Source organism: Lathyrus oleraceus, chromosome 1 (assembly GCF_024323335.1).
Source record: "Lathyrus oleraceus cultivar Zhongwan6 chromosome 1, CAAS_Psat_ZW6_1.0, whole genome shotgun sequence".
Lineage (NCBI taxonomy): Eukaryota > Viridiplantae > Streptophyta > Magnoliopsida > Fabales > Fabaceae > Lathyrus > Lathyrus oleraceus.
The window spans coordinates 93,740,117-93,812,205 of NC_066579.1; the positions used below are offsets into that span (position 1 = coordinate 93,740,117).

At 35.0% G+C, this 72,089-nt stretch overlaps 2 protein-coding genes across 5 annotated transcripts; both read right to left on the minus strand.

Moving 5' to 3' along the window:
* Positions 1-1,888: 1,888 nt before the first annotated feature.
* LOC127118626 (uncharacterized) lies at positions 1,889-4,586 on the minus strand. Its single transcript, XM_051048856.1, has 6 exons — positions 4,311-4,586; positions 4,187-4,240; positions 4,035-4,115; positions 3,786-3,855; positions 3,615-3,703; positions 1,889-2,287 (listed from the first exon to the last, which is right to left on the minus strand). The coding sequence occupies exons 1-6, from the start codon at positions 4,461-4,463 to the stop codon at positions 2,153-2,155; spliced, it is 582 nt and encodes a 193-aa protein (XP_050904813.1). The 5' UTR covers positions 4,464-4,586; the 3' UTR covers positions 1,889-2,152.
* Positions 4,587-18,513: 13,927 nt separating this feature from the next.
* LOC127118634 (uncharacterized) lies at positions 18,514-48,849 on the minus strand. Of its 4 annotated transcripts, none has more exons than XM_051048867.1 (25): positions 48,714-48,849; positions 48,443-48,566; positions 48,307-48,369; positions 46,190-46,291; positions 45,943-46,108; positions 44,959-45,057; positions 43,805-43,951; positions 36,152-36,191; positions 35,887-35,944; positions 34,697-34,779; positions 30,947-31,045; positions 25,946-26,061; positions 25,751-25,872; positions 24,476-24,546; positions 23,795-23,900; positions 23,043-23,182; positions 22,439-22,597; positions 22,261-22,364; positions 21,921-22,096; positions 20,443-20,632; positions 19,972-20,071; positions 19,449-19,617; positions 19,216-19,298; positions 19,050-19,126; positions 18,514-18,904 (listed from the first exon to the last, which is right to left on the minus strand). In XM_051048867.1, the coding sequence occupies exons 1-25, from the start codon at positions 48,786-48,788 to the stop codon at positions 18,733-18,735; spliced, it is 2,841 nt and encodes a 946-aa protein (XP_050904824.1). In that variant the 5' UTR covers positions 48,789-48,849; the 3' UTR covers positions 18,514-18,732. The 4 variants fall into 4 exon arrangements, with proteins under 4 accessions (XP_050904824.1, XP_050904844.1, XP_050904831.1 ...); XM_051048887.1 differs by having other exon boundaries at positions 24,476-24,543; positions 25,751-25,869; positions 48,714-48,819; XM_051048874.1 differs by having other exon boundaries at positions 25,751-25,869; positions 48,714-48,819.
* Positions 48,850-72,089: the final 23,240 nt, after the last annotated feature.

The following is a 72,089-nucleotide window of genomic DNA, read 5'->3' on the forward strand; positions in this document are numbered from 1 at the left end:
ATTCAGTCAAAATAGGAAGACACAACCTAGGCCAGAAGCAATTTGAAGATAAAAATAAGGTCTTGATACAAAAAGGCTCAAAAGCATCTAAGAAAGACTCTCAATGACAACAAACACCCACTCAATTGTAAGTATGGCCATCAAATATGGAGGATTTCGAATATGATATTCCTTAGACTCCTCCTACTAAACCTTTTCTTGACACCATAATCAACAACCAATAAGCTCACTCCATAACCATGAACATGATAGTTGCTCAAGTTCACTTCCTGGCTATCAACCTTGTTAACTCTATAGTACCTTTGCCTTCTAATATTTTTGATGATGATAATGCTGACACTAAGTATCTTTTTGCTTGTTTGCTTATTGCTTGTTGCTTGTTTCTTGTATGCTTTGTTTGCTTGTTTTTTGTCATCCCTTTCTAAATCTTTATGAATAAATTATGTTGTAGTTGGTTACTTCTTAATTTATTAGGTGTTATATGTGTTTGTATTGTTTACTTATCCGCCTTTTGATGATTCTTAAGAGGGATAAATATACTCTTAGAGGGAGTAAAATAAATTATTTTTATCCGTTATGGGGATTTTAACTACTTCAAATATTTATCTATATTTTTCTATTTCTCCACCTCCTTAAGATATGGGTTGTCATCATCAAAAAGGAGGAAAATGTGGATCTATGTATTGTGCATGTATAACTGTTAGTTAGTTTTTATGATGACAACTGTCAAGTAGCTTTTAAAGATGATAACTCCATAATTCAAAAGGATTTTGGTGTTGATACCCCTTTTCAAGAGCTCTTTGTGACAATTGTTAAATGGGGAGTTTATAACAATTGTACATTATTTCTTGATGATGACATCTAATTAAAAAGAATTTATCTCAAGCCTCGTCAGTCAGATAATTCAAGCTTTTAGTTCAATTGTCGAATCAAGCAAATTATCTTGAAGTCTGAAAGTGATAAATTGTGTAAGCTCGCATGATCCCTTGTTTAAAGTGTTATAGTGATCATTTTAAATTGTAAAAGAACGAGAGTTTGTTTTGAAGTACTAAGACAATCAGATTCACACAAAAAAAAATCAAACTCTTTCTAATTTCACTAAACCTCTTAAAAACCCATCAAGACATGTGTGAAATTTATTAAGAAATGTTTCTAATTAATTATGAATGTTAACTCATTGCCAAATTGATTAAAGACTTGATCTAATCGATTAAAATAATGAAAAAGGTCTTTTAATAGATTAGAAAAACCGTTAATCAATTAACTCACATAGTCATTTTACGGTTGCCATTTTTTGAAGTGTTTTGATCGATTAAAACATGATTTAATCGATTAAATTATTTATTCGATCCATAGATCATTTCCTTTTTTAAGTCAAGTAATCACTAGGAAGTCTTCACCAACAACTATCATATGTTTGTGTAGAAGAACCAGCAACTTTTTTATTCTTGATTGACTTCATAATGCTACCTTCTTTTTTTCTTTCATATTTGCATCCTAATAAGAGTGTTTGCACGGATAAAGCTTTCCATATAAGACAAATAGATTATCAATGCAACGAGGATTTTTTAGTTTACCAACAAGATCTAAAACTTTAAACCATTTTGGCATAATTCTTCCATAAGAAATATTCATTTTACATCTAACTCTCTAGTCAAGTACAAAATTTCTTATGTTCATAAAAATGGCCTAATTCAAATTTACTCAAATATTCGTTTGCAAACACCATACAATACAATGACATGATGCTCCAAACTAACCCATTCAACACATCCAAATTTTGAAGTAATACAATCCTTAATAATTTAAAATTTTATCATAGATCTTTTTAAGACCTTTATATTTGTAACAAATTCTATGAAATAACTCAATCATAATAACAACAAACTCGTTAAAAAATACCTCGTCTTTATCATCATTCTCTATTATCCGCAGTGGCTTACCACAAAGGAGATAGTTCATTGAAATGAGATTCATTCATAAGCAAAACCACACCATATGCATGCAGAAAACAAATGTCTGATAATGTTAGGTCTACTACATAAGAGGATTTCCATGCTTTCAATAAGAAAGTGATGGAAAACTTTATTTCTGAAGAGGTTGCCATAAATAGAGTACCAAATGAAATCAAATTGAGAACATCTAGAAGCCATTATCTATCTTTGAGTTCCTGTTCAAATTGAAGCAACTTTTCCCGAATAGGCTGTAAAAATAACTTCAAGTTGTTGTATATTTCAACTTTATCTTGAGGTGCGATATCCGATGCTTCATTAAGTCTCACTTCCACCTGCATCATGAAAAATTGCCGTAATGAACAAACTTATGATCAAGCAATTTGGAATCAAGTTAACGATCAAAAGGGTCGATTTGAGTCATTTTAGGTGCTGAGAGTAACTGGAGAATGGCTATAATACAAAGGAAAAAAGATAAACCTTCAAAATCATGTAAGATCAACCCACTTGCTAATAATTAATAGGAAAAACTTAACCTCTCTGTCAGTAAGATCATAATACATGTGGTGGAATAAGGCACGTGTTTACTGAATAAGTTTAAGCAAGCCAAGCACATTATGTACAAAAATAACAACAAAATCATTCTGCTGATAATGTTCTTACTGTAATTGATATAAAAGATTGGATAGAGAGTTATTTCAAAAAATGTCTTAAAAACAGGATATAGGCCACAAACTAAATGCTAATCTAACCATTATTTATTTTGTTATACAAGAGTTCAGAAGCCTAATTAGTTAGAGAAACAAATCATGATGATAGTAAAGAAACACAAACTAATCTCAAGAAATAGTCTAAGATACTCCAAGATAAACCTAATTCTATTAGATAATCTAAGATGATATAAAGATATCACAACATATTTTCAAACTTCTAAAGCTCCCTCAAAAGCTAAAGCCTATGTTCCAAGCTTTAACCTTGTTAAGAATGCGCCATTTAAAAGAAAATTAATAAATTGTTCGATTCAATATTTAAAATTGGTAGGGGAAAACTACATATAGTATAAGGATTTTTACAGAAAGAATATGCAGAAAGTATGTAAGTTTCTTTTGACACTCCCAAGTCCCAACTCTAATTCTCACAAAATGACTGCCCTCCTTTTCAACTCATTATTCTCCATAAAAAACATTTTTTTTTTCATTCTTAATTTGAACTAGTTTCTTCAGTGAGATTAACTATATGGATTGAACAACTCCATAATATTCTATTGTAAATCATCATGTCTAATGAAAGACTATTTAAATCCATATCCTTCCCAGCGGTTTGACCTATGATTTTTCTTGATCTCACCCAACCAAAATTGTCCAGCATTTGGTCTACCCTCTTCTATAAGCCTTTTTCACCCAAGCCCAAATCAGCAAAGATAATTCTACCACCTTTTCCACAATAGGTGTGGCTATTAAGCAATAAGCTATCACACATGAATGTGCACCAATGCACATATTGGGAAAACACGTGGCCTCATACTTTCATCGTGTCATTATCAATTTCGTTATGTCACAAACCACACAAAAGACCCAAAAACACAATCAACAGCTAGAGATCTAGTTAAGCCATTTTCAATTTCAGTGTCTCAAAAGTGTTAAAACCAGTAATAAGAGGTACCTGCAAGTCATCCAGTTCACCAAATGAGATCTCCGGAACATCTATATGCCCCCCAACCAACTTCTTATTTCCTTGTATAACCCACTCCCCTGTATCCATTTGCAAAACATGACTTGTAAAGTAGTTAAACAGAAAAAGCAAAATAAGAAAACAAGATACACACATACTCACCTTTCACTTTTAAGGACAATTCATACGTAAAACTGACACGTTTCTTGTTCCGAACGACCACCACAAGTGCCTGTAACAAATATATAATCATTCAATCTGTGATAGACATATATGTAAAACAGATCTAGGTTGAAACAGAAATCCGTAGCGTTGTGCTAATTTACGAAAACATGACAATGTCCTAGAATACAATAAAACTGTTTTGTTAAGATGGTAGTTGTGCAGGAATATCAGATACATAAAACTTACATCTCCAACGCATTTAGTTACATCTTCGACTTCCGCTCTGCCAGAGGAGAATGGTAAGGAGCCCACTGAAATGAGCAACTCCTGAAAAACAAAAACAAACTATATTAAACATGTGTGACTGTGACGTATATATGAGATTGCAAGACACAGACCTTAATTCTTGGAATAGCCCAATAGTTGAGACTCTTCTCTTCCCATGTTCCAGCCTGTAATAAGAATGAATAAATCTGTGATTATTAGTTAAGTATATAATAGGAGGAGGAAGAAAGAACATACTCGATTCCAAGCGGAACCAAGCTGAGAATGAGAAGTGGGAGTTGTTGCATCAATTTTGTTATGAACGGGCAAAGGTGCTGCGTCTTCTGTGATTTTCCGGACCCAATAAGTGTAGGAAGGTTTTTGTTGCTTCTCTTCTCCTCCGGACTCCATTTTCGACTCCCCTGTAATTGCTACTTGCTCTTCCAGAACCTTCGTTTCCCTACCTCGATTTCAATAAATGCATTTCAAAATAACCTAACTACGTTTTTCACCCTCAACTATTATTATTCTTTATTTTTTATGTATTTTTTAGTTTATAGATTTATTTTTATTAGAATTGCGGTTAATTGATACGGGTAAGGGACTACCCATAGTATATGAGTACGGATATAAAGGTTAGTGTCCTCACAAGTATGGATTATGGATTTGGATAGAGAATTTTTTAAATTGTGGGTATGAGAACGGATAATATAGTATCTCACACAAACCTTACTCATTGTCATCTATAGGCCTAAAATAAATGTCGTTTTTAATTTTCAATTCAATTTTATTTTTTATCTTTTAATTGTATCCTTTAATTAATACTCAAAATTTACTAGTTTTTATTTCACATTGCATTAATGGTAATTAAAATATACAAATAATTAATAAGGGTAATTTAATAAAATTGTTATTCTCTTTTTCATTTAATATATTTTCTTAATTCGTGTAAAAGTGTTAAATATGATAAATTTTGTCTTTGAATGCGTGAAAAGTGGATTTATGAGGGAAAGGTAGTCTCGTTATTATATGGTATAACTCTTCTTATTAAGAATTGCAATAAGGACATATTTGGAAACATCTTCTAGCATAAAAAGAATATCATAATTAGGTTGAATGATATTCAAAATAGTTCACAATATGATTATAGTAGATACCTTGAGCCTTTTGAGTGTGATCTTTAGGATCAATTAGGTCAAACTCTTTTTCAGAAATAATGTCTTTGGTTTTAGAAGTCGAAAGGTAAGTCAACTACTGATGGGGATAGGAATACTAAATATTACCACTTGAAAACTATTGTGATGTAGAAGAAAAAATAAAATCATAACTTTTAGATATGAGAATAAAGAGTGGGAGTTTGACCCTAAAAAGCTAAAAGAGATGGTGATACATAATTTTTCTTATCATGAGGACCAACAGATTATGTAGCTTATTATGTCCTTTTTTTTTTCTTTTATCCTTATTACTTGGAGGATCATCATATTGTCCTACAGACTATGTCTTCCATGTTGGAGATCAAGAAGACTCTTTTTCATATAAATCCCTACAAAACTCTAGAAGAAAATGGGTTCCCAACTATTTTTATCATCATTCTTGGGATTATGTGGCTCTGTCCTTACACCATTTTGTTGGTAAGGTCTAGAGTGACCCCTTTTTGATTGGTTATGCAAACAATACTCTTCTAATGCTCATTTTGAAAATTGACAAGCTAGATGTTTTCACGTAGTTTCGTTATATTGCCCTATGCAATGTGATCTATAAACTTATTACTAAAATTATTGTGAATTATGTGAAGTTTTCTCTTAATAATATTATTTCAACACACTAGATTCATCCTTGGGAGGAATATTCATCATAATATTATTATAGTTCAGAAGATGATTTATGATATAAAAAGAATCAAGAGTCTATAAAGTGTTAGTGTCAATAAAGATTGATTTGGAAAACATATGTAACATATTGAATTGTAAGTTTGATACCTAATTGAAATTCTGGTGTAGTCAGAGTTCAGATGTTCTACTCCACGTCATGACATCTGATCCAACATTGTTACTAATACAGCAAGATATCTATATAATTAACATCCAATACTAATGTGCACACATTTGCAGATGTCACTACATCTGCTACTGTATTACCATAGAATGGAAGAACACCCAGTTCTGTTCATCGGGTAGAAGGACTCGGCAGAGATCAACCATAGCACTAACTTCTGTTGAACCTGCACAGTTATCAGCATGATGTCTCAATAGTGATTTGAACATCACCTGTTACAGTATTACAGTTTGCTGACCTTGTACTTGTATTTCCTAAAATAAAGGTTGAACAAGTTAACCTAATTTCCACATATTAGGGTACTAACAAATAGGCTATTTGTTAGGTTCATTAATTGTAGCTTAGTTGTTAGTTTCCTGGATTTTGGCTCAGTTGTTGACTTCCTGAAGAATAGCCTGAGAAAACTGCTGAAACAGAAAAACTAACCAACCTACAATTTAGCATATGCTGTCTAGGATGAATGTCATAACATTCAGTTTGACGACCAGAACATATACCATATGTTAAGTCCGTTATTTTCCTGAAAACAGACTGTGCTAAATGTTGTACTGTAGCAGACCAACCAGTCTATACTTCATTATCAGCTTATAGTGATAAATGTCAAAACATCCAGTTTGACATTTAGACAATGATCCTTTGGCCAGGTCTGTTATCCTCTTGAAGAACAGACTGAAATAAATACTGAACTGAAGCAGAAAAACCAACCTGCCTATTATTCAGTATATGCTGTCAATGATGAATGTCAAAACATTCTGATTGACATTCAAACAGTATGCTATGTATCTGGTCTGTTATTATCTTGATAAGCAGACTGAAATACAAGCTGAGTTATGGCAGACAGGATTATAACATGCAGGAGGAAAACAAACACAGGAAACTGTTAACCCAGTTCGGTGCAACATCACATACTCTGGGGGCATACCAAGCCAGGAAGAAGATCCACTATCAGCAGTATTAATTCAAAGTTAAACTCCCCCGTTTACAACTCTTCACTTAATCCCTACCCAATGCAATCTATACCTAGGAACTCCTAGATAGAAACCTCCAGTTTCCATTCATATCACTACAAATACAATGTAATGCTAAACACCTTGAACTTGCTTCACAACTTCGTTCAAGACCATAACAAACTCTTGCCTACAGGCTTTGAGTTACAACTAATCTCAGCTTTGAGCACTGAGACACACATGGTAACCTTCCCACAGGTTGGGAGGTTTACCTCACACACCCCTAATTTTACATTCTATGGGGCTTACTTAAACTAGGTTACAATATGCTATTTATAACCTAAGCACCCAACTGGATTTGGGCCTTCAGAAATCGTAGCAAACTTCTTCTTTGCTGTTACAAAGTCAGCAGAAACTTCTACTACAATCAAGGTCTTCAATCTTTTAGTTCCCAACCTATCTCCATATATATCTCCATATTTAGAGCCTATATATTCTGATTGAGTCTTTAAGACCTCCACAAGGAAGTTAGGATATTCACCAAATATCCTCACTAATCCCAGAATATATACCTGAATTAATTAATTCAGTTTTCTACACATGTGCGATGTCACAGTCATGATGTCGCGACATCGTACATGACATGTTGGTCCAGATGTTGAACTTCTTCAATCCAACATATTAAAACAACAAAGGTGATTCCATTATTTGTTTTACAAAATTAATGTCAATCCTAAGGTATTAACACTAATGTCTCAAGGATTGTAACTTTTTGAAGAATTAATTTAATTTATCATTGTTTTTCTTCTTCATCTTTCAAAAATTTGTCGAATTACGACAAGTTTGATAACTTTTCTCCATCCATAGGTATTTGTCAAGGTGATCCCCTATCTCCTTTTCTTTGTGTTATGTGTATGGGTTGATTGTTGCATATTATCGTTAAGATGATCCTTTATATCGTTATCTTTTTGTTATGTGTATGGATCACTTGTCACATATTATTGTTGATCAAGTTGATGTTGTTTATTGCGCTACCAAAAAACACAAACTAGTGACAAAATTGAAATAGAGAACAAAATCCCTTGCTAATTGTGATTAAATAAAACCCCTCACTAGTTATGAAGGAATAAAATACCTCATAATTGGAAGCTTATATGTCTGGGGTGCGTGGGACCTCGGGTTTCTCACCTCTTATTTGTAGACAAACTTATTTTTGTATATGCCATTATAAAGTAGGTTTATTGCATCAACTATTATCTGAATCAATTTTGTCAAGCCTCGGCCCAAAAGATTAATCTAGAAAAGACGCAAAATTTCCTCAAACAGGGCAAATTAATAGTTGATGAAATGGCGTAAAGGCGTCTAAGTGGCTAAAAGAATAAATGCTTTAGTTTGGCTGGAAGAATTACCCTTTGTCACTTGGTGTTGAGTTTGTGGATATATGTGCTTAGAGGTATAGTCAAGAAGTGGTCAAAGATGGTGAAGCTTTTGAATAACAAAAATGTAAGTTAATTAGCAGTTGCTTAGTTTTGATGATAAAAACCTTTAAGGTCAAGTAACTACAAAAGATAGCTTAAGCGATCAAAGATGCACAATATGGTTGATCAAGTTATCCTCCTGCATCAAACTAAAGACATTTGCTTAAATTCAACATTATAGTCTAACATCTTTTAAGGGAAAACTTAGGTTTAAAGGATCATTGATGGTTTAACCTTTCAAACTCTCAAATGATGGTAATGGACATGGAGATATGCCAAGCCTCATCAAGAATAATCAAGGTTTTTGTGATGCTAAAGACAAAGATAATGATGCCTATACTTGAAACTTCAAATTTGGGAAAGAGAGGAAGTGTAAAAGCTCGCTTGGTCGTGTATATATATGAGTGACCAGTGTATTGTAAAGACACAAAGGCATTTATGGAAACTTCATGGTTAAATCACACACACACACACTAAAATCCCTTGAGAATTTATTATGTGTCTGTGTATGTGTGTGGGGGGTGTATTTGTTGTGCATCAAAACATAACTCTTGTTTAAATATTAATCGTCTCAGGATGAAGATGACTTCCAACACTTCTTTTAACAAGAGGACTTTCGAAAACACATATCCACCATTTAATGGTGATAGATTTGAATTATGGAAGGTTGGATTTAAATATTCATGCAAAGTTTTGATCTTGAATGTTGTAACACAATAATAAATGGTTCGTTTATCCCTACTCACTATGTTAATGGTGAAGTAGTAGATAAACATTCTTTCCTTTGGACCGAAGAGGCAAAGAGAAATTTTGAAATTGATTTTAAAAATAAAAACTTTTTAGTTATGTCTTTAAATAAAAGTCATTTTCTTTATGTCCTTAACTGTAATTCCCCCCCAAAAAATGTGGAACACTCTTGAAAAGAAATATGGAGTATCTCCAAGTTTTGAACAAGAGAGAATGAACACACAAGGCGATGAAGATGAATGTGAATGTTACTTTAGCAAATGTTTTTCGACCTTTGGAAATATTGGAAGCCATGTTAGAACGTTCATCACTGACGAATATCTACGAGTTAAGAATTGGAATCATAAACCTGATTCAATCCTTAAATCAAGAGATGTAAAGTTTTGCAATTTTTTGGAAAAGTCTAAGGAAAAAATCATTGAGAAATTAAATGGGTTTATTCAATTGTTAAAAGATGAAGGTTTGGGAAAGCAAAATGCAAGTTAATTAGTAGTTGCTTAATTTTGATTATGATAACACGTGAAGTTAAGCAACTGCTGAAGATAGCTCAAACGGTCAAATATGCATAAGATGGTTGATCAACATTATAGTTCAACAGTTTTCAAGTGAAGACTTAGGTTTAAAAGATCATTGGTGGTTTAACCTTTCAAACTCTCATATGATGGTACTTAACATGTATATATGTCAAGCCTCATTAAGAAGAATCAAGATTCTTATGTGATGCTTAAATAAGCGATAATGATATCAAGACTTTAAGCTTTAGAGTTGTGAAAGAGAGAAAGTGTGAAAGCTCGTCTGGTCGTATTCGTCTGAGTGACCAGTGTATTGTAAACACACAAGGATATTTCTATAAATAGTATGGCTAAATCACACGCACAAACACACATACGCACATACACACACACACACACACGTACAGGCATACAGACGCGCACACACAAACATACATACACATGCAAACACACGCACACACAAACACACATACACATACACACACGTGCACACACATACACCAAAAAAATGTTCTTGAGGCCTAGACAATTAATTAGAGAGATGTTCAATAAATTAGGTGACTTTTTATAACTGTATAATCAATTAGATTGTTTGCTTAATCAATTAGATGATGCCTAATTAAGTATATAATTGATTGTGACAAACTCTTAATGATTGGTAACGAATCTATATGAAAACCTTTCATTTTAGACCTTAATAATCGATTATTTGAGATGCCTAATCGATTAGGTGAGTTAATTGGGCCATAGATTGTTTCCAAATTTATACCACACATTGGCTTATAAATAAATAGCTTCTATATCACTATTGCACTTATAGAAAACTTGAAAAATCACACTTTTCATTCCTCTGTTCACCTCTCTAAATCTTTCTTATTTTTTCACATCTTTTAGCTATAGTGATTTGAAAGTGTTCTTGATTCTATCGAGGAACATAGTTTTGGGTGTGGGAAAAATTATAAATTTACCAAGAGTGAATTTTATCTTTAGTAAATAATTCTTCCATAGGAATTTGTTATTTTGATTGGAAGATACCCCGTTTAAAAGATCTTATTTATATTTGGGGATTATCTTAGGAATTATCGGTCTGGTTCGTACATTTCTTCATTGAAGAAAACACTCTATTTTGATTCGTGAAGATCGGTCAATAAAAATATCCATAATGTTTCTTGAGTTTATCCCGGTTAAAAGCTCTATCAATTCAAGATTAGCTAGTATAAAATCTTGCTTGGTGTATGAGTTCAACCTGGTGTAAAACCTCAATAGGTTTGAGATCATCCTCGTAAAAATCTTGATTGGTTTGTAGCCAGCCCATGCAAAACCCCTGGTTCGGTTCATAGGATAGCCAAATCAAAACTCTGTCTCGGTTCGAGATTATCCTGTACAAAATATTTGTTTTGGAGACTAGCCGCTTCAAGCCTTATTCGTTGTTTGGTTAGAAGTTCATTTCCTTATCTAAGGATATTCGTGGGCATAACCTTCTAAAAGCTCTCAAGCATTATGGATACTCTCAAGATAAATTCTTAGGGATATGATTATATATTATTGGGAGAACCTCTATAATTCTCCGGTGTTATTTCACTGCTCTTATCTATTTTATTTTCTAGTTATTTTCTTTACTTTGAATTTTCGTTGCATATTTTTTAAAGCGTTATAAAATGGTTTTAAACTCTGACTTCTCAAGTGATTTTATTTTAAATCAATATTTTTCAAACCTTTATAATTCACCCCCCCCCCCCCCCCCCCCCCCCCTCATCTTATGTATAGAGTCACATGTCAGACAAGTGATATCAGAGTCTAACTTCTGTTTAATGACCAATTGTCTCAAGATGAAGATGACTTTCAACACTTTTTTTAACAAGAGGACTTTCATAAACATGCATTCATCGTTTAATAGTGACAAGTTTGGATTGTAGAAACCTAGATTTAAAATATTCATTCAAAGTTTTGATCTTGAATTGTAAGAAACAATAATAAATGGTATGTTTATCCCTACTCACTATGTTAATGGTGAAGTAGTAGATAAATCTGATTTCCTTTGGACTAAAGAGGAAAATAAAAACTTTGAAATTGATTTTAAAACTAAAAAAAAAATAGTTGTCTTTAAATAAAAATCAATTTATTTATGTCCTTAATTGTAATTCCTCCAAGAAAATGTGGGACACTCTTGAAATGAAATATGGAGTATCTCCAAGTTTCAAACAAGAGAGAGTCAACACACGAGGCGATGAAGATGAATGTGAATGTTACTTTTAACAAATGTTTTTCAACCTTTGAAAATATTGGACACCATGTTAGAATGTTCATCACTAACTAATATCGAAGAGTTAAGAATTGAAATCATAGACTTGATTCAATCCTTAAATCAAAAGATGTAAATATTTGCAATTTTCAAGAAAAGTCTAAAAAGAAAAAAATCATCGAGAAATTAAATGAGTTGGTACAATTGTTAAACAATGAAATGGTGGTCCTAAATCTAGAAATATCTCTAGAAACATCAACAAAGAACTTGTTTGAAGAATAATAATAAGAAGAAAAGTCAACTACAATAGTATCCTTGGAAATAACAATCTTGGTGATTGAACAATGCTCAGATGAATTAATGTCCAACAGAGAAACTTCATTAAGAAGAAGAAGTTTCATCCAATGGAACCGTCAAAAGAAGAAATGAGAAATAAGTCCCAACAAACAATATATCCAGAGACTCAATATTAAGAAGAAATCTTGAAGAATAAACCTCCGGTAGAATTTTCGAAGAATCTTCTTCCAACGAAGAAGATGAACAAATTTGTCAAAAATCTTATGACGAAGAAAACAACTATGTGGTAACAAAGTTATCATACAAGTAATTTTTTAAATTATATGTTAGGTTATCAAGGAACATGATAAAATTGAAAAGTATAATGTAGATCTTAAATACTACATTGAGTCAGGGTCGTCCTAAACATTTTGGAGACCCCATTCTATTTTAAAATTAGGATCTTAATAGATTAAAACAAATAATAACCACAAATGATATTCTGTAATCTTTATTATTTAATTATAATGCTCGTTAAAATTTCATTATTTAAATAAAAAATTGAAAAAATAAAATAAAATAAATTTTAAAAGATCTTTAAATTGTTGACTTTATAAGAGATTTACTTCAATAAATAATTTATATTAATACTATTAAGTAATAAAGGAAAAAATTGATTAAAATTTCATATTCCATGTTGATTAAAATAGAAAATATGCATAAAATGATGAAACCTGAGATCAGACCCAGGTACTATAATTACCAAAAGAATTCCATCACCAATCAACTACACAACATCATGTCTATAGACATAGAACCATTATTATATATTATTTAGTGTTATATTTATATTAAGCTCATCCATAAAATTTGAGGTCATTAAAAAATCGAAGGCATGTGCGGTAGCACTTCTTACACACCCACATGGTCGACCCTGCATTGAGTTCCTATAAAATAGTAATGAAACGCTTAGTTATGAGATGTCTAATATTGGAAATTAGGCTAGTAAATGTGATATTTGTTCCTCGACGAAAAATAAAGTGAATGATTTGCATGAAACCCTAATTTAATTTACTAAGTGAAAATAAAACATATACTTGATTCTATCAAATCAAAGACCTTCCTTGAATAAAATTGGATTAGGGTACAAATCTAGTAGATCACATAGTAAGGGCCTTAATAGGAAGAAATTAAATCACGACGTTCGTACATGCTCCTATTGTGATAAGTTTTCCCACTTAAAGCCCTTTTATTTTGAAAAATTAAGAAGGTCTAAAGGTAGTAATCTCATACATCTTTAAACTATTAACACACCAAGATCCAAAAAGATTTGGAGCTTAAATGAAGCGTTATTGCATATTAAATGAAGTTGTGCTAAGAAAAATGTATACCTTTGAGTATACAAGGTGTGCTTGTGGCGTTTAATAATACTAGTAATTTTTTTATCTAAGTATGTTCTTTGATGGTGTATCTCAACAGACGTGATCAATGCAATTTTAGTTGGGGATGAATCTCAATGATTATGATTTGTGATTATCAATTAACCTCTTAGTAGGTTGAAATCAATTTTAAAACTAAAAACTTTTTAGTTATGTCTTTAAAGGAAAATCAATTTCTTTATATCCTTAATTGTAAACCCCCAAGGAAAAGTGAAACACTCTTGAAATGATCAATGAAGTATCTCCAAATATCGAACAAGAGAGAATGAACATACGAGGCAAAAAAGATGAATCTGAGTGTTACATTCATAAATGTTTTTCAACCTTTAGAAACAATGAAAGCAATGGTAGAACGTTCATCACTAACAAATATCTAAGAGTTCAAAAGTGGAATCATAAACTGGATTCAATCCTTAAATCAAGATATGGAAATATTTGCAATTTTTAGGAAAAATCCAAGAAGTAAGACATCATCGAGAAATTAAATGAGTTGATTCAACTATTAAAAGATTAAGGGGTGAGCCTGAAGCAAGACGAATCTCTAGTAGCTTCATTAAAGAACTCGTTTGGAGAAGAAAAAAAGTCAACTCCAGTAGTATCCTTTGAAATAACAATCTCGGTGATTGAAGATCCTTAGAAGAAGAAATATCCAATGGAAAAACTTCATCAAGAAGAGAATATGAAGAATAAGAAATTTCATCCAATGGAACCGTTGAAAGAAGAAATGAGAAAGAAGTATAACCAAGCAATATAACACAAGACTTAACATCAATGAGAAATATGGAAGAATCAACCTCTGGTAGAATCTTCAAAGAATCTTCTTCCAACGAAAAAGATGAGCAAGTTTACCTGAAATCTTCTCACGAAGAAGACGAATGTGAGGTAACAAAGTTATCATACAAGCAATTATTTAAATCAAATGCTAAGTAAACTGATGAACATTATAAGATTGAAAAGTGTAACGTAGATCTTATAGACTATATTGAGTTCCTTAAAAATAGAAATGAAATACTTATATATGAAATAAATAATATTAGAAACTTAGCTACCAAAGATCTGCATAAATTCCTAAGTAAATTTACTAAGGGGAAAGAAAACTTAGATTTGATTATATCAAATCAAAGACCTTCCTTGAATAAAATTGGATTAGGGTTTAAATCTAATAGATAGCATAATAAGGGTTTTAATAGGAAGAAATTAAATCGCCCCGTTTATATATGTTCCTATTGTGATAAGCTTGGTCAGTTCGAGCCATTTTATTTAGAAAAATTAATAAGGTCTAAAGTTAGTAACCCTATATCTCTTAGAACTACTAACGCACCAGGACCCTAAAAGATTTGGGTACCAAAGGTGAAACCATGTTTCTTTTGCATGATGTTTTACATTTAAAAGAAGCCTTAGTGTGTAATAAATGAATTTGTGCAATCAAGATGTATACCTTTGAGTATACATGATGTTCCTGTAGTGTTGGATGATACTAGTTTTTATGATCCAAATATGTTTGCTGATGGTGTATTTCAACATACGTGACCAAAGAAGTTTTAGTTGAGGATGGTTCTCAACACTTATTATGTGTAATGATCAATTAACCTCTTAGTAGGCTGAGAAAATAAGTTTCCAATAGACTTATATGTTTCTGTATTTTAAATCAACTCTCGTATCAGATAATTCACATAGAAGAATTTACAACATTGTTTTGTTGTTCCCTTGAAAGAGGGATTTTTATAAAGGTCACTTGATATTTAAGGTAGTACATTTTTTAGAGGTTGAAAAATAGGAAAAATCTTATTAACCTTATAAATATATGGTTTATTATGTTTTAAAACAATTTAAATTTTTTTACTAACGATTCAATTGAGTATTTAACATTTTTGGACAAAAGGGTGCAGGTCAAATGTAAAAGGGGGGCCAAAAGCAATCCACAAAAATAAAAATCTCAAACCAAGACTCGAATGGGCCAAGGAGGCTGTAACAACACTAAATAATCTATTAGACTCAAGGCCTAATTGATTAGAAGATTTCAAAAATGGCGCGCCCTACACAAAATGATCAATTAGGTTGAAGAAATAATTGATTAGGGCATTGGAAAACAATGTAACAACTATTTCTCAATGATGAACCATACACATTCAATGATATAATATATTAGAAAGGTGTACTAATTGATTAGATTGTGGTTGTTATTAGGTATTTGTTTCTCTTATCTTTTCATCTCATTCTACCTTGTCTCTTATGTTCATACTTGAGTGTTCTAGAACAATTTTTTCTTCATCTTTTCATCATCATCAATGTCACCAAAGAGAGTACGCACCTCTGAAGCTTCCTCCTCTTACCACTTATAATTTTTCTAAACCCAGGAGCAATAAATCAACTTCAATTGTTACTATGATGAAAGAAATTTACTTGATTCTCACTATTTGGAAGAGATTATTTCCAAGGCCATGGTTTTGTTCAAGAATTTGAGGAAGCAGGCTTGAAGAACTTCACCTAAAAAGTATCCAAAGAAAGATTTCTCACATTGGTGAGTATGTTTTATGCCAAACTCAACTACATAGATGTGGATCTCATCTCCGAAGTGAATAAGACAAAAAAATTAATTCTACAGAGGATTCTATTTATTATTGGCTTATCCAAACTCTATCATTCCTACTCCCTTCATTATTATTGACATAATATGCACAAATATTCGTCTAATTCACCATGTGATGAATCTTGTTCTTTTCTCGAGTAAAAGAAACTCTAGTCACATATTCAAATCCGACATAGTTCCAGTTTGGTTTTTGGCTATTAAAGTTGAGAAAAATTGGATTGATGCAGTGATCTATCATATAACGGGGAGGAAAAAGAAGAACATGCTTCTACCATATAGCGGGCTAGTCACTGAAAAAAAATATCTAAAAATTGGATGAATGAAAGAATTTAGTGTCTGATTCCAAAAACTTAGCCTACTTTCCAAAAAATTATCCACCTTAATGGAATCCACGTTGTTACAACATTTAAGAAATTAAAAGATTGTGTAAATAATAGTGATTTCATATATTTTTTTGAAAATGTTCAAGTATATGATATATTGAACTTTACATATTGTTAAAGTGATACATTTATCATTTGAGTGAATTAGTGAAAAGAAGAGAGAAAAAGTCAAATAAGATATAAGTAAAATCAAAGTCTTTTGAATTTTCAATGTTAAACTCTGAGAATAAAAATAGAAATTGAGTATGATCAAGGAAACATTCTAGTGACTAGCATTAAACCTACATTATCATTAAGCAAGTAAATTCATCTTTTTTTCTTAGTGTCTTAACTTTAAATCTGCTTCCTTAAGGATAAGAAATAAAGTTTAGAGTTGTGATAACAGTTTGTCAATTATCATTTGCTTTCATTTTAAGTACTTTTAGCGTTAATTCATTTATGTTTTGTAGGATTAATAACGATTTCAAAGAATTCTAGAAAATACCGATCCAAGCCAATATCATCCTAACGAGACAAATTATGTAGTATTTTATTAAGGAAGTTATGATGACAAAGGAAGGAGGAGAATTTCACACAAAAAAATCGAAGGAAAGAATAATATTTACAAATAAACGTAAAATTGTGTTGCACCGGACATATTGAGTGGCATTTGGAGCACAATTCAATAATGAAAAAATAGTGGCGTGTAGGACATACTAAAGCAGCACAATATCTACAATTTACAAATTGTCATGTCAGCCACATCACAAAAATGCAGCGCACTTCTAGGGCAGAGTGACACGATTTTGCAAAATCAGAAATTTTCAATAAATTGAAAAACACTTTCAATCATTAAGGTTTCAATTTTTTTGAGCAAAATGGCATATTTTGGATCATTGAAGAGGGTGATAAGGCAAGACATCATTATGGACTCATCCCTAATCGTTCGTAAGGTTTTATTGCTTTCTTGTGTTGAATTAGCATTGATGTTGATGATTAGATTTATATAGGTGATGACAAGGTCATGATGACTGAATTCAAAAAGTCTATGATGCAAGCTTTTGATATTATTAATTTAGGGAAAGATGAAATTTTATCTTGGCATAGAGATTATGCAAAACTTGAAGGGATTTTTGTGTGTCAAAAGAAATATGTAACTGATATTTTAAAGTTTACAATGTCTAAAAGCAAATTTGTGAATTGCCCGGTTGTTCCATATTTTAAGATTAATATAGATGCTAATGGTGCAACTTTGGATCACTTACTTCAAGCAAATTGTTAGGAGTCAAATGAACCTTACTACTACAAGATTGAATATCATGTTTAGTGTGAGTTTAATTAGCAGCTATACGTCAAAATCAACAAAATTTCATTTACAAACTGCTAAATAGGAACAGTTGGTTATGAATTTTTCTACAAGAAGGGAGGGGAAGAATTGCTTGTTTCACAAATTTTAATTATTGTCGGAGATGAGGAATATTTAATAGCACCTCGAGTTATGTCATTTTATTAAGTTCACGAACATTATCATGGATGTCCAAAAAATAACTGATTGTTACTCTTTCAACTGCTAAAGCATAGTCTGTTTCTGCTGCTGCTGTGAGTGTTTGTCAAGTTGTATGGATGATAAGGGTTTTAAGAAACTTATATCATGTTCAAGAAGGAAGCACTGTTAGCATGTGCAACAATAACTCTACAATTAAACTATAAAGAAAATCCACTATCAAAGTGCATTTTCATTTTTTTTAAGAGATCTTACAAAGAATGGCAAAATCAAATTGGTGCATTGTGTAACTCAGAAGCAGATTGCAGATGGTGCATAAAGGAAATAGCCATAAATCAATATTTGCTGAGGGGTTATCCAAAAAATCATCTTAAAGTCCTACTACAATAATACAAAAGTATTTATGTATAAAACTAGCAAATATACAAAAGTATTTATGTATAAAACTAGCAAATCCTTTCGTAAACCCTTGTACAAATTAAAAAAATTAAAAAATCCTTGTAACAATCTAATTAGAACTCATAAACCTCAATTAATCTTTGGTTTTGGTCGTCTTGGCCTTAATACCATATAAAGGCACCCTAGAACAATCAAGAAAGCAGGAACAGTTGTGACATCAAACACCATCTGCATTTTTCTCTCTCTTGTACAGTTAATTGGATGGAGAAGGGCAAGGGTCGTATTAACTTGCTCAACAAATCTGCACAAATGAAAAGCCTTGTTGTTACTTGTTAACAGGCAAAAGAACCAATGAAGAACAGGCCCTTACCCATGATGCCCAAATCACAGGCCATTTTCTAACCAATGCTCTATTTATTTATGCAGAATAGTTTATGTTGTCTAACCTTTTCGATGCATCCTCCAAAGTGTTTAGTAGCCTTAATGCATCACCATACCGCAGTTCTCCAGTGACAGTTGATGCCTGAATACAATATTCATATAAAATAATGGTATGAACTGCTTAAGAATAATATTTAAATTTTATACAAGCAATTAGTGACTAGTACTCACTCTTCTCCAAAGGCTAACAACATAATTGTAATTGTATACAAGCTCGTGCTCCTGGGACTGGAAGATCACGAAAGTGTTTGGAGCTTAATGTTGTTAAGAACACAAATAGATAATTCATCTTGCATCACAAGGAAATTAAATGCACTCAAATATTCCTGGGAAATTATTGATGTCTTCAGAATATGATATATTTTCTGCCATTAAATGGCAGCAATAGTACACAAGAAGGATACTAGTACGCTCCATTAGTAGGCGACGTATGGCAGAATTAACCAGCTGGATTGATTCTTCAAGAGTTGTGATGACATAACTTCGAGCAATTGAATCAGACTGGAACTGCGAAATGCGCCAACCTTGTGATGTAGCAGAGAAAGGATTGCATCCTACCGACCATATCCAGTCCTGTCATGTTCAGAAATAAATCTTTAAACATTGCAGTTTAACTATACTTAATAACGAAGTTATATTTCAAGGAACTCGACACAAAGTATACAAGCATGATAATTAATAAATCAATACTACGCAATTAAGGCACTAAGCATCTGCTTTCAGAATAAAATGAAGAGAAAGAAATAGTTCATTGCCTACTAGGGAGGAGAAGGGTGAACAGGTAAGGGAGAAAATGCACATCACCCGATTAATAGCCAAAACGGGGAGGGGAAAAAAGTATGTGCACCAACAATCATTGCACATTACTTGAGTTTGCTCAACAAACACTACTTGCATCATAGAAATAGATTGGACATACACGCGTACCTCCATTGCAGTCTCATGGGCTTGACCATAAACAAGATGAAGAGGAAGCAAACCCGCAAGATGCTCAGCAGTAGCAGCTACTGTAGCTTTTATAGGCTGCCTTTATAAAACCATGGAAGAATTGATAAGTGACTTTATGTTCCATAAATAAAGGTCTTGTCACAATTGTTCAATACAAAAGTTCAATTTTGTCTAGTATCTTCAGAAAAATTATCTCTTGAATAATATTGTAACATTATATGACTTGAGATTTAAATTTCTCCCTTTCCCCTATCAAATTAATAAAATACCATAATCTCACAAAATTGAAAATGTAAGACCTATGATCAATATGATTAGATATCCCTTAATATCCTAAATCTTTCAACTCCATCATCAATATATTTTCAATACAGCCAATAAACTATACCTACTTTGCACGTTATACGAAGAAGACAGTTTAAAACTCAAATTTATGTTTCTGGCTCTAACCTCAAGTTCATTAGAAGTGACTGCCCATTACAATGTAAATGGCTTTCCCAAGAAGAGGGCTCTGACTGAACAACAATAATCATATCGGATAGTGCTTTAGCCTGAAAATGTTTGTCTAGTAACAATGGTTCACTGTGAATGAACCAAAAGATTGGAACCTCTAGCGTGGACCTGGAATTTGCATGCCTACCTGCTTGGTTTATAAAGATTATTATCTTAGTCATATACCATATTATTGAGTAACAAAAAAGAAACACTTCCTCAAATAAAAGGAAATAAGAAAAAAATAACTCAATGAGGTTATGAGACTTTAGATAAAAGAGGGAAAGAAATGATAAGAACTTTGAATATTAGAGAATGGCTTAATACTACCTTGATACCAAAGCCTAAACACTAATCTTTATTTGTATGAATACATAGACTTAATCCTAAACCAAGAACAAATAATAATAATAATAATAAGTAATATGAAATCCAATCCTAAATTATAAACTGATTCTAGGAAATATCTTAAGATACTCAAATACATTATTAAAGATATTAAAAGATATTTTATAATATTCCAACACTCCCCCTCGAATTAAAGCTTGCTAAGATTTAAACTTGTCACAAATATACCTTTTGAAAGAGAAAATATAACACATGAAATAAACAAACCCAAACACCGTGGTGGTTGCATGCATGTCAATTATGAGGGCACTTGTCCCAAGAAAGGGGGGAAATTGACTTTAAAGTGTCAAATAATTTTTAATGTTCCAATAAAAAAAGAATTATTGCTTATATAAATTAATTTTTTAAGAAAGTAAATGTGGAAAGTTATAAGAGATAAAACATAGTAAACTAATACAATTTTTGATAATTTATTCTCCTAATGTTTATCACTTCTTTACACTAAGCACACACTAATACAAGATATATAATATTTTGAAAAGGAAACACCGTTCTACATATTATACACTGTTTTTTGGAGATTTTGTTCATGATATTGTATTTTTTTGTAAAAGTTTGAAGTATTTTTCATTTGTCAATATGTTTTGACTATTTTGTTTTCCACAATATGGAAAAATTCTAGATTCGCCACTGCCCAAACAAATATCTTTTGGACAAACCAGCGATGGATGATAACACAATCAACCAATGATATCAAAACTTTAAACCAAACCAATGAAGAATGTTGAACCACAATAAAGCAAAATCTACCAAAGCCTAACCATCAAGTGCAGGAGGAGGTAAAAGATGAGCCTTGACCACTCAAAACAGAAGCAAAAAATATCAAAGCTTCAATAAGGAAAAACTAAACTGCAACAATATTAGGCTAGTGCTCGCTAAAAACTTATTAATGGACAAAATTCTTTTACTTTGGAACTTTCCCTTATTTTAAATTTTTTAATTCAAGAGGATGGCCCAATCAAATCTATTTGTTCCCACCTTCATGCAAATTCCATTCTAAAAATTAAAGAAGCACATAAGAAGGAGACCTTTAAGAGAACCATGTTTATTTAGCCTTTGCAACTGATACTGCAGAATGGAAGAATCAAGATAGGTGCGAATTGTCTTTCGGTATGTTCCATTAACAAGTAACAGGGGCACAGCAGCTGCTCGTCGTGCAACAGAGAAGGCCATTGCTAAATCAGGATCATCTGACAGAGGTAACCTGAAACTTAGTAACATTAGTATAAAAAAAATGAGGAAAAATGCACATTTTAAGGAAACGTGACTAAGCATTTTTCAGTGTGCCTGCAAAGAACTTTCACTAGCCAAATTCAAATTGCGGTTGGAAAAGAAAGGAGCAGAATAAAAACATTTATGACTGCATACATGTGCGGACTGAACATTGGCTGCTGAGAAGGCGCCATCAATGAAGAGAGTCCTTCCTTTATAGCATTCATATCCACAGGAAGTTGTTTAATGTGTCTAACTTTCTGCAAATATAATACCAAGAACATAAATATTCCACTAGTGCAAGCCTTTCTAAATGATGGAACATACATCTTACCTCCTGTGTCATGAAAAACAACTGAAAGGATATCTTCTCATAATAATGGAAGGCCCCATCAGAAACTGAAGGTGATACAATATGTCTCATAGATCCCCACAGTGTCGCACCGAGATGTGCAAGAAACGAATCACGTGCAACTGTGTAGTTTTGGAACTCCTGCATTGAGGCAAACCCATGAACCACTCTAGTACTGAATTGAATTAACCATGTTGCACGTTATTAACCATGTACTTTTCAGTGGGTTGTGAAAAAATAAATTAATTCTGTAAAAAATAGTAATAATTCATTAGCATGTAATTAACTGAATTAACCAAGTATTTGCAAGTCATTAACCATGTAGCATTACGTGAATTGTGCATATGGTGTTGATAAAGGTGTCAAAAAGTCATTTTTCTTTGATGAAGGAAGAAACTATTTTCTATTTGGTGACAATTATAAAAAAGTGACAATAAGTAACTTTTCAAAATAATCATAAATCAATTTTTTTCAAATTCTATTTATTAAGAAACACCCTAAAACCTCTTAAATAGACATTTAAAATTATTTTTTTTTAAAACGGTCAGACAAACGAGCCTTAACACAGACAGACCAATCAGCTGACCTCATGTGTGTCACTGAATAAATTCCAGCTCTCCATTCTCTTTAATGTCTCTATGGCTTTTGCCTTATGATTTTCATCGTATTCTTCACCTTCAAAAGACTGTAACTCATTTTTCAAATCCTGCATCCTCTCGTCAAGTTCTGAAATTATCACATATTTTAGGATGTACGAAATATACAGTATATAGATATTAAACTTCTGGGAGCACTAGACAAGGTGAGGTGTAAGGAAGTACAAACATGTCCAAAAGATTAACATACTGGTGTCTAACCTGTGTCATGTTATATATATATATATATTGAACAACTATACTAATAAAGTTGGTTTTTGTTGAAGTTGTTCAATTTTAGGTAAAAGATGAGAGAAAAATATTATTGAAAATAGTTTAATCATAACAGAAAATACAAAGCCTAAGAGAAATACTATTGGTGAATAATAGTTATTCCTAACATTCCCGCTTCAAATCTAAGGTGGTTGACCAAGTGTAGACTTGTTAGACACTCTTAGTTAGTCTATATAAAAATATTAGTACTTATACATTATTCATATTTAAAATATATTATTATTTTTCAAATTAGGCAATGTTTTTATCTCATTTAACTTCTCTTCTACATAGAAGATTATGTTTATTATTCAGAGTGCATGTAAACCAAACATGACCAGGTCACAAGGCAACAACCTTGCCCTTGAGCCATAGCTCGCTATCCAAGTTTAATTTAAAAAACAAAGCCCAGAAATGTTAAACAGATTACCTTCACAAAGAGCAAGTTTGACTTTCCTTCCCTTGCAATGTTTAAAAGCAAAAAGCTCATATATATCAATCTCAGCAAGAAGAATATCAATGGCCTGGTGGTCTTTCTGCAACATTAAAAATCAAAGCTGAATTACTAGTTACTACAATTTTTTTAGAAAAAAAGAATTGGGATCTCAAACATGCTTAGGCCAAATTCCTCTTAGCCTCCTAATTAACATGCCAGCCATCCAAATATAGAAACATGCATGGAAACCGTCAATTAACTATCGTCTCAATATTTAATTTTATCGCATTTAGTTTCTAATCGTCAATTATTTATGTTGAGCCGCAAAATTAATTTTCTTCTTTTCATTTTTGGCATCAACTGCAGTGGAAGGGTTCTAACCAGTGTTGTCGATGGCGGATGGCGGTCCATGGCAAAGAGCCAAAATACTGCCATACCGGCCGCTTTGCAGCGCCGTTATAGCAGATTATGGCAGAAAACCCCGCAATATTAACCATTGCAGCGAGCCCAAAAAACCTCCATGTATATCCGCCATTGCGGCCAAGGCGCCGCTATTTGATAACACTGATTCTAACAAGTGGTCACTATTTGCTACAACTCATTGAAGCCTTGTTCTTAGAAGCATAAAATATAACATGCAATCCACTGTAATAAGATCATTCAAATGATACATACATCACCAAATACAGCAAATTTCTCATGAATAGCATCTTGCAGAAGGTCTTCAGCTTCCTCTTCTGAAACTTCTGAATCAGCAACAAGAAAATCAAAATAACATATATAAACAATGACAACTCAAATTAAACTATGCAAGATGAATTAATAATTAAGGTTCAACTTTACAAGAAAACATACACATTCCTGGGCCTACCCTAGATTAAGTAATTTAAGAAATTAATCTGTTTATTGTCACAAAAAAGAGAAGAGAAATTAATCAGTTTAGTAGGACACCCCAATAATCATCCGATTACTCAATTGCATTGAAAAATAATTGCACACTTTTTTTCTTTTCCTTTGGAACTTCAAGACTGGTGAAGATATAAATCAATCACTGCCTTGTCCACCTTAACCTTATAATAATGACAAGATATCTATCTATCAAATTTAAATAACTGCTTTGGAGCTCTATCCTTATATCTCGACCATTCTTCGCAGGAAGATCACATCTCTTGGAAAATTAAGAAGTGGGAGTGTTGATATTTGACGGCGTTCCATGGAGAACAATACTATGAGTGAATAGTAACACTGGTTTTGTTAAACAAGAGTATAAAAACTGCAATGAAGCCGGTGGCCACAATGATGTGGTTAGAGTTTCAGAAAAACAAAACAGCAATGAAGGCGGATGGGGTTTTCAAGCGGAAGCGAGAGCTCGTGATACCGTGACAAAAAAACTGAATATTATATTTCAGTTAGAATAATATACAAGACTAATCTCTTTATATAAAGTATTTTCACCTAATGGGCATGACTAAAGGTCAAATTACTACCAACAATAGTAAAAATAAATTATTTACAATACATAACACTCTCATCATGCTAAAGGATACTAAGCTTTAAGCTTGTCACAATAAGAGCATATATTGTATTGAAAATAGAAACAACAGGGCTATCATTGTGGCAGGAAATTTGTAGCGCAGTCAGAGGCTGTCAGCACTTCAATCAACACACGAGATGCATATATATTAACACACCTAATATTTGTTTAATAAGGACAGACTCGATAAAGATGATATATTTGTACAGTTTATGTAATTTTTTTAATAAAGAAATACAACTCAGATTTTGTCTCCGTGTCTTTCCTTCTTTTCAAATCATTTTCCTCTTTATGTTTTATATATGGATATAAGGTGGAATCTGTTGCCATTTAGGAACTATGGTTATCCAAAATATTACTACCACTATATATCAAACTGGCGTGCACAAACCCAAAATCAAACACATCATTACTACCTGAGGCTGAACCAGTTGTCCTTTCCACATTTGGCAAGCTTGCTTCTGTACGCACGCCTTCCCCACCAACAGCAGGCCCCCATGAAAAAGGCCCGGCACTTAAATCAATAAAGGCCCATCTGCTGCAAATATGAATGAATGTGAATAGAAAGAAATGTTTATGTCTTCGCATATGCCATACAAGATAAAAAAAACCTGTCTTTTCCAATCCATGTGTCTGTGAGACATTCTGCTCGGAGACCACCATAGTCCCCAGATTTTAATACCCTTTCCAATAGGAGCTTTAGATCTTGATCCTTCCCTTTCAGTAACTTGAAATGCCAAAAAACGAATTACATTAATGAAATGTATGGTAAATAATATCCTGGAATTATCGTGTAGAAAATATTTCTGATATACTTCAAAATTCAAAAGTATGAATAAAATACAAACACTAATGTTCTTAAACTGAGATTATTCTAAACCTAATAGATCTGATTTATAGTTTGAATACAATTGTTACAAATATTTGCAAATAACAATTATTATGACACTCCCTCTCAAGCTACTAGATAGATAACTATCATTCCCACCTCACAAATAAGATAGTTGAAATGTTTGGTTGGTAATCTCTTTGTTAACACATTTGTCAGTTGATGCCTAGAAAAATTTAGGTTGTATTTGTTTCAATATAATTTGTTTGTCATGCTGAATAGGATTATGAATAATAATTATTAAACCTATTTAAAATTTTATAAGAACCACACCGGACCTATGAACTGCTCTAGTCTGAACTTAAAATAGCCAACTTGTTGGAGCAACTCATGAATCAAAGGCACTTCATATACCTAAGTTGGGTTAACTTAAAACTGTTTCAAAACAATATCGGTGACCTTAATTCTAGTTCAACTCAGTTTGATTCAGTTTTCTTCTTGAACTAAGCCATGACCACCCCTACTAATGGTTGATATTTTGTCACCAAACAACTTCATGGAGCCTTCACACTTTATCTCAAATCCTCTTGCACAATTTTAATCCACAATAGCTAAAAAATTTATTGTCCTAAAACTTAACTACGTCTGAGCTATTATACCTTGCTTCATACTCCTACACACAACAAGGTTCCAATACAAGAAGATACAATAGCCTGACATAGATGTTCTATTATTTACTGAACCTACACTATTAGCATCAGTATACACCTACATTGTTAGGCTTCCACCTCCTTTTAAACAAAAGTCCTCTCCATGCAATAGTTTTGAGATATTGTAGAATATGGCATACATCTTGCAAATGTCTCTCCCTTGGATCATGCATGAATTGGCTCACCATACTAATTGTATAAGCCAAATCTAGAGTAGTGTGTACCTAGGAAATCAACTTTCCCACTAATCTTCGATGTTGTATTGTGTCAACTTCGACACTTTCCTCCTTAAAGCTCATCTTCTATCATTCATTGAACCTGCGTTATTAGCATCAGAATACACATACATTGTTAGGCTTCCACCTCTTTTAAACAAAAGCCACCTCCCTACAACAACTTTGAGATATTGTAGAACACAGTCCACATCTTGCAAATATCTCTCCCTCGAATCATGCATGAAGTGTCTCGCAACACTAATTGTATAAGCCAAATATAGACTAGTGTTTGCCAAGTAAATCAACATGCCACTAATCTCCAATGTCATACCGCGTTAAATTTGGCCCTTTCTTCCTTAAAGCTCATGTTGTTATTTTACTCAATGAGAGCACTCACGAATTTGCACCTAAGCTTGTCTAAATCCTGCAAATGCTTAAGCTCATACTACCTCTTAGAAATCAAAATGTCTTAGTCCACCTCAATTTTCAAAAAATACTTGAGTTGCCTAAGATCCTTCATCTTAAACTCTGTTGAGAATTTTTCAGGAAGTAATTGTTTTAGTCTAATCATCTCTTGCAGTAAAAAAACATAAACCAAAAGTACAGTTAGTTTTCCTTCTTGTGAATGTATGAAGAAAAGAGTGTGGTCTTTTTAACTTAGCTTATAGCCCAAGCACATCATTGCAGCAAACACCGTGTGAGACTCAATGTCTGGTAATTTCCACAATGGTGGTTGTTGGTCTAACAATTCCGGTGGTGGCCTTTCATTTGGTTCTTCATTCACCTATAGAATCGGTTTCTGACCCATTACCACTTTGAAATTTCCGCAAGTGGAACTTGGATTGGCCGAAATCCATAATTGGTACAATGTGACGACTCTATTACTCATCCACTGCGCAATTTTTGGTGTTTGATTTTCTTCTTTACATACACCTCCTGTATCAAATATTTCTCAACCTTGATCAATCATCCAGCAACATCCTTTCTTTCAAAGATTGATATTTCTAGCCGTAACTCATTAAGTTCTCTTCTCTAATCTCTAACTTCATTCAACACTTCATCAACAAGGTAAAATATTCCTTCCGTTCTTGATGACAACTCCATTTTTTCTCAGTTTTTTTTATTTTCTCTCCCAGATCAGACGTGCTCTGATACCAGTTGATAGAAACTGGTACAAACAAAATTTCAATACAGGAAAATAACATGCAAACAGACTAACAAGGACCAGTTTGGTTTCAAGAAATCGAGTTTTCTATCTTACTTTCCAAATGTTCGAGAGTTGGGTCTCTCCCAATACCCAATCACTAACTTCACGATGATAAACTTTCTCCATCTTCCCCTATTTATTCTAAACATACACACGCAAAATTAATAAAATGTAACTGCCACTAACTACCTCTAATTAATATAATAAGCGTCACTTAAAAATATAAATGGGATTATCATAGGGTAAACAACTGCAATAAAACTTTGATGTTACACTGAAAGATGTTTAGAGAAGACAAGTTGAGAAATGTGATATTGGGCACAAGATCTTCTTCCTTTCCTAAAAGCAATGGTGTAAACTATTTGGATAAATATTGCAACTAACAGAAACTTGAGAATCGCAATAGATGGATCCTTTTAAAGTTGCTTTGAGTTCAGGCAATTGAAGTTGTGTTTGGATGACGTCTCGTTTACTTCTTACATGATATATTAGAATTGGTTGTGTCAAAGGTGTTGATTCTTGCAAAACAGAAGCCAAAGGAGGAACCTTAATAGAAATAGACTCAAGTTCATATGGTACAGCAGGAACATAAACAAGGCTAAGAGTAGAAACTGAAACAGGTGTCTTAGGGAAGCTAAGACCAAGACTCAGAATTGAAGTCATGTATGTTCTCTTTCTGAGTTCAGGACAATTAAAATAAACATGTTTTCGTGAAAGGTGACATCTTTAGAAACCAAGTACTTACAATTAGGAGGATGGTAACATTTGTACTCTCGTTTGTCATGTGCATAACCTAGAAAGATACATCAGACTGCACAAGCATCCAACTTACAGTGATGTTGCTTATGAATATGAATGAAAGCAACACAACCAAACACTTGAGACTCTGCATGATAGGAACAACAAAATAAAAATGGGAACATAAATTCAATATGAATAACATTTACTAAAACACGATGATGTTGACCCCTTTTTTCCCTACTGGTAATGTTTACTAGGCAGAGGGGTTCTGTTATTATTCATTGCCAATGAACAAAATCCAAAAGGCTTACTAAGAGAGTCAAGTAGAGACTTCAGACGGTAAAAGACATCTTTATAAAGGATGGGAGGTCAATTTCCCTCTTTATAAAGCCTTTAGTGTCAGGGACCAATGTGGCAACATGGTCCTCTTTCTAGTGTACACCTCTGAAGCCTCCAACTCGTCTAAGAACTTGCTACTTCCAGTACAATTTAAAGCCACTTCCCTTTGTATGGTTTGTACTTTTGCAGTGCTCACAATAAAATTTGCCATGACCCAGCTTGGATGACGTTGATGTTGAACCCTGCTTTCCCTGCTGCTAATGTTGACCCATCAGAAGGATTCTCATCAAGTATGATGGTAGGCTGATGTAACTCCTCACTGCGAATACTCAAGGTTCAGTCTTAACATGAACTCAAAGGCCATATCCCTCTTAATGAAGGTGTTCAAGGTGGTAGTATCCATTCAGCGCTCCATCTTAAATTCATATACTTATTCAACTCAAGCAAGAAACCATTTAATTCCAAATTTTATCGGTAACTGAGAGACCTCTATGCTTTATGTTGAAGATTTTAGTCTTCAAATCATATCAAGTGGAAATATATTGCTTCAAGGAGTAACTCTCAGAGGTTTCCCAAACTTCTCAGGCAATAGGAAGGAACCTATGATTTAGGAGTTATGATGAAGTCCCACAACCAAGTCATCATGACAAAATCTCCTTTATCCCACATGATAAAGTCAACGCCAAATTTTGTAGGATGATTCCCTTCAATATGGTCGAGTTTATCGTGGCCTTTTAGCGTGAGCGGCATCAACTGAGCCAATTGAAAACATATTTTTCCATTTAGATAATAGTCGTGTTATATGTTGAGATCTTTAAGATTAAACAAAGTCGATGCAGCCGTTAGAGCAAGAGGAGTCTTGTGGACCACATAGGAGAATTCATCAACACAATATGTCATTGAGGAGACAACCACGAAATAGTTGCAATGGAAAAAAAAGGAAACTGCTATTAAAAATATCTAAAAATGAAGTACTTAGAAAATTGTTTTGACCACCAAACCAAGGGCAAAAAGGTCCCGGAGAACGGAGCAAGGCAGAGTGGCACGTGGACTTCATGCGCTAGGACAGCTTTGCGGCTGTGCCGGAGCATAAGGGTGTCTCCGGTGGAGCATGATCGTGAGGCAACCGATCCCTGCGCAGAAATTCTAATGGTCTTACTACCGCCGCGAAAACTGCATCTTCATCGAGTGGTAAAAAACCACTTAAACAATAGCGGATTTAGTGAAAACAAGGCAGCGGGCAAGGCTGAAGATCTCAAAGAGCGGCAAAAAAGGAAGCAAAGGAACAAGAAACCGCAATGAAGGTGTAAAAAAAGAAGAAACTGCAACAGTGGCATCTAGGGTTAATGCAGAAGCAAGGCTCCCAAAACAAATACCATGTAGAGAATATTTCTAATTCATTTCACAAGAGTAAATCAAGTAAAAGAACTAATCTATATATTTAAATGGTGACGAAGATAAACCTAACTGGCCGATTACAATTATTCCGACTAGTTAAAAATGATTACAACTATTTAAACATATTGCTTACATTTTCAAAGAAATATAGAGGCTTATTGATGAATATATACCTGTAAAGCTTTGGCCTCAATAGTTTTAGCTATGTCAATCCCTTGCCGCAACTTGCCATAATTATCTAGTGTTTCAAGCCAAATATTATACCATTCCACCTGCAATTTGTAGTTGTGCCAAAATCAGCAAAATTTCAAAAAAAAAATTACACTGCCCTTGCCATGAAAAAACAACAGATATAAAACATAAACATGAAAAACAGCTATCAGAGAAATGCCGCTAGTTTCTCTCTACAACCAAGACAGACCTTTTTCTTGAAGAGAAGAAAATTACTTGAGCGGAAAAACACTTAGCAGAATGACATTTATATACCAGAAAAATACAGTTTACAAAAAGAGATATTAAAGCAGTCACGAGTTGATGCAAACCAGAACCCAACACAGGAGGAAAAAAAAGAAGCGCTAAACAAAGGAAGAAATCCTACTGCCATGAGAGAGACTCCTGCAGAAAGCTACTGCTCCCCGTCCATTTCGAGCATAACCAATTTCTAAATATTCCTTAACTCCACTACAACCAGCCTATTAACAGCCGTAACCCACAAATTATGTAATCACCTTCATTCTTTTTATAGCTTCAGTAGTAGTGGTTCTGTTGAATGGGCCTTTACCTTCGTTTTTTTATAGCTTCAATATTAGTAGTTTAGTTTCATGGGTCTGCATGGCAAGCATCAGTGCCCTCTTCGTAATCTTGTAGTGGAAAAAAGAACCCCCCACCCACTAACTCAAGTCTCACCTACAGCCTCAAAGCTATCACACATATTCATGTATTCTATTAGCGATTCAGCAATATGCTTCTTCACATCTCCTTCAACGAAGTAAGTTGCTCCACGCTCCACCCCATTGTCTTTCCACAAACTCTGCATGGTGGAGAGAGATAACTCCTCTAAATAGCCTTCAAATGCTCCTGCCACTTACAATCAGCACAGCATATTTCATTTTCTCAAGTGGTAACAGTAAACTCAGCAATCCAGTACATAACTAGCCCTTCAACTTGAGACCTGTATCCCCCTTGTTGGGGTTACTAGGCCTTTGGCTTAAGCTGATTCAAAGATAACACCCAAAGGCATGCAGACGGGTGCGCACCAGAGACAATAGCAACAGTGGTTCTATCATTTGCGAGTGCACGTCAGATTCACCATAAAAGCTGGTTTGAATTTGGCCCACTGAAATTTGACCTTTGATTAGGCTATGTAATATCCCTTTTGTTAGGCAGGGGGGATCTTAAGAGGGAAATAGATTGTTGAGGAACTATTATAGGAGGAAAAGGAGCACTGCAGGAGATAACAAATAGACCCTAGTCAATTAGCAGTTAGTTGTTTCCTGTCATTTGTCGGTTAGAGAATAGCCTTTGGATAGCAGTGTTAGTTTTATAATGAAAGGGGGTCTTTTTTTGTTTTGTTGTGACTAGAGAATTATCTAGCGTGAAAGGAGAGTGCTCCTCTAAGGTAGCCTAGTGCGTAAGGTTGGTTTCTTGTTTATTCTTATTGTTTTTATTCAGTGTTAATGCCACAAGGACATTCAAAAAATTCTGATATTTCCCTGTTCTGTTGATCAATCTATACAATAGTTAGAATCATTTATTTTGCTCTTGAAAGATTCACAACACCTTTATCCTAAACCCATGTATCCAATATCCTTTGTTTTGGTCAAAAAATCTTCTTTTTTTCTTGAATCCATGTGTCCATCAATTTGTGCCAGGTCAATTAGGTTTAGAGTTGGACTCAACTTACAGGATAACCATTTTGCCCCTCCATCTTACTCCTTTAGAGTGGTATCTTCAAACGTACATGCCCAAAGTGACGCTGTCACAAGTGAGAGCTAATAGTTCTGATTGTGGAGGGACCACTGCATGTGGACTGGTGGCTGGCAATTCCGGATGTGGTGTAGGGACCCGGACTATGTGCTATTCACATCTCTCCCATCACCACAAGTGGATTGGTGTCTGACAGTTCAGGTGCATGTAGTTCATTGAGTAGGAGTCTGAGACCCAAACATTTGAGGATTTCACGCCTTCTTCTCTACTTTTTCTTTCTAGCCATGCATTAGCCACACAAAGAGTCTTGTGTCCTATCTTTGGATGTTCCTGAGTCTCCTTTGAAAGCTTACTCTTTTGCGAAATTTCTGAGTTTCCTTCAAAAGCTTATTCTTTTGGGAAATTTCTGAGTTTCCTTCAAAAGCTTAATCTTTTGGGAAATTCCTGCATCATATCCCATCGATTTGTCCTATTTAACATCTTAACGAAGCCCTGTTATCATTTTGACCCATACTTTTGTTAACATCGCAATCAAATTCTTGTGATTTTCCTCCGTCTTGATCTGCATATTTGCTACAGCCATTGTGACGTTCGTTTCTACTGTGTCTATTTTGCCTCCACTTTAGTTATTGGTATTTGTCTCACCCTCTTCCTTACTTCTCGAATCATATCAATGGAAGAAAAATATACTACTACAACATAGCAAGGATCCTACAAAGATGCCCTCACTACCACCTACACCCAGGGTGTTAATAACTATAACCCACAAAACATGCAACCACCCTCCACCTTTTCTTCTCTCGCTGCCAGCTCGGTATAATAGCCCATTCATTCTCTATTTCATGGATCCGCCTCCTCTAAAGTGTTAAGTAATGTTATTATTAACTATTGAAGAACAAATCAATGGTTGATACTACGATTATACTCATAACTATATTAACTCTAGATTTTTTTTTAACTTAGCTAATTACTCGCTATAGAGTATCCAAATCAATATTTGTTCTAGTAGAAATTTCCAACCCTTAAGCTCGTGTAACACGTGGTGGCCCCACTTCTCTTTTGGACCCAACTTTCATTTTGGGTTCTATCCCAATTCCCTAGGATATAACAAGCCTAATAGTGTTGACCGTGAGGTGTATTGGAAATAACTCGTCCCACATTGGATGAGGGATGGCTTTTCAATACTAGCCATAGTAACAAATCTAAATATTTTGATAACTGCATTCCAATCGCAAACATATGGGAAAGAAATGTCAATGAAGTACGGATAGCTCTTGGATTAGGTGTGTCCAACCGTGTCGGTGTTCGACACTCGTACGACACGTCTCTAGAATCTCAGATAAGTGTCCCCCCAAAAAAAAATTTGCTTCTTCGACACACTTTAGACACTCCTTGGACGCATCTCAAAGACATCTACAAGGTTAAAGATGGGTTGAAGCAATGATCAATGACGGCTAAAAGTTTAGCTTATTCAATAGTTGATGGATGAATATAAAAGGAATAACTTAACTCAAGCTCATAAGAGCTTGTAAGACTTTCCATACCAGGCAAGTTGCCTTGTAACTAACTCTAAATTCTGTAACTAATTGACTAACATGTGTTTGTCAGTTATCACATCCTAACCTACTAGAACAATCTTTAAATAGATTGCTCTTCTTTGTAAACTTCACAGAAATCAATACAAAATAGTTTCAAAGTAAGATTCATGAAATCTGCACAGTTCACATAATTCTAACAATGACTAAAGGTGAAAGACTATCATATCTTGTTTTTGAACATTTTAATGAAACAACTTGCTCAATTTTAATTCTCAATCTAAAAGTTTTATCAATAATATTCAAATTTTATTTCGTAATAAATGCTTAAATATGTATCATTGTTGGTGTCCTATATAATTCACATTAGTTGTGTCTTAAGTGTTCATGTTGTGTTAGGTGTCTCTGTCGGAATCTATGTTTCATATGCTTCATTATTTTGATTAAAAAAATAATAATTACAGTATCAGTGTCATCTGTTTTTGTCCATGCGAACTTTGTCATTGGATGCTTTGAATATAATGGTCGTTGAATCTTTGGAAGCGCTGCAAAAAAAATTATAAGTAATAAATGAGGATCCTGTCGAAGTATGGGTTTTTGAAAAGATAAGGAGAAGACAAGTTATAAGGACTTTGGATAATGGCAATGGGGTAATTTTATTGATAATATTTTGATACCAACTTAATACTAAAAGACTAAACAATAACTCTATTTATATAGATGCAAGACTTCTATCTACTCGTAAACAAATAGGAAAATCAAGAAACAAATCATGATATAACTAAATAATATGGAAACTAATCTTAAGAAACAATCAAAGATACATTTTATGATCATAAACTTATCCTATGAGATAAACTAAGGCACTTTAAGACTAAAAGAAATTTTCTTATATTCTAACACTTCCTCTCAAGCCCCCCAAGCTAATGCTTATTAAGGTTAAAAGTTTGTTACAAATATACCATTTAAAAGATAAAATATAAATTTGATATATCAGTGACCGGAAAATCAGAAGCGGCGGAAAAGAACACGCCGGACAAGAGAAAAATGGCAGATTGTATGGCTGACAAATTATTAGAGTTTCTTTATAATTAATGAAACTTAGCAGCAAAATAGTAATGAAACAACAGGTCACAAAGGATGGTACCGCTTTGACATCATGTTGAAATTATGGGTTTTAGATAAAAGGAGAAGACAAATAATAAGGACCTTTAATGGTGACAATGGGGTAAAATTATTGACAATGATTTGGTATCAACTTGATACTAAGACCAACCCCATCTCCTATTTATAGGGACACAATAAATAGGAAAATCAGAAAACAAATGATAATAATAACTAAATAATACGAAAACTAACCTTAGGAGATAATTATGGACACTCTAATATAACAATCTCATGAAATTATAAAATATTTGATTATTTTCTAATATTCGGATGAGAGGTGAACAGGAATTTCTAAAATCTAACTACGGAAGTAAATCAAAACAACAACATCGGATGCATTTTCACGCTAGATGGAGTCAGCTGTTTGAGCCAAATGAAGTTTTTTGTCTTCTTGTTGAATATTCTATATTTCCTTGTATATATTGATTTTAACTACATCTTGAGCATTATGTACCCTTCAACATACATGGAGAAGAGTTTCATACCAAGAGCATCTTCAGGAACCACTTCTGACTGAAGAAGCTTCACTTGCAAACTCTTATTCTGCATGACATGGAACCTGTTAGTTCTGGCACCTCAGGTATCATAAAATAGAAAAATATTTAACAAATAACAACTGAAGTTTTACATCCAAAACTCTCATAAACTAAGCAGAAAAACACCAAGCATGCTATGATACATTTTACAAATGGATCACCAATATCAGATTTAGATAAGTTCAAAAGAGAAGTAACGGAAAGTTCCAAATACCTCCTTTAACAAGATAATTTCGGATTCGGATAAACCTCTCCTGAAATATTATGCATAAAATAAAAATCAAGGGAAGAAAGCAATATAAACAGACACAATTATAAAAAATGACAACATCAAATCTTTTATACTTTGATTACCATTAACATTTACAACATAAAACAGATCCGCCTCAAAATATGTATGAAACAGACTCAAAAGGAGGAAAATAAGTTATTTTCTAGCACTTTTAAAATTATAAAATGCACTCCATATGAAGATTTCTAGTCCGTCACAGGGCCGGATACCAAGATTTCAAAAAATATATAATTAGTGACTATACATACAACCATACAAAACATTCTAATGAAACAACAATCTATTTCAATATGAAGAGATGCTTGATTATCACAAAACAATCTCATCTGAGACTTGTGCAAAACATAATTTTGTGAATTAACTGCTTGATCCAAATAAACTCATGTGACCAAGGCCATTGCAAGTTATCATCCTCATCACTAAATCTAGCTACAACATGGTACTTCTTACTTTTTCAAAAGACAAGTTACCTCCAACAAGAACACAATATCTTGAGGTAGTACGTCTATCAAAAGATGAACCAACCCAACCAACATTTGAGTACCCAATCACTTGGAAATGACCTGTGTTCATATAGCATACCTTGTCCAAAGTTACTTCCTAATGACTATCACAAAGATTGGGGAAATATCTAAACCACTAAAACAACAAAGGAAATATCTAGACAAGTGATAGTGAGGGGTCTCCTCTATTGTCTGAAACACACTTCCTTTGAGAAACAATGTCACAATTGGATTGAGCCACTTCGATACCTAGAAAGTTTTTTATCTCTGTAAACATATTTAGAATAGAATATTCCATAGTATATTCTTTTAATATTCCGTAGTATATTCCAATTGTATTTAATACAATTAGTTGTGTAGTTCACTATATTCTAGACCTACTAAAGTGATATTCACATACACAGTTTCTCTAAGCATCTCTCATTCTCTCGTATCTCAACATAGTAACCAAAGCCCTATTGAGAAGCAACCTTCCATTGTGCTTACCTGGTTGATCCACTATCTTTTGGTGAGAAAACTTTTTGACAAACTGTATTATAACTCGGATTTGCCTCACATTCACTTTCGAGATTCATTATGGCACTCGGTTTTCGACGTTTTCCAATCGCCACCGCCAACTTTCCGGCGAGTCACCCACACCATCTGAATCGCCTCCTCAAGTATGGCATGTCCCCAAAAGATTGCCGCCAGCCACCTCTCCACGCCACCCACGAGTGAGCTTCACGCGCTGCCACACCTGCCACTTGTGGTGGCGCGTTTGGCCGCCGATTCCATCGCTGTTTCAGTCATTGCACTCGCCTTCCTCTCTTGGTTTCAAATCTGCCCTCAGATTTTATTCACCATCCACGGAAATACGTGTTCCTGATCAAACAATCCCTATTTTCATTTCTTCTCTTGGTTTCAAATCTGCCCTCAAATTTTATTCTCCATCCACGGAAATATGTTTTCCGGATCAAACAGCCCCTATTTTCATTCTTTTGAGCATTATTTTTCTCTATTTGAATACTCATGACTGGTAATGGAGAATCTTTTAGTTCGAAGAGTATTTTCACTAACTATGTCACCGCTCCACTCTATACATAGAGGTTGAATGGTTCCAATCACGATAGTTGGGCTTCTGACATAAAATTGCAAGCTTTTGGTAAGGCTACAAGGATCGCCTCACTGCAACGTCTGACACAGTGGCTGAAGCTGAAAAACCAAAATGGGATCAGATTGATGCTCAGTTGTTAAGTGTTTTCAAGTCCACCTTTCACCCTGATATTAAACCGATCTTCCATCCTCATATCACGTGTGAATTAGGTTGGAATCAGGCAAAACAACTCTGCACGAATGACACACAACGTATTTATGGAGAGGATTGATGAATATTATTACTCCGAAAAAGATAAAGGGGTATATGCACATATTTTTGTCTAGTTGATTCTGCACTTCATGATGCTAATGAGCATCTACCTCCTATTGGAAGCACTACAGTTGAACAAGAGAAGGCACATGGACATCGCAACACCTTAATGTTCATTACTCTATATGGCTTATCTCATGAATACTCTGCCATTTGTGATCAGATTGTGGGTTCTGGCCCTGTTCGAGAAGGATTGTCCAACTCCAAAACTCGTCCCAAATGTCAACAGTGTAACCGACTTGGACATACTATTGACCGTTGTTGGAAGTTGCACGGCAAACCTCTACGTTAGGTGAATGCGGCTCAAGTTGATCATTCAGACATCTTTCAAACCGCACATTTTCCTTAAAAAGTTCTACACCAAGATATGATTTCCTCAAGTGGTGTCAGAGTAATCAGAACTCTGGTTCTACTATTTTGATTGTGCACATTGGTAATTCATTTGTTTGTCTCTCTCAATCATCTTCTCTAGGCCCTTGGGTCCTTGATTCTAGTGTGTTTGATCATGTTATCGGTAATAAAGGTATTTCCTCTTCTCTCTATATCTCTAGCTTCTTACCTACTATAACTCCTGCTAATGATTCTCAAACCCGATCTCAAGGGATTGATATTGTTCAAATTCTACCTTCTCTCTTTGTTGCTTTAGTTCTCTATGTACCTAGTTGTCTATTTAATTTACTTTGAGTCAGTTGTTTAACTCGTTCTATTGATTATATTCTCATTTTCACTAATGGTAATGTTATCCTATAAGACCGGAGTACAGAACAGACGATTGACATCGGATGCGAGTCTCAAGACCTTTACTACCTCTATGTATCATCCAAGACATACTCAATCACAAATTCTCAACTCACTATACATCGCTCAACTGGGTCATTCAAGTCTTTCCAAACTATAGAAGATGGTGCCTAGTTTATCTAAGTTATCTAATTTACATCGTAAGTTGTGTAATTAAGAAAACACACTCATAGTCAGAGTTATCAATCTCATATACCAGAACGGAGCAACCGATCCCAAAAATGGGATAGTTGAATAATTGCTACTTGAATATTTCTTGGACTAATTATATGAATAATAATTATAAAATATATATTTAATGAAAAATCTAAACAAATAACACAATACCATAAAAGAGTAATAAAATCAAATATCAAAGCATAAGGCTTGTTCAAAAAGTCTAAATCAAATTCAACAAGTCTTAATCAAATTCAAAACATCAAATCTTATAGTAATTTCAAACATAGAAGACATCACATCTTATTCGTAGTTGTCTTGCTTTCGCACGTGTAAGCTTTTGAAAATGCGCAAGAGTACGTTCCCAGAGCTCGTAGGAATGAACGCATCCAAGAACATGTGAAAGAATCGAAGGTGAAAGCGTGGATTGAAGCCACGTCATAAGCCACTGATCTTGCGTAATCCAGGTGCGATACACAGGATTCTCACGAGCAGCTGCACGATTTTCATCAGTTAGATATTGATTCGGTATGTCACGAAGGTAAAGGTAGTTTTGAAGATTATTCGCGTTAACGAAAGGATCTACTTGTTGGCGCCAAAGTAGGAAATTCTTCTCATCAAGTTTTTCTGTGATTTTGAGTTGGAATGACATAGATGCTGCGGTGGCCGGAGCCGTAGTTACCGGAGTCGCTGCCATGGATAGAACCGAAGCTCTATGATACCATATTAGAGTGAGATATGAGAGAGAAGAGATAGAAAGCTAAAAGAGAAAAGAGAGAAACTAATTCTGTTTTTTTTATATTGAATTGGAATGGAGCATGGTGCTCTATTTATACAAGAGGAGTTGAACATTCAAGAGTTGAATCATTCAAGTTCTACATTTAAGGATGACCTTAATTATTCTATAGTGCTGAACTTTTCTTATTCTATTAAATTAAGGCTGGCCTTAATTATTCTATAGTACTGATTTTTCATATCCTAAGATATAACTCTAATACATCTTATATTAAAATTCAAACAAACATAAATAACATCACATCTTATATTAAAACTAAAATTCAAGCAAACATGGAAGAAGATGTTGCCATTATCTACAAATAAAAGAAGAAGAAGAAAACAGAGGAATAGAGTTATTAAATTATTATTACTTTAAAAAAACAAAGGATAGGGTGAAGAGTAAAGAAAAAAGAAGAAAAGAAAGAGAAGATCGTGAGAAGAGTACAGAAAGAAGAAAGAAGAAATAAGGAACAAAGAAGTAAGAAGAAGAAATTTCGAAAACCAACTTGAGAAGAGAGGAATCAGCCGAGTGAGAAGAAATAAGAGAGTTTTCTGAGTAGGGGTGGAAGCGATGAGAAATTAAGTGAAACGGGTGAGAAGACAAATCCTATGTTTGCTAAGTTATGGAAAATGGGCGAAATTCCAAAAAAAAACTCCTCCAACGTTTATTTCATTTAAGGGTAAATATGATTTTCCGCATTCAAAACATATAGTGGTTTGAAACTTGCTCCGGGCCGAGAAGCGCTACGCTCCCGCGACCTACTCCAAGCCAAAAAGCAGTCGTTATCTCAAACCGAGATACAAACTATTACGCCGTAGCAGGCAGCCACCGCTCAACACCGCTCTCCCGGGATCGCGCCGCTATTCCCCCGGGATTGATAACTCTGCTCGTAGTCACGTTCTTAATCAAGTCAATAAACAGGCTTCATCCCCTTTTGTTCTAATCCACACCAATGATTGTGGTCCCTCTGGCATTGTCTCTATTTTTGAGTCTAGGTATTTGTTACTTTTACTAATGATTTTTCACAATGCATATGGTTATTTTAAATGAAGATAGATCTGAAATCTGAATTATTTTCTACTTTTGAACAAATAAAAACTCAATTTGGTGTGTCTATTTGTACCTTAAGAATTGATAATGTTTGTGAATACGTACCCCAACAATTTCAAAGTTTTATGTCCTTTATCGGTATTCTCCACCAAACATCATGTCCTCATACACCACAACAAAATGGGGTAGCCAAATGCAAAAATTGGCATCTCGTTGAAACTATTTTAGACCCTACTTCTCCATGGTAATGTTTCACTTCGTTTTTAATGGATGTTGTCCTAATGGCATGTTACCTTATAAATCGCATGTCTTCGTCTGCCCTTAACGATAATATTCCCCATTTAATCTTCTTTCTCCATTCCCTCTTCACACAATCGCACCATGTGTCTTCAGGTCTCCATGTTTTGTTCACAATTTCTCTCTCAGTTCTGATAAATTATCAGCTCGATAGAAACCAACTGATATATTATTAATGAAACGAAGGAATAATCCTCTGGATTACAAAACAATGGCACACTTTGAAGGTTTGTCTACCTCTCAATGCCAAAAGGCCATATTCCTCTTAAATGACAAGATATCCTTTCTCTAATATCCTTTCCTTATTTATAGAAAGCATGCCTTATTTGGCCAAACCATCTCTCAACATACCCAATAACTAACCCATTAACTAACTATAACACACTTATAAATACTCCCCACAGACACTCACCTTGTCATCGAGGTGAAGAATTATGGAAAACAGTCCATAATATACTCGTTGCACCATTCTTTGCCAAGGTTCTATCCCTAATAAGGTTTTGACATATAATGCCTTTGAAATCTCCTTTGTTTGTGTTGCTTATAGTCGCTAATCAATGCTTTTATTGTCCCTTGTAAGTGTTTTTGTTCCGTCTTGTTTGTTCACGACTTCATCATCGTACTCTCATGGTGTTTAGAGTGATAACAATGGAGAAGAGGAAGAACTCTCTCTAGTCAGTGTTTTACCCAGCCATGTCGTATGTTACAAATCCCTTTTTGATTGATCAGCCCCACCTCTAAATTTAGCCTTATGGTTGCAACCTCAATTTTCAAAAGGACCCCTCTCTCTCTCTAGAAAGCTACCATGGCAACCTTGTGTTTTTGGTTACTCCATCGCTGCCTGGTTTTGAGATCTGTTGAAATTTCAGCCTTAATTGTAGTCCGTCCCTAGTCGCCTTAATTGTGGCATTTGACTTGCCTTAATTGTAGCCCCTAACACCTTTATTGTGTTGGATTTAAAGGGTGGATTTAGTCTCACATTGCTTAAAGATATGATATGTGTTGTGTTTATAAGTGGGGGCAATCTTCACCTTACAAGCCGGTTTTATAGGGATGAGTTAGGCTCAATCCAAATTTTGAGATGGTATCAGAGCCTATCCTTGATCACTTGTTGGACTTTCCGGATCGTCCACGCTTTGGGCTCATTGAGGCTTAATAGTGAGGGGTGTGTTGTAATTTTCGCCTTAATTGCAGTCCACCCCTAGTCGCCTTAATTGCGGCATTTGACTTACCTTATTTGCAGTCCCCAACACCTTCATTGTGTTGGGTTTGAAGGGGTGGATTTAGTCCCAAATTGCTTAGAAATGTGGTTTGTGTTGTGTTTATAAGTGGAGGCAATCTTCACCATACAAGTCAGTTTTGTAGGGATGAGTTAGGCCCAACCCAAATTCTGAGAAGATCGAATATTTATGTTGGTGTTTTTACGTTTTCTTGCTTGTGCCTTATTGTTATCCATGTGTTTGCTAAAATGCTTGAGAATGACATGTTTCATCAGCACTGTATTTTGAGTATCGGGGCTTATGAAGGCTATAACCGAAGTTAACACCCTTTCAGCCTTACAAAAGACTTGTCAACATTTGGTTGGATTGGTCATTTCAAAGACTACATTTAGTTAAACTAATTGGCCATATGTGGAAGAAATTAGTTAAGTTGTTAGGATTAAGATTTTGGTATGTCGTTATCCCATTGGCTACTGAAATTTTAATATGTATCGTTAGCATGTTTTTGGCTCTCTTAATTACTGGTGTTGATCTCAAAATTTGGATAGGGAATATCCCAAATCATGGTCAATATATGATTGTACTATTCTTATTTTCGTTTTTTAATAAAGCTTATTTTACAGTCCAAAAAAGAATCAGCTAAAGCAGTGTCAAAACTCTTGCGGTCTCATAGCTTTTGTCAGCTATACAACTTCCATTGAGGTCCCACTGCTGACAAGTTGAAGGCCCAGTAAAACCACATTAATAATGGAAGAAAAACAGTATTGACCAATAAATCATTGTGCACACCTTGACTGAGATTCAAAGGAATAACATTTCCATGCTCTAACAAGGACAAAGGAATCAAGCATGCTTAAAACTCTATTAAGATAGCATAACACAGAGGTAGAGAACAGACTTCATAGAGTATAGATACAGAAAATGTTGAGAGAATAGAAGAAAGAAAACAAAGAACAGAGAATGAAGAAGCTACCGGCAGCACATTGAAGGGCACCAATCCGCTTAGACAATTCTAATAGGCGTGATCAAATGGAGGTTTTAGGTTTTGTGGATTCCTTTAGATAAATGTAAGAAAGGCTGTAAAATTTGAATATGTTTTTAACATGGAAATGTTGGCCTGCTATTAGCACTACGGAAGCCATAGCTCTGCAACATATACACCATTCTAAAATTGTTTTGCCTCTGGCACAATGCCTCTTAGCATATTGTGTTGCTAATCTCGATATTGTACTATTAACAATCACAATAATGGAAAAAGTTAGATTGCAATTAAAAATAAGTGTTAATATACAGCAAATGCTTATCATGTAAAAGAGATGGCATTCTAGTAGTTTATAGTAAATGACTATATTTAACAAGAATACTTACCGATACCCATATTTAGGCCTCTTCTCATCACGCTTGGGATTCAAAATAAAAATATTATATGCATTTTCAAGATGAAGGTATTCAACCAGGCTAGACAAAAGACCATCTATCATGTCAACATCTACTTGCCAATCACCATCTTTATCCCTGCAAATAGGAATTTGGAAGAAGAGAAAATAAACCAAGTCAAATTATGTTTCTAAACATGTAGTGGGAAAAAAACAGAAAAAGAATCATTGGGATTAGAAACCCATTTGCAATCTTTTAACATCCTTTTCATAATACCATTTCCACTTGGTTGAGGATAAAAAAGCTTAGCTAGAGGACAAGAATCCACTTTCATATGTTGAGCAACATTTACAGTAGTTTGTTTAGTTAACTTGCCTGCACACCCCATGGCCAAGTTGGTTGATGCATGGTTACTTGTACCACAAGGGATTTAGGTCGGGTTACAAGAACGGGAATGCAGAATGTCACTTAACAAATAGGCTAAGTGTAGTCTAGACTCCGTTCTTATGCTCTAACTTGCTAATTGACAGGCATAGAGGACAGAAAGAAGTGAATGAAAAGAGAAGGCTTCTTAAAACCATCAAGGCCTTTGGGTAAAATAATTAATAGATTGAGGAAGTGAGAAAGCAAGCATAACAGAAGCACGGGTGGCATAGGGTAATTGGGAGAACAAACTCGGGAGTCATAACGGGTGGAGAATGGGTATAATGCAGGAGTAACAGAATGGGGAGGCATCTAAGATTTAGTAAGTGGCATTGGAAGTTAGACGGAAAAGAGGAGTCAGTTCTCTCTCAAATAAGGGATGATATTTCTCTTCCATATTTTAATTTCCTTCTACGTCTTGTAATGAGCTTTGCTCCGACCACTGTTACAGTCTTTATTTTCCTGTATTCTCTTGTGTAAGTGCTGTTACAGAGTTTTCTCACCACTGATCATAGTGTATTTTCTATATTAAAAAATACAAATCAGTTTTTTATATCAGTTTTCGGTCCTAATAAGTTGTGAATCTATGCTTATGCACTTAGTTTTCATAATGGGAAAATTAAAAAAATATGGTAATAAAATGCTAGCATAAACGTATAAGGAGAACATAATAGTTAAAACGGTTCTTCTAATAAGTAATAACTAATCTAAGCATAATTTACCCACTGCCAACTGGATCATCCTTGCGACCAAAGACCTTTATGGCATGCTCAAATATGGAAGTAACCTTCTCTCCCATTTCAATAGCATGGACAGAATAGCTGCACCGGAACACCACAGTCATAGTAAGAAATGATAACATATACTTTCTCACTAAAGAAAATTCAAACAACAAATAAATATGAAAGAACTCTATACAGATTTACTTTGGAGATGCCACATCAAACACCTTCAACCAAGATGGCCCAAAATAAGAAATAGAGAAACTCTCCACTTTTTTTGTAGGTTTACATATGGGTTGAAAAATACTTTTGAGCCAATTATCTGATTTAGCTTCTTTTGGTTGATTAAAAACAGATTGCATTCTTCAAATAATTTAATATAAAAAAATAAAAGATAAAAATGCCAAATGAAGTAAAGACTGAAAGACAGACACAATCAGAATTGACTATCAATGAGGCAAGATTAGAAGGCTTAGTTTTAAAATGAGTCAAGCGTAAAATAAATTAATATAAAAAATAAAAGATAAATTGCCAAAAGAAGTAACTGAAAAACAGGCACAATCAAAATTGACTATCAATGAGACAAGATGAGAAGGTTTAGTTTTAAAATGAGTAAACAGAAAATAAAAGAGAACTAACAAAAACATATATGAAGGATTTGCTACTTAAATTATGAGAAAGAATGTATCATGTGCTGGGGGTTTTCAAAATACATTCTACCCATCATACGTTTTCATCCCTCAATTAACAACAAAGGTTTTATGAAGTAAATCCTTTAAATTTGATGCCAAATCAGTCTGTATTATGCCACATACTCTCGTATCTGTCAAAATCCCCTGTTGCTTTGAAACTTAAATGGATGTAACAAAAACATTGTGAAATTAAAAATGATGACAAAATCTAGTCTTCAAAAGCAATAACAGATTAAAATAAAATGAAAGAATTACTTGTATTTAATTTCTGGGTTTAACCGATAAGTCGTACTTGTAATTTATGTGACTGGCAACAGGACGGGGGTGCCATTGCATTTTATCTACACTTGTTTTGTAGAATGCAGTTTGAACTTCTTCATGTCGAATTCGTGTGTGTTCAAAGATGTGATCAATTTTTGTAAACCAGCGCTCAATTTCTTCTGAAAGAAGCTTGAATCCTGTGGGACATAAAAAGCACTATGTAATCCACAATAATGAAATAATCATGGAAAAGATGGGTTAGTCTTCCAACTATGTACCTTGGTTGCCCTTCCCTTCAAATCCTATAAAAATAAAGTTGATAGGAACAGGAAGGTAGATGGAATCAATTTCCTGCAGCTTTAGATAGTTCGCAATATTACCTGAAATAAATTAAATTAGGAAATAGTATGTACTCAATTTTCAAAGTGAGCTGGGAAGCCTTAGCCAATTCACAGTCTAGTTCTGCAAAACTATTGCAAACAATGAAGAGGGAATATGTTATTAAACTCGGCCGTTCCATCCGTTATCTCGGCACAGAACAGCAAAATCAAGAAAACCGCGTCAGGCCGTGCCGTTCCGTCACATATGGGTGACTCGGTTGGAACGACCGCAATATTGGGATTGGATTCAGAACGACACCGCGTCACAGCAGCTGCTGGCCGCGTCAACCGTAAATGATATTATCCTTACATTTTTAAGAATAACAAGGTTATTTTATTGAACTTTATTGGCATTTGCAAACGGGTTTTGCTCAAGACTTCTGACTTTTATTTCTAAATATGAATACTTCATGAATTTTGATTAGTTTATTTTAGTTTTTAACAATTATGTGTTCATTAATATTAACTATTTTAGTATCCGCGTCACTAAAATATCGGCAATTCTGCTTCGCACTCCCGCTCCGTTCCATTTTTGAAGAGGGTCGTGCGCGATCCAAGATTGATAACATAAAAATAACTACTCATGCATATACTGTGAGAAATTTTTTGGATGTAACAAACATTCATAGTTCTAAATAGTCTAAAACAAAGATGCTAAGTAACTGAATAGAATAGAAGCAAACGACTAAAACACTCAGAATTAACACAAACAATAATAAGACTTGAACAAGAATTAACACAAATGATAGGAGAAAAAGATTTCAACAAAGATCATTTTTGCTAATTCCATCAATTAACCATTTCAATCGACGTGATGTGAAACAGGTACGAAAGAAAGGGAGGGAAATAAGGAAGGCAGAAATATTGAAAACGGGGCAAAATAGGGAAACTCCAACTTGAGGAAATGCCAATTAGTTAAGAATCGCCATATAGCTACATGTCTTTCCCTTACTCGCAAATGGTCATTAAAATTACAATCAGACGAGTGCTAGGAACACCTTCTTTCTAACACTCTTTTATTGGATGAAATCCATGTAAATCCTACCACTTTATGTGGGACTAGTTTTCAAAGTTTGGGGCTCACTATGTAGCACCGACTCTCTTTTATTGGACGAAATCCATGTAAATCCTACCACTTTATGTGAGACCAGTTTTCAAAGTTTGGGGCTCACTATGTAGCACCGACTCCTCTGGAAAAAAAAGGTGGTTGTGTCCGTGTCGGTATCAGACACCTGCACTGACACTTGCGATTACGTTTAATTTATTTACTTTTTCAAATTATTATCGGTGTCACCTGTCAGTGTTGGGGTCGTATTCAGAGTGTTTGTGCTCTATGAAGCACGAACACCTCTAGACGTAGGCGTGTCGCGGTGTCTGACACGTGTCAGTGCATGACACTTGTATGACACGTGTCGAAAAAGTCAGACAAGTGTCGAAAAAGTCAAACAAGTGTCGCCAAAAACATAGTATTTTTATATGATTCGACACTTGTTGAATCGGTGTCTGACACCTGTATGACACTCATACAACACATGTCTCACAATTCAGACAAGTTTTTCAAAAAGAAATTGTTTTTCTTTTTTGCTTCATCACACCTTATACTTTTTTTTTGGCCAAATCTCATACACTTCTAAAAGGGTTAAATATGTTTTGAAACGATGATATCAGTGAAGAATTAAAAATATTAATTTTGATTAGAATATTTTTAATTTTTTTTTAATGATAGAGATAAATGAAACTCAAATATTATCATGGTGTCCTATATTTTTATATTATCGGTGTCGGAGTGTCCGTGCTTGTGTCGCGTCGCAGTGTCCGTGTCAGAGTCTGTGCTTCATAGTTCGTGCTTCATAGGGGGACCCATATTGATTTCATTCAATGGTTTCATCCCATAAAAGAGTGAGTGGTATTAGAAACAGAGTGTTCCTACCCCTTCTCTTATATAATTATTTATCCCTTTTGTTTTTGTGTCACCAATTTGACATTTCTAATCACTTGGCAGAATGCAGACATACCTGCATTGGTGTAATTAAATGCGCTCACTTTTCCATGGCTCGAAGACTTCAAATCATCAAAATCTGAAGAACCAACATACCAAGTGAATCAAAAGAAGCCCATACTAGAGACGAAAACTGATATTTCTACACATACCATTATGTATAACATCCTCACTCCAAAATCGACTCTTTTCTTTGAGGTTAAATAGTGAGAACACAGATGATTTTCCACTTTTCTGAGTTTCAACAGGAGATCCAATTGAACTAGCAACTAAGAACTGATAAACAGAAATATAATAAGCATCAAAGAAGTGAATTACGGAAATCAAAACTACAAATTAACAATAATAAAAGCAAAATCTAAGAATCGACTATTGGTTGAATCAATGCATCGGATCAATAACAAACAAAAAAATTGTGATTACCAGAAGAGTAGAGGTGGCGAGTAGGAGCTTCCATGGTGAACACTGAGGTTTAAGGCTGAATTTGCGAAGAAACATTTTACCGTACTTCCTTTTCCTTTCTCAAACAATAATAAAACTAAAAAACTAGTCATTATACTACTAACCGGATTAGTAAACCATTGGGCCGAAACTTTGGGCTTTATTTTATAGGTATATCCCATCTCGAGGAATTAACCTGTCACTCCCTTTAGTAAATTTGACACCCATATATTTTCATAATTCTTAAATTGTTCATGAAAAAATTTGAATAAAAAGTATGAATGAAATTTTCGATAACTCATTTTAAAATTTTAGTAAGAAACCAAAATTCCGATACGAAATTTTTATGTAGTTTATCTAAAATTTTGAAAAATTCTGTAGTTTATTTGAAATTTTGAAATTTTCGATAGTGTAAAAAAAATTGAAATTTCCAAAAATTACTTTCAAAATTTTCGATAATTTTTATCATAAATTTCAAAAAGAAATCAGTATTTTTTCAAAATTTTCGATAATGCAATAGAATTTTAAAAAAAAAATAGTAAAGACATAAAGGTAATAGCAGTCACAATAAGAGGGTGTCAAGTTAAATGCTCTTCATCTTCAAGCTAACAAACTTGCCCCCACTATTTTTTAGGAAAATGTTTTTTCATCCTGAGTATTCTTTCTCCACCCTAGTGAAATATCAAAATAACCCCTAAAATTTTAAAATACATCTTCGGATACACCCTATTCACACGTAACTCATTTGTTTTTTAATCAGGACATAAGGTTATGTTAACAAATAATACGAAAATGTATACCCGTATATCTTACGGGGATGCATCTCTAGACGCATTTTAATCAAATATGTGTCAGACTCTCTTCTCCTTCCTCATTTCACTTTTACTCTCTCAACTCCCAAACTGGCAAACTCTCAAACTCTTTCAACTCACAAACTCTCAAACTCTCTCAACTCGCGCCTAAGTTTCTATCACTAATATCCAATCGATCAAAGAGGTCACAATTAAATTCACATTTGATAAAAAAATATTTCTCTATATATTTTTTTATTTCTCTATACATTTGTATAAACTGGGCATTAGATTCTGTAATATGTAGTTTATATATGTTATTTATCTGAGCTATGTGTTTTGATATGTAGTTTAAATTTTCTGTGCATTTTTCGGATGTTGGATTAGATTGTATTTGTGTCATTTTTGCTCTTCTCTAAGTTGTAGAACACTACAAAAATGCTCTTTCAGATATTTTCAACGTTTTGATTTCCAAAATCCATAAATGCATTTTCGTAATAAGTTTGTTTACATTTGTTTAGCTTCATTTTCAGTACGTTTCATTTGTATTTTTCTTGTGTGGTTTAACTATAGGTAATTATGGTTGATAGCCAAGCTAGATTGAGGCACGAAAAAGTAACGTAACATGCATCGCTTTGGAGGGAAAGAGCCTGAGCCTCGCATGCAACGGTCGGTTCTAGTTCGATTGATGCGAAGGCGTCAACTTCAGAGGCTCATGCATATCCGCCTTCGTGTTCCCAAAGGAGGTAGGTGTCACCTCCTAATGCCCAATAAGTTTGATCGATACATGTTAAGGCCCCTTAAGGGTTTGGAGGATGTATGATGTCTAGAATCAAATAAGTATTTATGTTTATCGTATCCATAGGAACTAGTGCGATATTACTACCGCTCAACAGTTAATATATTTTAAGTTAGGGGATGGTAATATATTTGTTTGCGTAAATTAAAGAAATGTAACAACGGTAAATGATAAGAAAATTAATAGAGATATGATCTTGTTGGGATTAGATTTCATTAACCTATTTTGCATGCATCTTTTTGATCAGTTATATAGATCCTAGCAATTAATCAATAATATCATGTATTGCTCACAGGCATTATTCATGCCTAAACAATGATGGGGGTTCAAACGTATTGTTTAATTGACGATCTCTCAACCTATTAATGAATATGGTAGCATTAAGAATTGATACGTGTAATGAATGTTAAATCCAAATCTATCTCTAGATTTTAGCTTTTAACAAATGATTATCATAAATCGAGATTCAAAAGGTATTTCTCAATAACAATTCAAATCCACAAAATTAACCATTAAAACAAGGATAACATCAATATTGATGAGCAACTACTTCATATATAACAATGATCAGAAGAGAAACATAAGAGTATGGTTAATCACATTTAATTCCAACAAGATATATATATATATATATATATATATATATATATATATATATATATATATATATATATATATATATATATATATATATATAGAGAGAGAGAGAGAGAGAGAGAGAGAGAGAGAGATTTAGTTACTCATTGTCATGGTAGCCTTACATAAATGAGAAGAAAAAAGAATAAGTGAGCATTAATGTTGATTTTTCGACGATTCTTGCATATCCACCTTGAATTCTTCTTTTTTTTGACCATTTCTTGTTTCTCTCTGTATTTTTGTCTATGGAAAATGTTAAGTAGTACTCTTTTTTTGTTTCTGAATGGTATTTATACTTGTCTTGAAAACATAAGCTCGCTTAGCCATAAAAGGCTCACTTAGCCAACTAGCCTTTCCTCCTCATGAAGTTTCCTAATATGTTAGCTTTAAATTGTATTGTCTTGCTTAGCCACAAATACCTCACTTAGCCAACTCTCTCGCTTAGCTAACTCTCTTACTTTAACCTCACTAAGATGCGCTAAGGGAAACTTGTTGATCTGGGAGTCTTTGCGCATTCTTCATGTCCTCGCTTTAAGTTTGCTTTGGTGTGGCTAAGCGAGGTTGTTAACTTTTCAAAACTGAAAGATTCTATTTGATCTCTCTTTGATCTTGCTTTGGTGTGGCTGAGCGAAAGCATTGATTTTGTAGAATTTTGAGCTTATGTTTGCTCTCGCTTTAAGCTCGCCTTGATTCCGCTTTGAGGCTCTCTTTGAGATCGCTATGGGAGGTTGTTGAAACTCGCTTCCTTGCTTTACTGGACCAATCTTTCTGACTTGCACAAACACCTACAAAATTGATTAAAATTAGATGTAAAGTGTATTAACTAATTATTTTCCAAAAAAAAAATGGGTATTTACACTATAATTGGGGTTTTTATGAGAAAAACTTGTGAGACAAGTTAATAAGTGCCCTTATTCAATGTATACGTTTACCATACTTCGGTCCTTGTCAACTCACCCCAACTTAGAATTTTGTCTTTCCTCAAACCAACGTCTTAGAAAACTACTTAAGTGCAAGAATGGATTTACAAAGTTTCTCCGTGAATCAGTCATTTTGAAAGAGAATATGAGAATGCATGGTTCAAATGTATAGTCCACATGCATGTTTTATGTCTATCACTTACCTAAAATTAACCCATGAATATGAAGCAAGTTCTAAAGACAAAATTCATCTCACGCATTCCAAGGCAATAACATAACCAATATTGAATCACACCTAACACACTTCTTTGTAAGTAGATAATGATTGAAAATAATATGTGGGGACTTGAACTCACATCCAACAATCTTGTTAGCATCTTGATCAAATTATGCATTCATTCAAGCATATTATTTTGAAAGTATAAAAGTATAGATCATTAAGGTCTTTCAAGGGTTTTAATGTCGTATGGTTACCAAATAAATATCTATGTACAATTGACTCAAAGTGGCCAAAGTTTATACGAGTATTCAGTTACTTTTATATTTCCAACAAAAAACTTATTTAGACACATTTACTCTTTTTATTATTAGACACCCTTGGTAATAAATGTTTGACATAATCCATTATTGACAACTTATTCTTTATCAAAATTACACTTTTCTTATTTTCATTAATCAATTTTCTCTTTTCTGATTTTTTTCCTATTATTTTCATGTTACTTGTTTTTGAAGTAATCCTTCCTTTTTCTTCCCAACTTGAACAAAACCTTGTAACTTAATTTGAATGTTCTTCTATCCTAAGGCAAGGAACATAAATTAAATAATCAATGAAGGTTTAGGGTTTAATTATTCAAGAAAATCCATAATATATCCATGGATCAATTATGAACTTAACTTTTGAATGAATATAGCAAACTTACTAAGTGAATTCAGCTTGCTTAATGAATTTTACAGTTCATAATGCTGGAACAAGTTTGGTTTTAGAACTATCCTTAATTATTTATGATAACAAAGTGTAAAGAACAATTTTGTACTCTAAATTATTTTGTCGAGTGTGCAAAAAGTTAAGAACAAATTATGACTCTGAAGATGTCCAGACTCTGAACCAAAGTATAGAAACGTTCAAACAAGTCAACTTTGATCTATTAAGTTAACGTTCTGAGCAGAAGTTCTCCAGACTGACTCTGATATAACAGCTATGACTATCTGCTTGTGAAAGTCTCAGAACCTAGTTGTCCAAAGACTCTACTTGTTTCACCAAGTTCTAATGACAAACTTTAGAAATGTCACTCAAGCTTAAACAACAAATATTAGAAGCCTCTGAATATAAGTGTTCAAGCCAAAAGTCAATAAAAGATTTGATGTGACCGGAGTACAAAAGAAAATCTACTTTTTTCCATAAAGTATTGTACTTTATGTCAAAGAAGTCTTATGTGTCCCATCATCTTCACCAATTACAGGCTACAACACCACTATAATGTTTCGTTTGAAGTGATCTTCATACAATAGATACTTAGAGGATATTCCATCTTCACCTCCAATAGATTTATTTCGCATCTATTTAAAGAGGACTTTGAATATTGAATAAACAAACTTGATACACACACTAAATATTAATCAATTCTCACACTCAGGAAACATATACAAAAATAAGAAGTGTTGCTTGCACTTATACACTTAGAAAAAAAAATATCATTGAATATTCTTGTTAAATGTAATACTTGATTGTAAAGTTGTGTATCTGCTTATCTGAACCATCTTGTAAACACAAAGAGTGTTATTACAATATTGATTCTAATTATCTAGTGATCAAGTTAGATCAAGCTCTTAATAATTCAATAAGAGGTTGTTATCGTGGTTGAAATGTTCTTAAGCGACCGGGTAGGTCAGGGTTTTAAGGAGTCAATGATCGCCAATTTTCTAAAGAGATTAGTTGGGTCATAATCTTGAAGAAGTTTGTGATAGGTTGCCACTATATTTGTAATCAGTGTTGATTATTATATTAAGTACTTGTCTAAGGAAAATAACCCGTGTGGGTGGACTGAAGGTAACCTTGTTAATGGTGAACCAGGATAAAAAATCTGTGTGTTCTTTATCATTTTGTTTATTGCTTTAAGTTGTTGTTTTGGGTTACGAAAAACTACCATTCTTGAAATCCAATTCAAACATCCTCTTTCATGTATTTCTTGAACCTTCAATTGGCATCAGAGCTTTGGTTCTGGTATTGACAACTTTGTGTCAAAACACTTAATTGTGTCAGATTAAGATCCAACATTTTATTAAAACACAAAATGACATTTACAAGTGATGATAAGTCATGTACAAACAACATTGATCACTATGCTGTTAAACCTCTAAGCTTTGATAGATAAGAGTTTGATTATTGGAAGGATTGAATTAAAAGTTTATTCCATGGGTATGATCCTAACTCATGGGATATGGTAGTAGATGGCTACACATATCATGTGAACTCAAATGGTGTTAAGCTTGACAGAAGCAAAATGAATGAGCATCAAAAGAGAGATAACAAAAATCACCACATATCAAGAACAATATTGTTAAATGTTATTTCCTACGCTGAGTATTAGAAGATTACAAATATAGAATTTGTTAAGTCTATATTTGATTCTTTAAGAGTGACTAATGAAGGAAATGAGCAGGTGAAAGAAACCAAGGCTCTGACCTTGATTTAAAAATACGAGGCTTTCAAAATAGAAGAATAAGAGATTGTTGAGAGTATGTTTTCAAGGTTTCAAACTCTTGTTGTTGGTTTGAAAGTCTTAGAGAAATGTTATACTGCTATAGATCATGTAAAGAAAATCATCAGAAGACTGCAAAAGAAACTCTTTAACGATGTCACTCCACATTGAAGTCTTTTCTGTCAATCCTTTGACGATGATATTACTTAAATAAAGCCTTTTCGTTAACCCTTTAATGATATCACTCTTAGCGAAGTCATTTTTCGTCAACCCTTTGACGATGTCACTCCATATTGAATTTCTTTCTGTCAACCCTTTGACGATGACAAATTCTTTTCGTCAACCCTTTGATGATGTCACACCCTAGTGAAGTTTCTTTCAATTAAGCCTTTGATGATGACATTATGTAAATTGATCTTTTGTCAACCCTTTGACGATGTCAAATTATTCTTTGTCAACCCTTTGACGATGTCACTCCTTAGTGAAGTTTATTTTCCATCAACCTTTTGATGATGATATATCCTCTATAATCCTTTCCATCAACCCTTTGACGATATCATTCCATAGTCAAGTCCTTTCCGATAACCCTTTGACAATGCCAAATCATTTTCCATCAACCATTTAACAACAATATTAACCATCCCCCATCAACCCTTTGATGATGATATTCCCCAATAATCACTCATTGAAAACAAAAATAAAGCCCTACAAAAATATTCAATCATTCATCTGCATTCCCATATGCATAGCATTACATCCATCATACATAACCTTCCTTCCGAAACGGGAAGTTTCAAAAGAATATAATCCTATCAATCATCAGTATACCTATGCGTAACATTCCCACTGAAAACGGGAAGCTTTATAAAAAATGAACAAAAATTATTCGCATGCACCTAAAAATCCCAAGCAATTGCATCCATACATGCATCTCCATGCATGGTACTTCCACCCAAAATGGAATGTCGTATAAAACATCATAACATACATAACATAATTCAGGATCCAGGGATAGTCATAAGTATCCAGGACAATCTGCATTCAAGTCAGAAGTATTTCTCTAAAAAGAGATATTATCCCATATGTGCTCGTGGAATTATTTCCCAGCAAATCATTCCTTAACTTCATGTTGATAATAATGTTCCCTATTGTCTTCGATATTTTTGCTCTCTAAGAAGATGTTACCCTAAAAAGTCTCTTATGAGCTTTTCCCCTACATAGTTTTGCTAATAAACTTGTTCTTCTTGCATTCCATTGCATCTTCTATGTATTTCATCTCTACAATTCATCTCCGCATCTCGAAGGACAAAATTCAGAGGATTTTCGTATTTAATTATCTTTCACCATAAATGTACAGAGATCAATATCATTCATACCTTTTAGATCAAGTCAATTAAATAGGGGGGGCTGTCATACCCCGATTTTGTCAGGCCCTTTTAAAACTTTCATGCATTTCACTTTATTTTTACTTTGCAACATCTATATAGCATAAGATGTCTTTCATTATGCATAATGCCTCAAATATAAGCCAGAATAAATTTTCGGATCTATAGACAGACCAATTGAATTGTTTTTTAAATGTATGTAAAATCAGCGGGCGAAAAATTTAAAGATCGGGCTTATAGACGTCAATATTATTAATCTACGGTCCGTGTAGTTTAACCTGACGTGCTCGTTTTATTTTCCGACTACTTTTTCAGTCGTATTTTTACCAGCCTGAGCCTTTTAACCAATTATTTTTTATTTCAAAATTTAATCAAAACTTGTATGTTTTCCAGAAGTTTATTTTGCGATGATCATTTTAGTGCATTCACTTTAATTTTTCAGGCATTTTGGCGCCCAAAATGTTTATTCATTTTAATCCCTTTTATTTTATTTTATTTTTGTCAAAGTGTTCAGACTAATTAAATAGAATTTTCCATGTTTTCATTTTAATTTTATTGTGTTTATTTTGAGATGTGTGATTTCATTTGGATTAATTGATTTAATTCCATTTTAATCTTTTAAAGCTTCTATAAGGGGCAATGTTGACATTTTTAATTAGTTGCAAATTTATGCTTATTTGTTTCAATTGTGGCCATTTGATCAAATTAATCAATGATAACCAATTTATGTTCATAAATATTTCCCTTCCCCAGTCAAAATTAAGGAAATAAAGAAGAAGAAAAATCTAAAGGGTGGAACACGTGAATCCCAGCCAGGTGTTGACAGTTAGCGTCGTGTCATGCAAGGAAAAAGATGAAGATGATTTTGGTGATACACTAAGCAAACACGCCCTTAGGGGATGATATTTTTCTCACACGTGACTCACCTCACAACCCCTTTCTCTGCATAAAATCTCCTCTCACACGACGATACATGGCGCTCATAGGTTGGTTGTTCGTGGAATTTCAAGATAAGATGAATATGGTATCCTCTTTTCTCTCACCCACTAACGAACATCCTCACAACTCTCTTGTAAAAAACCTTGACTTCACAATGAAAAATCTGATGTCTCCATAATACAAAAAGATGAAAATCTGAGAGGCATAAACCCTTTCCTTCGAACCTATTGTTCCGGCCAGACCCCCAATATCACCACCATGTAAATTCCAACCTATTCGTCAAACATTCTTCTGACTTCCATCGATCTCACCGTCTATCCACCATTAAAACACTTTGTACAAACTTCACCCACCATCAATTTATGCCATGAAATAATAACCTTAAACACCCTGGCAACCACCATCACTATTAACAATAGTTGGATCCTTCGCACACAACCAAACAACTTCATATCCTCCACCTACATGATCCAACACCTGCACAACATCGCTCAACCTCATCAAACAACTTCCATGACTGCACCATAAGACATTCGACCCACACAAATTTTCATCTCCTTCAATCACCTTCTCTGATCTGTCACCTTCCATCATGTGACAACCTTGACCACCATCGACATCACCATACCAATTTCCAATTCTCTTTCCTCACCATCATATGACATCTTTTTCTAAATATTCCACCACCAACATAAAACCCTAAACATACTCTCCTCCGCTATGATTTATTTCATCGGCAAGCAACATAATAAAGCTCGTCTCAACAAGCTCAAGATACAACAACAATAACAACTCTACAAGCTCCATCTTCAATTTTTTCGTGCTTATTTTAGGTTGAGAAGATAGGATATGAGAAGTTGAGTTCATAAATACGCCATTGTTACAACCACAACAACTTGCAATTTCATCCTTCCGGGTCTCTCGAAGTGTCGACTATTTTTTTCTATGGTATGTAGGTTTTCGATAATGCTAATTTCGGTTCCTTGCTTGAATTCAGTGGTAATTTTGGTTTGATGCATTTTGATGTTTAAATTGCGGTAGCTCTCGACATTATTGTGCAACTCATTGTCGACTTAATTATGGGTAAATGTTTCAGATCCGAAAGTATTTTCGAGTTTTGTTACATATAAATTGTTATGGTTTTGTTGTTTGAACCATAGAGGTGGATTTTTGTTTAAACATTCTGTATTTGAGAGAGAGATGCACAGACGTTGAGAATGAGATAGGAGGTGGATCTAGAGATAAAGAGGATGTTTCCTTTATTCTTGTTTTGCGTTTTCCTTTTTACTATTTCCATATTATCTTGTTTTTTTATTTTTAAAATAATATACTGACATGTGTTGCTAGATTATTGGATTGATTTAGCATTCAAAAAGTCCAACTTGTTTGTATTTTATTTACTTTATTTTTATTCCATTTTTATCATTATTATGGGATAATGTTATAAATTTGTATTAAGTTAAGCATTTGGTTGTTTGTTCTTTATAATGGGCCATCAAGTATTCTTTTTCTGCACCTCTTATGCTATAAATTTTGATTTTGTGCTTTTGTAGATAGTTCGTGGATAGGTTGTCATTGTCATTTGATTAAGCTTTAATTTGTAAAACGAGTACGATGCATGGTTATTGCAGACTTTTATTTTTTCATTGCATTGTGTATATCGAACTTTGAATAGTAGATTCGATAACTTTATATCGTTATGCCGCTAAATTTTATATACATTAGTTTGGTATTTTCACCGCATTTTGATCCTTACATACGACACTCCAATTCCGTTGTCGCTATGTACAAATCGGCTTTGAGCATATTTCGCTCTGATCATTTTGCACTCAATACTGTCGCTTATTTCTTTTTTGATTAGATTAATTAAATTAATTAATTAAAGGTTTTATCAATTAGATAATTTTGTTAACAAGATTTAATTAATTTGACTATTTGAATACATTAATTTTTAATTAAACAATTTTGATAATTAATTTTGATTAGTTTAATTAGGTGATTAAATCAAATTTTAATCAATTGATTTTGATAATTAAAAATTAGTCGACTTATTTTCACTATCACAATTTCACAATCATGTTCAAACTAAACTCTTTCAATCTCATTCATAAGCAAAAACCCTTGTCCAACGCCAAATGATTCATTTCAAACCCGATTATATAATTTTCATCCTGATTCAATCCTTCCCCCGATTAAAACAAACATAAAATATTTTCTTAATCATTTTTGAAAGAAGAAGGTTCTTGGAGTCTCACATTCCTTGAACTTTGGAATGAATTCTCTCGAGGCACACGTCTTGGGTTAGCTTTTCATTCACTCTTTTCGTTTCTAAAACACATAAAACCTTGGACGAAAAGAGGGGCCATTGGAGTCTAGCATTCCGGTGGAACCTTTGAACAATCTTTTGAATGTTCATTATCCATCAAACAATTTCATAATACATTGAATGAAAAATGTATTGTAGGAGTCTAGTATTTCGACAATATCCCGAATAATTGGTTCTAAGGCTTACGTCTTGTCCTCACTGAGCATTCGTCGTCTCCTAAAAAACATTCATCACATCAAACTTATTTTCTCGCCCCATGCGATCGAAAACTCTTTTAAAGAGTACATTTGTCTAATCCATTATAACACGTACAAACCTGCGCTTAAGCCTCCGTCGTGAGTAAGCAGGCCATGTTTTACCATTAGAATATGATCTAAACACATGTTCAATTCAATGCACTTCAACCAATCAGACCTATATTTTCTCGCCCCCGTGCGATCAAAACTTTTTTTCTCGCCCCGTGCGATTGAAAACCTTTTTCACAAACGGACATTGTTTAGTCCTTTTTAACGTGTGTACAAGCAAAGCGCTTAAGCATCTCATGCACAAACATACACTTAAATTTTAAACTTCTAGAATACGATCAAACAGGATCCCTTCTACCTCTAAGCAAACAAATGCTAAGTCTCTCATCCGTGAGCAAATAAGCCAATGTTTAACTGCTAGAATACGACCTAAACATTCGTCCATTAAATTCAATCAACCAACACTCTTAGCTATTAAGAACTACGTATTTTTTTATTCTCCATCGCACTTGGAGATACGTAGGAGTGAGATTCACGTCTCGTCAAGCACTATAATAAAAAGCACCAAAATATCTTTTGTCTTGCCCATAACTATGTCGCTTTAAATTCCTTATTCTACCAAAGGATACATAAGAGCAAGACTCGCAATCTTGTCAAGCACCCTAATAAAAACATTTTCGCGACCCTTTTCTTATCATGTTACACTCATTATACCTCGAAGAAAACAAATTAACGATAACTAACATTCAATCTCAAATCTAACTAAAAGGTTCCCATTCAGTGCAACGGTAGGCATGAGGGAGTGCTACTACCTTCCCCTTGCGTAATCGACTCCCGAACCCGAATTTGGTTGCGACGACCATTTTCTTATTCCTTTTTTGGAATAAATAAAGTTCGGTGGCGACTCTATTCGGATCATTTTTTCCGTGACCATCACGAAGGATCGTGTTTTTTGAGATGCAACATGGACCAATGAGCGAGTTTGGTCTTAAAGGAACCACCACGAGTTCTTGAACTCATGAGATGTTGAGCTAAAACAATGTTAAACAAAAAGCTTAGTGGGAGGCAACCCACGTTTCTTTCTTACGTTTTTTCTTTGTGTGTTATTTCTTTTTAGGAGGGACCTTGCTCGCTCAACTCGTGTTGCGGTTCCCACCTCTCGAGTGAGGTTCTTATGAGTTCACTCCCTCTTGCTTGCCCTAAAATATTGAGGATAATGTTTGGTTAAAGTTAGGGAGAGGGGGTACTTTTTTATTTTGTCTCACTTTTATTTTGTTGCATTTTTATTTTTATGTTTCTTTCTTGCTTTTAGCTATTTTCAATTTATTTGTTTCAAAAGACCACTTTTTTGTAGCTATTTCCAAACTAAGACCGTATAATTTTTTTTCATGATAAGCTTCGGTTGTGGGGAAAACACAAAAGTATATAGAGTTTTAGGGATGAAAGGCTATGACTAGGGACATTGTGAAAGTTTGAAAACTTAGGTATTACCCGGACACCCTAGGTCCCCTAGAGTAGGACTTGAGTCCAACATGTGGATTTGTGCTATAATACATGGCTTATGAAAAGAAATACCCCCTGATTAACACTAAGTGACAGTCCGACATAATTTAGACTCAGATACATGTATGATTGGTTGGAAAACAATAATTTTAGGCACCAAAATGATGAAAAAGACAATAAAAAGGTAACTACCTTCTAAGTTGGGTAACCCTCACCCGGTTATTTAGCCTAACAATACTTGAAACTCAAATGTCGTCCCAAAATGGACTAATAAACACATAAAATTGCATAAATTCATTGAAAAAAAGAAGAAAAAAAATGAATAAAAAGGTGCCTAAATAAAAAGGGGGGAGGGTACTTACCCATGGAACTCATGCAAGCCTTAAAACTCAGGAATGATGGTTGTGTGGCTTGCTTGTGCTTGTTATTAACATCATAACATCATAACATCATAACATCATGGCATTGTACTAACCATTTCAAGGACTTTAAACATTGAAAACATTTCATACATTGCATAGCATAACATCACATTGCATAACAGGTACTCTAAAGGGATCAATGTTCTCACGGTTTTCCTCCGAACAGAAAAATGGACCTCGAACAAACTGTCAAAGATCTCCAGGCTCAGAGTGCTCAATTCCAGGAGATGCTCTTGAACTTATCCAAGGGGCAGGAGGAACTGTCATACGGTGAACTGACTTGGGGTATTTTGCTTTTTATCGCAATGTCGCGGATAGCAAGAGTCGCCACCGACTTTTCTTTTATCCAATAAGGAAAGGTGGAAAAGAACAGGAAAGACCTCAATAGATTTTGGGTTCGGGAGGTACATTATACAAAGGGAAGGTATTGGCACCCTTTGTATCCATGGTTATCCATGGGCTCTTAATTGCTGGATCACTTATATTTTTGTCTGAAAAGTGTTGGTGAATTGTTTAAAAATGTTTCGAAAAGAGAGTTTAACTTTGTAATGATTCTCGTATGAATGTATACAAAGTATTTATCTCGTTTGATTTTGAAAACGGTTTAGAAAAATGTAACTTGGTAATGATTCTAGTATGAATGTATACCAAGTGGTGATTTTCTAGGATTTGTAAAGTGTGAGGGGTGGGAAATGTTTTAGGTTATGATCCAGTAATTGAGAGTTATACCTTCCTAAGGTCGTTATGGGCGTTTCCTATCCTTATGAGGGTAAAACTGGCCTTACTATTGAGAAGTAAGTAATTTTACCCTTTGGATGTCTAAGGGTCATCGTAGGGTCATCGATAGGTCATTGAAGGCAACAGTTGTAAGGATACCTTAGCATTCGAAGGGACGATCATCATTTAACCGTAGGCTACACCGAAGGGTCATCGAGGGACAAAATCATATATTCGAAGGCAACATCCGAGGGACTATGATTTATTTTAAAGGGACATGATGATTTAATCGAAGGGTCTTTGCTAAGGGTATCCCCACATTCGCGGGACATGACCGTAATACCGTAATATCGTAAGGCAATAAAGAGAGGTCCAAGATCACATATTTAGAGGCCGTATTTTACAATCGATTAGGTAATTAGGATGAATTAAAGTTAATACATTAAAATTAATACATTAAAAGTAATACATTAAAATTAATACATTAAAATTAATTAGGTAATTTAGGGTGAAACTCCACAAGGGTATCCCACCCCTAAGGTGGAATGCCTAGCCGGCCATTTCCTTGGAAACATGTAAACCTTTACACAATTCAACACACGAATTAGAGCATCAAGATAAAATATAATTGAAAGTTGCACCATAAAATAAACACAACAATCATGAACTCAAACCAAATGATGCAGAATTATAATAACATAAGATAGAACAGCCAAAAAAAATGAAACAGCTGCTGTTCCATTCGCCCCTGCTTCGCCTAGCGAAGGTCTAGCGAGTACTCGCTACTGGCTCGCTTAGCGATGTGCTAGCGAGCGCTGCTGGTTTTTGAATATGATATCAGTATAATCTCAACCAATTTTATGCCTTATGGATCTCATTACTGCAATTATACGATTAATCATTTAAGGTATGCATGGTATATATTAAAGTTCACATGCCAAGCTTAAGGTATTTCATAAATCTAATCATAAAGTCATATGCAAATTAAGAATATAAAACAGTGATAGCAATGTAAACCTGTTAGCAGCTGAGTTGTGACTTCGAATCGGCAAATCAGATTGAATTGGGCGGAGGTAGAACTTGGTGCCGCAGAGTTCCTTCCCGGTTTGCCTCCAATGAGTATCAGGGTTTGCTTGCTAGGGTTCTCCTTTCGTCCTTTTTCGTTCTCCTTTTCATTACTGAAGTGCTGGTATTTATAATGCTCTTTTTCATGACCTAATGGGCTCAGAATGAAGCCCGAAATTTTCTGTTGTCTGTCAGCTTCGCTAGGCGAGCGTGTAGCGAACGCGTAGCGAACGTTCGCTAGGCGAGCGTGTAGCGAGCGCGTAGCGAACAGGCCAGTTTGGGCCATTTTCTGGATTGGGCCATTCGTGAGCTGGGCCTTTGTTCCTTTAAGATCAGTGTCATAAAAATGAGTCGGAATGCCCTGCAAAATGTCTTAAAATATTAATGGGCAAATTTTGGGGTATGACAGGAACTAAAGGCTCTATTGCTCGAGAAGAAAGACAAGAAACCTGTGAGTTACATTAACCCGGGAAGAAGGCTTAAAGGACAGGCTGCGGGAGTCAAGATCAGACTTCCAAAGGATCAAGAAGAGGAGACAGAAAATGATTCGGAAGATGAGAATGCTAATCCTCTCAACCAGGAGGACGACGATGAAGATTATGAAAATGAACTGTACTCTCCAAAAGATGCTAAATATAAGTTGCTGGAAGAACGCATGCTAGCTCTGGAGGGTCAGAAGGCGCCCGGTCTGGATTTCGAAAGCTTGGGTCTGGTCTCCGATGTGGTCATTCCTCGCAAATTCAAGATCCCCACTTTCACTATATACGATGGGACATCTTGTCCTCAGATGCATCTGAGAGCTTATGTGAGAAAGATTCAGCCGTATACCACTAATAGGAAACTATGGATCCATTTCTTCCAAGAGAGTCTGTCTGGCACACAGTTAGAATGGTACTATCAGCTCGAGAGCTCTGACATCCACACCTGGACTGACTTAGCGACAGCTTTCTACAAGCATTACTAGTATAATTCTGAATTAGCACCTACTCGGTTACAGTTGCAGAATATGGTTATGGGATCTAAAGAAAGCTTCAAAGAATATGCTCAAAAATGGAGGGATTTGGCTGGCAGAGTCAAACCTCCTCTGACTGACAGAGAGTTAGTGGACATGTTCATGAGCACACTGACTGGCCCCTTCTACAGCCATCTATTGAGGAGTTCCTCGTTGGGTTTCACTGAACTTATATTAACAGGTGAACATGTTGAAAGCGGCATTCGAAGTGGAAAGATACAGGCAGCTACCTCTGATCCTCCGGAGACTCCTAATGTCATCACTGTTCCCCTGCCTAATCATGACGAGACTGTCAATGCTGTGGAAGATACTGATAACGATTATGACTTGGATAGCTGGATTTTTCCAACAATTGGTGACGGACTCGATAATTGGAAGGCTGAAGACACTATCCTGATCTCCTTTAGTCAGGAGTAATTGTTATTGCTTATTTTAATGTATTAAATTTTGTTAAAGGTTTTGTCATTTTCATAAGCACATTCATATTCAATAAATCAACGGACCTTTTTGCATTCAAATATTGCGCTCTTTATCTTTCCTGTTATTTTTTTCAAACAAGCTATGTTTTCTTGCACACACTCACGTAACAATTTGCCGATCCATATCCACTCTGGATCCTGTTGATAATAACTCTGCTACTGTTCATTATGACTTTGAAAATCCGATCTACCAAACCGACGATGGGAGTGAGGAAGATTGTGAAGTCCCTGGAGAACTTGCCAGACTGGTACTGCAAGAAGAAAAGACTATATAGCCGCATGAGGAATCAACTGAATCTAGGTACTGAAGTAGACAAGAACATTACTGAGGCAAAATCAAGAGATAATATGGAATGATGAATGTCAAGAAGCTTTTGACAAAATCAAGAAGTATCTCCAAGAACCTCCAATTCTGATGCCACCAGTTGAAGGAAGACCTTTAATCATGTATTTAACCATGTTAGAAAATTCAATAGGGTGTGTGTTGGGGCAACATGACGAGTCTGGTCGAAAAGAGCATGCAATATACCACCTTAGCAAAAAGGTACCGACTGTGAAACAAGATATTCACAGCTCGAGAAAGCTTGCTGTGCTTTGGCCTGGGCTGCTCGCCGACTAAGACAGTATATGTTGAATTATACCGCTTCATCTTAAGATGGATTCTATCAAAGATCTATTTGAGAAACCCGTTGTCTCCTAAAAGAGCTATCACTGATAATGATGCTAATCTGAACAACAAGATGATTACTGAACTCTGCACGCAGTTCAAAATAAAACACCATAATTCCGAAGTGGCGGCTTGGTAATAAAGCGTATCATTCTACCACAAGGTGATTCTAGAGGCAAATGGACTCCCACATACGAAGGGCCATTTGTAGTTAGGAAGGTATTCTCTGGTGGAGCCATGATACTTGCTACAATGGATGACGAAGAATCCCCGCATCCCGTGAACACGGACATAGTTAAAAAATACTACGCATGTACACCCGGCAAGTCGAAAACCTGAAAAGGAGGCTTGGGCAAAAAAGGGTATCCTGGTGGACTGAAAACCTGAAAAGGCGGTCCAGGCAAAAATTAGGGATTAAAGCGTATGACTATGTCCCGTTCTCAGACAGCTTCAAGGGACTGAACAAGCCAATCACTTCTATCCGACAGCAGGAGATGAGATGCTTGAAGACATAATGACAGTAGCAGAATTAGAATCAATAGGACTTTTTCTGCATAGCTTTCTCTTCGTTTTCTTGGCAATTTCCTCTTACTAGGATTTCTGTCTCCTTATACACAAAATTGCCTGTCTATAGGCCCTCTTTCAAAATCAATACAATTTCATTTCCAAAAAGGTGTTTTGTTTTACTTTCTCTGTTTTGCTTGCATAAACGTCCATTGATTTAATTTGAATTGATATGTGCATGTGAATATGATCGATGTTTACCAAAAATGCATGCATAAAATAGAAGTAGCAATTACAAGAGACTTCAGGATCGAGGAGAAGGTCTAACCATGCTTTCCAATGAATCCGTTGCTAATCCTATCCCCCAGCAAAGCCAGTCATTCCCAGAAGAGAGTGGCATTACTAGACAAATGGGTCATCTCTTCCACCCCCAGCCAGGCTTCTGTTGAACATTTCTACCATCAGACAAAAATCAAGCATCCCCAGCTAAGAAAGGATCACCGATACCAGTGTCTCCCAACCAGAAGAATGAGATCTGTTTTCCCAGGGAGTCGCCAGGAAAAACTTTTCAGATGCATAATTCATTCATTACATCATTTCACAGCATACGCATGCATACATTGTTCGCATTTATTTTCATAAGCATAAAACATCTCATGCATCATGACATAGCATGAAACTAACTTTAGTTTTCAGGTTAATTATCCTTCTGATACAGTCAAAACAAAGGTCCATTCAGACGGACATCTTTATCAATTACATTCAAGATTCGACTACGTCTCAGATATTCGTTGCAAATACAACATATACAAATACTATCAGATATAGCCTAGCGTACGGTTCATTCTGATTCAGCTCAACATATGACTCTTTCAACTCAGATGCGATCTAACGTACGATCCATTCCGACCTTCAACAACTCCAATACGGTCTAGCATACGACCCATTTGGACCTTCAAGTCCTCAGATGCTACCTAGCATACGGTACATTTCTTAAGTGTAGTCTGGCATATGACTACCCCTTTCATCATCAGATTCAGCCTAACAGACGGCTTATTCTGCTCAAATACGGTCTAATGTACGACCCAGTTAGACCTTCAAGTCCTCAGATGCTACCTAGCGTACGCTACATTTCTGAAGTGTAGTCTGGCGTATGACTACCCCCTTCATCATCAGGTACAGCCTAACGGACGACTCAGTCTACGACTCAGATACGATCTAGCATACGATCCATTCTGATCCTTCACCCCCAGTAACGATACAGCCTAACGGACGGCTCGTTCCGCAACTCAGATACGATCTAGCGTACGATCCATTCTGATCCTTTATCCCCAGCAGTGTATGACTCATTCGGATTCTTATCTCATTTTGATTCGGCACAATATATTACTCCTCCAACAATACGGTCTAGCGTACGACCCATTCGGATCTTCATTCCTCAGATACTACCTAGCGTACGGTACATCCCGAGGTGTAGTCTAGCGTACGACTACTTTTCGTCAGATACAGCCTAACAGACGGCCCATTCTGCAACTCAGATACGATCTAGCGTATGATCCATTCTGATCTGTTATCCCCAGCGGCGTATGACCCATTCTAACTCCCCCAGTGAAGTCGACGGCCTAATGAAGGCCCAGCTCATTAGGAAATGTCATACCCCAAAATTTGCCCATTAATATTTCAAGACATTTTTCAGGGCACTCCGACTCATTTTTATGACACTGATCTTAAAGGAACAAATGCCCAGCTCACGAGTGGCCCAATCCAGAAAATGGCCCAAACTGGCCTGCTCGCTAGGCGAGCAAATCCTTCGCCTAGCGAACGTTCGCTGCACGCTCGCCTAGCGAACGTTCGCTACACGCTCGCCTAGCGAAGCTGGCAGATAACAGAAAATTCTGGGCTTCACTCTGAGCCCATTAGGTCATGAAAAAAAAGGCATTATAAATACCACAACTCCAGTCAGAAAAAAGGGGGGAAGACGGACGGAAACCCTGGCACAGAAACCCTGGAGGCTACTTTAGAGAGTTTCGAGTGAAGAAACCCTGAAGGCCGCTCCTCCGCTCCGAAGCTACCGCCGCCCAACTCCATCCGATACCAAAAGCGATCAGTCTCTTCAACATAGCAGCTTAGTTGCAAGCAGGTTTGCGCATCACTATTGTTTTATGCTTTTAATCGGTAACTTCTATATACATAAAGCATCATGATTGAAGTTTCGAATATGTAATTTGATTTCACATGCGAATTTAAATATGCTTGAATATCATGAATGTTTGTCCATGCTATTCCTGTAATCAAGTGCCATACAAGTTCAGGTTTTCGGAGGTCATGATGCTGTCAAACTCCAAACCCGTGGCCGCTTGCTAGCACATCGCTAAACGAGCCTGTAGCGAGCATTCGCTGAGCCTTCGCCAGGCGAAGCAGAGGCGAACGGGACAGTGGCTGCTTTGTTTCTTTTCTATTATGCCTTATGTCTATCTAGCCAAGACTTATTATAATTCTGCATCATTTGGCCTGAGATTAGGACTGTTGTGTTGTAGTGCAATTTTCAACTGTACTTTACTTTGATGCTCTAACCCGTGTGTTGAGTTGTGCAAAGGTTTACATATTCCCGAGGAAACGGCCGGCTAGGTATCCCACTTTATGTGTGGGAGATCCTTATGGAGATTCACCCTGAATTACTCAATTGATTTTAATGTATTCATTTCATGGCGAAGATCCACCCTAATGGCTTAATTGATCTTAATGTATTGATTTTAATATGGACCTAATTACCTAATTGATTACGGCTATCTAAGTAATTACAACACATTGCCTTTAAATAAGTGATCTTGGACCTCTCTTTGTTACCCCACGATTTCGGTATTACGGTCGTGTCCCGCGAATGTAGGGATACACTTAGCAAAGACCCTTCGGTTAAATCATCATAAAATAAATCATGGTCCCTCGGATGTTGCCTTCGAAAATACGATTTTGTCCCTCGATGACCCTTCGGTGTAGCCTACGGTTAAATGATGATCGTCCCTTCGAATGCTAAGGTATCCTTACAACTGTTGCCTTCAATGACCTATCGATGACCCTACAATGACCCTTTTACATCCAAAGGATAAAACTACTTACTTCTCAATAGTAAGGACAGTTTTACCCTCATAAGGATAGGAAATGCCCATAACGACCTTAGGAAGGTATAACTCTCAATTACTGGATCATAACCTAAAACATTTTCCACCCCTCACACTTTGCAAGTCCTAGAAAATCACCACTTGGTATACATTCATACTAGAATCATTACCAAGTTATATTTTTCTAAACTGATTTTCAAAATCAAACGAGATAAATACTTTGTATACATTCATACGAGAATCATTACAAAGTTAAACTCTCTTTTCGAAACATTTTTAAACAATTCACCAACACTTTTCAGACAAAAATATAAATGATCCAGCAATTAAGAGCCCATGGATAACCATGGATACAAAGGGTGCTAATACCTTCCCTTTGTATAATGTACCTCCCGAACCCAAAATCTATTGAGGTCTTTCCTGTTCTTTTCCACCTTTCCTTATTGGATAAAAGAAAAGTCGGTGGCGACTCTTGCTATCCGCGACATTGCGATAAAAAGCAAAATACCCCAAGTCAGTTCACCGTATGACAGAGCTGGCGACTCTGCTGGGGACGATTACAAGAGAGGTTACCTTAAAAAACAAGATCACTTATTTAAAATTGTCTGATTTACTTTTAAGGGATTGCTTGGGTATTCTTGAGTAAAAGATACTACACCCGGATCTAGTGTACCTTAGGTAAGTAGCAATAGATCATCGCGACTATCCGGCGTATACTGGAATGGTTAAAATGATGGCTACGGTTAATGTGACACTTTGGATGTCCTGATGTTCCTCATGTTTACTTGAGAAAAAATTTGGCTTCCGCGTGGTGTCATCAAAGCATTAACCAGACCTTTAGAACCCTAATTGACTCATCCTAGCCATTAGAAAGTAGTGAGATAACTGACTTCAGTTCCGACTGGGGTTGGTTGAGACTCGATACTACACTCTTTGAGATTGGACTTTAGGGAAGCTTCGGTCAACCACTTGGTGTTGCACTGAAGTAGACTTAAAGGAAGGTCAATGATTGGAGATCCTTCTAGAACCCGGTTACTATTCTAGGACAGGTTGAACCAACCAAACTTCAGTGGGGAGGGTACTTACCCATGGAACTCATGCAAGCCTTAAAACTCAGGAATGATGGTTGTGTGGCTTGCTTGTGCTTGTTATTAACATCATAACATCATAACATCATAACATCATGGCATTGTACTAACCATTTCAAGGACTTTAAACATTGAAAACATTTCATACATTGCATAGCATAACATCACATTGCATAACAGGTACTCTAAAGGGATCAATGTTCTCACGGTTTTCCTCCGAACAGAAAAATGGACCTCGAACAAACTGTCAAAGATCTCCAGGCTCAGAGTGCTCAATTCCAGGAGATGCTCTTGAACTTATCCAAGGGGCAGGAGGAACTAAAGGCTCTATTGCTCGAGAAGAAAGACAAGAAACCTGTGAGTTACATTAACCCGGGAAGAAGGCTTAAAGGACAGGCTGCGGGAGTCAAGATCAGACTTCCAAAGGATCAAGAAGAGGAGACAGAAAATGATTCGGAAGATGAGAATGCTAATCCTCTCAACCAGGAGGACGACGATGAAGATTATGAAAATGAACTGTACTCTCCAAAAGATGCTAAATATAAGTTGCTGGAAGAATGCATGCTAGCTATGGAGGGTCAGAAGGCGCCCGGTCTGGATTTCGAAAGCTTGGGTCTGGTCTCCGATGTGGTCATTCCTCGCAAATTCAAGATCCCCACTTTCACTATATACGATGGGGCATCTTGTCCTCAGATGCATCTGAGAGCTTATGTGAGAAAGATTCAGCCGTATACCACTAATAGGAAACTATGGATCCATTTCTTCCAAGAGAGTCTGTCTGGCACACAGTTAGAATGGTACTATCAGCTCGAGAGCTCTGACATCCACACCTGGACTGACTTAGCGACAGCTTTCTACAAGCATTACCAGTATAATTCTGAATTAGCACCTACTCGGTTACAGTTGCAGAATATGGTTATGGGATCTAAAGAAAGCTTCAAAGAATATGCTCAAAAATGGAGGGATTTGGCTGGCAGAGTCAAACCTCCTCTGACTGACAGAGAGTTAGTGGACATGTTCATGAGCACACTGACTGGCCCCTTCTACAGCCATCTATTGAGGAGTTCCTCGTTGGGTTTCACTGAACTTATATTAACAGGTGAACATGTTGAAAGCGACATTCGAAGTGGAAAGATACAGGCAGCTACCTCTGATCCTCCGGAGACTCCTAATGTCATCACTGTTCCTCTGCCTAATCATGACGAGACTGTCAATGCTGTGGAAGATACTGATAACGATTATGACTTGGATAGCTGGATTTTTCCAACAATTGGTGACAGACTCGATAATTGGAAGGCTGAAGACACTATCCTGATCTCCTTTAGTCAGGAGTAATTGTTATTGCTTATTTTAATGTATTAAATTTTGTTAAAGGTTTTGTCATTTTCATAAGCACATTCATATTCAATAAATCAACAGACCTTTTTGCATTCAAATATTGCGCTCTTTATCTTTCCTGTCATTTTTTTCAAACAAGCTATGTTTTCTTGCACACACTCACGTAACAATTTGCCGATCCATATCCACTCTGGATCCTGTTGGTAATAACTCTGCTACTGTTCATTATGACTTTGAAAATCCGATCTACCAAACCGACGATGGGAGTGAGGAAGATTGTGAAGTCCCTGGAGAACTTGCCAGACTGGTACTGCAAGAAGAAAAGACTATATAGCCGCATGAGGAATCAACTGAATCTAGGTACTGAAGTAGACAAGAACATTACTGAGGCAAAATCAAGAGATAATATGGAATGATGAATGTCAAGAAGCTTTTGACAAAATCAAGAAGTATCTCCAAGAACCTCCAATTCTGATGCCACCAGTTGAAGGAAGACCTCTAATCATGTATTTGACCATGTTAGAAAATTCAATAGGGTGTGTGTTGGGGCAACATGACGAGTCTAGTCGAAAAGAGCATGCAATATACCACCTTAGCAAAAAGGTACCGACTGTGAAACAAGATATTCACAGCTCGAGAAAGCTTGCTGTGTTTTGGCCTGGGCTGCTCGCCGACTAAGACAGTATATGTTGAATCATACCGCT

What these genes read in the sequence shown, in the direction of transcription:
- LOC127118626 (XM_051048856.1), bottom strand. Translation starts at nt 4,463, where the DNA reads ATGGAGTCCGGAGGAGAAGAGAAGCAACAAAAACCTTCCTACACTTAT. An exon ending in TTGGTTCCGCTTGGAATCGA is followed by an intron (nt 4,241 to 4,310) that starts GTATGTTCTTTC and finishes TTCTTATTACAG; the next exon opens with GCTGGAACATGGGAAGAGAA. An exon ending in GGGCTATTCCAAGAATTAAG is followed by an intron (nt 4,116 to 4,186) that starts GTCTGTGTCTTG and finishes TTTGTTTTTCAG; the next exon opens with GAGTTGCTCATTTCAGTGGG.
- LOC127118634 (XM_051048867.1), bottom strand. Translation starts at nt 48,788, where the DNA reads ATGTTTCTTCGCAAATTCAGCCTTAAACCTCAGTGTTCACCATGGAAG. An exon ending in TCGCCACCTCTACTCTTCTG is followed by an intron (nt 48,567 to 48,713) that starts GTAATCACAATT and finishes TCTGTTTATCAG; the next exon opens with TTCTTAGTTGCTAGTTCAAT. An exon ending in TCACTTCTAATGAACTTGAG is followed by an intron (nt 20,072 to 20,442) that starts GTTAGAGCCAGA and finishes GGTTTTATAAAG; the next exon opens with GCAGCCTATAAAAGCTACAG.